The sequence below is a fragment of the Macrosteles quadrilineatus genome, unplaced genomic scaffold, assembly GCF_028750875.1.
Source record: "Macrosteles quadrilineatus isolate MER2022 unplaced genomic scaffold, UCM_ALF_1.0 Scaffold_9__3_contigs__length_116548681, whole genome shotgun sequence".
Taxonomy (NCBI): domain Eukaryota; kingdom Metazoa; phylum Arthropoda; class Insecta; order Hemiptera; family Cicadellidae; genus Macrosteles; species Macrosteles quadrilineatus.
This window is the reverse complement of record NW_026542602.1, coordinates 6,937,962-7,010,050: the sequence shown is the minus strand read 5'-3', so window position 1 is coordinate 7,010,050 and position 72,089 is coordinate 6,937,962. Positions and strand designations below refer to the sequence as shown.

Here is a 72,089-nt window from a genome sequence, read left to right as displayed (position 1 = left end):
AACATTTCTCTCATGTGCAGCAAAGTGCCACTTCGCACACTAGGTAGTTACACAAATAACTATTTCCTCTCTAAGAGTGCTTGGCGTGGTGAATATAAAGTTTAATGTGTTCTTTCTTCCCTTAAGGATGAAAGGAATCGCTTACCTGCTGCATGCCTTGAAGTGTTTGCTGACACATTTTCAGTTGTTTGTCTTTTTGATCAAGTTCTGTCTTCAAATCTACTTTGACCAGATCTACTTCATTCTTGTAAGCCTCCAACTGACACCGCAAACTGTCGTTTTCTTCCTGCATCAAGAATAAAAGGTTCTAGTTTTACACTTAAAAACATGGTATACAGGGTGATCAACTCAAGGAGGCCACCATTGGGATTTTGGAAACGGTAAGAATTAGAGAAAACTTTAAATGGGGGACATTCCTTTATTTTTTGTGTTTAATAACCGTTAAACCGTAAATAATTACCGTTTCCAAAATCCCAATGGTGGCCTCCTTGAGTTGATCACCCTGTATAGGTAAGTCAATTTACAGGGTTCCCCAGGACTTTGGCCAGTGTTGTTTAAATTGTATATTTTAGTATGATTCAAGTAATTTAATATTAAATTGAACTTTCCACGAACTTTATTTTATATCCTGAAATTTACAGGACTAATTCAATTCCAAACTATTGAATGGTTAGTCATTTTAATTAACTAAATCAAAAAGTTTTTTTTTCAAAACAAAATCAAATTTTGAATTTCTATTCCCATTTGACAGTTGATAAACTATCCCCAAAAAATCAGAACTAAGGAAATTTAATTAATTGTCTTTTAAGTTTTTTAAGTCAGAACAGGGAATTTTCTCCTAGTTCAGGATTCAGGGCCACATATTGATGGTTCAAATCCCGTCTTGGTCAGGTCGGGTGAACGAAGATGACTGTGATGGGTGGAATCTTTGCGACGCGATCCTCAAATCAGGGATTTTGCTACTTTTTGCCTTTTGTTACTGATAAAGGTTTCCACCGAGAACTTGTTTTAAAATATTTTGTTTATGCGGGGGTTTAGACTATATTTTGATGAGAGAAAACAACTTCAATATTGGCAACTGTAAGACTACATGGAAACAACATAAAAACTAAACTTTTAACTTAGTATATGTGTATGTTGAAGAGTGGCAAAGCACCTTAAATCAGGTACCCTGGTACTCTACACTTTTCCTTACTGTGAATTAAATAAGCACTCCATAAGTTTAATCTTAAAAAAAATGGTGTTTTTATATTCACAAGATTAAGGGAAACAGGAATACAAATTGACATAACTAAGTCACCGAATGATCCATGAAGTTTAAAGGATTACTACCTTAAGTGCAGAGGTAGGGTCGTCTTTCTTGTGCTTCTTTCTCGGTCCGCCCATGTAACCAAACTGTTCCTCGTCAGTATCGGACACTTCCATCTCCTCGTCTCCACCAGCGAGCAGATTATCTTCCAACTCCACAGTTTTTATTTCCTATAACACCCGTGCAAATGTAAGGGATCCATTTTGCTTCTTGGGTTGGTGACTAAGACTGAAAACATACCTTGGGCTTCACCTGTGCAAATGCAATGGATTTTGTTGCTCTTTACGCATATGACGAAGACGCTGAAGTTGTATGTACTCTAACCATAGCCATTAACCAAATCAGTAAATGGATTTAGAATTTCTTATTTTAAATTACTTTTATATCATCAAACTATTTTCACATGGTCCAATTACTTTGAAGATTCTGATTTGGATGTTATTGATTTTAGAATTTTGTTAAGTTAGCAAAATAATTAAATCTCTTAACAACATTATTTAATATACTTTGCTGCTTCCAAGTCGAGGAATTTTGTTATGGTAGTTTTTAGAAAATTTTTTAATGGTGGTCTTTTAAGAAAATTTTGAAAACACAGATTGGGCAAGTTGATTACGTACGTACAACTACCCCCCCATGTTGACACAGGTTATTGTTTAAACCTTCACTTAAAAATATGTCAAAATAATAAAGTCTTTTTTTTAAGACGTGACATTTTCTTACAGTTGTAACCTACCTGACGATACATAATCCAAGTTTGAATTTTGAAGAATTTATGTATGATTACAATACATAAATCCAGCCTTAAAATCTATTTTGTGACACGACTAAATACACTTATGTATTTCACCTTCTTACTCTCTTGATGGAATTGTTGATGACAGTTTAAATTTGGATACCGTCCAGATCTTCCAGAATTGTTGGTAGGGTTTGCTTTTACACAACTCACCTTCATTCCCTGACTATGGTTTTGAGAGAAGGCGTCACCAAAACCTTACTTAACGAGACTTTCAGGTTGTCGTCCAATGTGAACGGAATCAGTCTTATACTTACTCAAATTTGCACAAAAGGCACACTTACATCCCAAAGTATCAAGAAGTTTTGGAAATTGAAAACAAGAACAGGACTTATAAGATATTAGGTTGAATAGATTTTATGATGAAGCAATTGCAATATTAAATCTATAAACACTTAAACTTACCTTTTTAATGCAACCAACATTTGTGAAAAGATCCCTAACTGGTAAGAACAAAGTGTTTGAATTTATATATTACAATGTTTTGACTGCTGACTCTAGTATTCCAACAGATTTTTCAGTTGAATTTAAACCCTAGAAGTGCTTTAATTTCAGATTACAAATATTCAATATGCGCTACAGATATAATGTTAAAAAATTATAATATTAATTGTGGCTTATTCATTAGTCTTTAGGTTCTTGTTAAATAAATACATTTCTAGACTTTTGGTTAAATTTTTGAACCACTAAAATGAAGAGTTTATTTTTCTAAACTTTCAGCTTAAATACTAGGGATGGACGAGATTGGATTTTTAGTTTGAGACGAGACGAGACGAGATTTTTTTATTTCTCATAAAATTTCGAGACGAGATCTAGACAGGATTTCCCTTCTCATACACAACAGGAAATGCACGTTCAAAATTTTTACCTGATTTTGTAACATTGTTAGATGACTGTTTAAATACAAAAATAATGATAATAGGCAAGAATATTTACAATCTTTTATTAAAAAACATCAGCATAACATTTTTTTATTAATCACGCCTAACTTATTAAAAATGCCTACAATTAGGAAACATAGTGATATCAGTTAGGATAGAGTTCAACTTATCCTAAAATAAAATAAATCATAAAATAAAAGCAATATTCATTTTTCTAAAATAGTTACTTGTTTTGACTTTTTATGGTAATAAAACATTCCTCACACTGCTTACACTTAACAAAACTTCTCAAATGTTATTAAAGTAATATTATTAAAATAATTGAAGTAATATTTACATTTAAAGAATGAATTAAATAAGAACGCCTTCGCAAAGGAAACGCAACTACAACACGCTCCTGTATTGCGGGTATTGCATTTACTTTCTGCAGGCGTTTTTTATTTTTTTATTTTTTATTCTTGTCTCGATAAAAATCTCGGCCAAAAAGAAATCTCGTCTCATGTAACGAGATGTAAAATTTCCCGAAAATTTCCCGAAATTTCGAGACTTGACCATCCCTATTAAATACCTTATGTTAAAATATTAAAATTATGTTCTCCAAAGACAGTGGTTTGAAAATATACCGTTAATTAAACTCTGATATTTCCTACGATTAAATGTACTTGTTTAAATGTAATGTTGGAGAAGGCTGCTACTTTTGACAGTTTAATTTAGAACAAGTTTTTTATAGCAAACATCACAGAGAGCAATTGTTTATTTTATAGTTGAGTTGGGCCGATGTTGTGTTTATTTATCTAGTAAGGATTTTGTTTCACTGACCTCACAGCTTGTTATGTCCTAAACAGTAAAAGAATACAATCGAATTAAAATGATTCCTTCATATATTTCCAAAACCGGTTAAAATATAGCTATGATAGTAACCAATCACTACAGTACAGACACACAAGTAATTGGGAAGTTCAGCGCTTCTACGGTTAAACTTGCCAAACCTCATCACTTTGTAATTGACAGACAGTATTGTTGTTGGGTACACGTGCTGCAATACCTACCGTAGCTTGCTTCTTCCACATTTCTATGTTCTTGCGTTGGGCTTTGGTGAAGTGGTCCCAGACCTTCTTGTGAGATGCGGCCGAGAATACTCGCTCAATCTGACTGACTTTTGAGACAGATTAAAACATGAGTACAGTTCGGGCAGACTCGTATACTTACTCTCCGTGTGGTCCCCCAACCGTGATTAAAAACATTTCTCCGGTAAAACCAGTTTGTGATTTGAATTTGTTAAAAAGCTACCGATGTAGGAGTACGCTTTCTATCAAACTCAATACAATTGCAGAAGCTTTTGTAAAAGGTGGACTAGAAACTGGAACCATCGCAAATGAACCCCTACATGGCACAGAGGAAACTCCTGATTTTGCCTAATTTTGTGACACTAAGACCATGTGAAATTATAAAGAAAAGATTATGAAGAAAGTTGACAGAATGTCAGCAAGTTGTAGAAAAATGGGATTAAGTTATTGGGTAAACATTGGTATTGTAATCATGGTGAAAAATCAAATATGCCTCAGGTAGACAAGCCCAACATTGATGGTAAGAATCTATTTTCAAGCTCAAAAGAATAAATAAATGTTAGTGTCCACAATGTCTATCCTACAATAAATACAAGACACCAATTGTTGAAGTTCAAATGCAAACGAATGTGAGAGGGGAAAAACGTTATGGAAATAAAGAATATCAAAACTGAGACGATCCATGATAAAAAATTTGAATCTGCGGCAAATAAAACATGTTTAGCGCAAAGATTGAACAAAATCTAAAATTAACAAATTCGCTAACCCCAACAAGAAGTTTCTTTTCAACGAGATGAAGACTTAATTTAATGCACATTAGTACTTCACTGGAGAAATGAGTGTTTTGGAGACAGTTGGGAAACCACACCTGACGACACATTTTACATAACCCAGAAGTTGGAGGTATTTCTAGACTAAAGAGAGTTACCATGGGTGATGGAAAAGTTTGGTGAATCGGGGAACTCAAACGGCTAGACTGTTTGCAAGTAAGTAAGCTGTAACGGACATTGGTAATAAACATTTGAAGTGAGTTAACTCAGTGGCAAATCTGAATCTAAAAAAAAAAGATTTGAAATACACGTTTGAGAATAGTAGTATTTGAAACTAACGATTTTAATATCAGTGGGATTCTCAAACGCTTGTATTTTTAAAACGGTCTTCCATTCCTTGACATTGTATAGATCAGATGATGAAATGATTTCTTGAAATAGTCGCTTGTATGTGGTTATTTTAATGACTAAGAAAAAGTAAGTGAATTTGTATGGAACTACTAGGAATTTTGAAAAAATTGTCAATAGACTACGGCTAAGCCCACAACACATGCACACATTCACAACAGAGTTACGTTGATCTCTTTTAAAAAGAAATTTTGATTTCTCAAAGAAAAAAAGGATTTTTGGTCGTCAGGTAGTAAAAATAGCACAATCGCAAGGTAATTACGGGTGTTGCCCCCAATGTGATAGAGTACAGAACACAGATAGTTTCACAATTACAGAAGACAATTACGTAGTCGTCTTGATCACAGGAGACAATTACAATGCTCATACAGTAGACTCCCTCTTATCCGGACACCTTTTAACCGGACATCGGTTTAACCGGACTACACTCGGCGGAAATGACATCTCTTTAACCGGACAATTTTTATCAGCACATTGGTTTAACCGGACTAGATTGGCAGGAAGTGGGCAGTACTGAAACAACTGTTCTCGTGGGAAAGATTTGAGACCAGTGATCACGTGTCTAAATACAATGCTCTCATAAATTTAGGTCGAATATCACAGTAAACAGTCCGTTTTAACAAGTTTTTGGGGACGTCGGTTTAACCGGAAAACCCGTTATCCGGACTGGCCTCGGTCCCGAGGAGTCCGGATAAGAGGGAGTCTACTGTACCCAAAATAATTTAAGACGAGGTTAAAAAGGACTTCCACACTCTGCTTAATAAAAACTTAACCAATAGTAAGACTTGTTTACAACTAGAGGAGTGACTGTTCTTACCCATAATGGTCTCAATAACCACTGTTCTAGCGCCAATGTTCCTTAATTTCCATAATTTCTAGTTTTAATCTAGCCCAAGACCTCTTTGGCTGCATGGCAGATCTACATGGCACAAAAACGCTGGATACCATAAGGACAAGGTGCCCAAGGTAGTGGTAGCTTACTTTCTCCATTCTCCACAGGTGCATATTCTTGAATTTTGGAATCCTTCTTGCCTGTCTGCGTACATAGATCTTACCAGATAAACTGAAGAGTAGGAATGGTGGAAACTCCAAGGCCTATTGGGAATCACCAGTTTGATCTGTGAGAAGTTCCTTACTAACTACCCAAAACCCATCAGGATATGTATCAAAGTAGAGATCCAACCAGTTAATTTGTCACTGTAATTTTTACAAGGTTAGAGCATGGGACTTTTTCTTTTGAGTCGTAGGTTCTAATCTCAGTAATCCCAACAATTTTTTTAAGTATAAATTATTTTTGAGTGAAAGTCCTTTTTTGATCCTCATTGTAACTTAGGCTTCCTGATATACAGGGTGATTGATATAAGTGTGCCAGCCGTTTTATTCGAAAACCATAAGAGATGTCAAAAAAAGTTAAATGGTAAGTGCCTTGGATTTTTTATTAAAAAAATTGTAGTCAAGTCAAAAACATTATTTTAGCCGCCATTTTTCCAATATGGCCGCCAACTTTGATTTTTCTTATGGAACACCCTGTATTTTATGATGTATTCTGGTAGGAAATGTAATTTTAAGACGATTTTATTCTTGTGATTTTTTTCATAAACCTAACCGTTTCAAAGATAATAATGGTTTAAGTTGTGAAATTTTGAATGGTTTTCGAATAAAACAGCTGGCATGCTTGCTTAGGCCTGTATCGAAACTCTTTCTCATGCAAAAATTTCAAAACTTTAACCATTATTATCTTTGAAACGGTTAGGTTTATGAAAAAAATCACAAGAATAAAATCGTCTTAAAATCACATTTTCTACCAGAATACATCATAAAATACAGGGTGTTCCATAAGAAAAATCAATGTTGGCGGCCATATTGGAAAAATGGCGGCTAAAATAATTTTTTTGACTTGACTACAATTTTTTTTATAAAAAATCCAAGGCACTTACCATTTAACTTTTTTTGATATCTCTTATGGTTTTCGAATAAAACGGCTGGCACACTTATATCAATCACCCTGTATAGTTTTTTTTCCAGTAAAGCAGTTTTGCCCGATTCACCAAACTTATCATTTGTGTCACCATAATAGAACAGTAGATTAGCAGAATGGATCTACAGCTGTATCAAGCTCCATCCCAAAGGCCCTGCAGCATGTCTGAAAGTTTTCTTACCATTTTCATTTTACTCAACATACATAGGTAGAACTGGTTAAACACTAGCTTTAATCTTGCTAACTCCTAATATATTTGTTTTAACTTTCAAATGAAGCAATTCTCTAAACTGGAGTAGAATTTTGTACAGTACAAAACCAAGGAAAAAAGTTTTATTTTCTTTAAGTCACGACCCTAATTTAGGAACTTGCGGACTTCCTTTCTCTACACTTGAAAAAGCCAGGAGAGGAAAAATTGTGTGTTATGTGATGTTCTATGGCCTACCTGTATTCCTTTTAAGGTAAACTATATCTGCTACATTCTACAGATCAAAATCCTAAGCTTACAATCTTCCATTCAAAAAACTAGTTTGTGTTAATTTAGGTAAATCAATTAAACATTTTAAGTGGTCAAACAAAAACAATTTATCAAATGTTTTTTAAACATATTGTTACGTTCTAGTAAATATAACTGTTGAGTTTCATCTCCTTTAAAAAATTGGAATCGAAACTAGACTGCAATGTAGTAGTGATGTTTCAAAAGCAAAACTCATATGAAAAACTACAAAACATTTCAATAATTTTGCTGATTTCAAAATCTAAACCTCAATAGTGCTAGATTCCGTCCTTACTTTTTACAAATCTTGTTCTTTTCAGAAATCACACACTGTAACTTTGCAATGAACTGTTTAACTTTTTGTCCGTGTAATAAGGTTTAACGATTCAAGTTTTGAGTTTTCAGACACAATTTTGTTTAGTTCTGTTTTAGATTCAACACTTAACCGTAACAACACATAGGCCCTACCCAAACAGTACTTAAACACAAGAGCGGTAATAGCCATTGAGATGAACATGAATACTTAGTAAGCAGGAACAGTAGAACCTTCCATAACCGACATCATGTCAACCAACACAGATACCTAGCTTATTTAATTGTGAGTGGGCTTATAGTGTACATTTTTTAATTGTACCTAGGCCTACAAAAAAACTTAATGTGTGTGTTCTGGTTCAATAAAAAAAAAAACATTTCAGCAAAATGTATTTGTTGAAAAACAATTTCTTTATCTCTCGTATCCAAGGAGAGATCCAATTAGTTAATTTATCCCTTATCAGGGTAGCATGAAGCTAAGATTTATGTTTTTGGAATGTTTGGTCCTTAGAAAATCCAAAAATTCTTGATCCAATGTCCACTTCATGACGGATATAATAGGTTCAACTGTAAATACTTTCCCATCCTACACCTGAGTATCCTGACATACCACCTTGGTTGAAGATGCTGACTAGAGCGGCGAATGTTTAGGCTACTTACATTGAATCAGCAGGCCTTGCATCCGTCCCTTCATCAGCTCTTTGGCTCGGGTCAGCTCCTCCTCATACGTGGCTTTCTCCGTCAGCAGACGACGGACGTGGGAGTTGGTCGACTGTATCATGGAGTAGAACGTGTTTGCGTTGCGTTTGCTGCAGTCCCCCCGCTCCAACCAGGTGATCACTACCTGTACGGCTTTTGTAAACTGTTCGTCAGCTGCAACAGGGCAAGATCAAACGATAAAATTTAAGTTGTTAACTGTGATTCTTGGTACAGTAGTCCCAACTCAACGAATTGTGGATCGTAATGGTGGATAATCACAGTGTGTCCATTGAAATACCTACTGGTTTCTGTCTAAAAGCTAAACATAGAATCAGAATGGTTTCATTGCTTTACGCCTTATCAACTATCACAGCAACCAAAACAAAAATAAAAATATTATATTTCACCACCAGTCCCGAAAGTGATTTGAGGGCAAAATAATGGCTAACAAGAGAGGCAAAGCTGAGTGCAGGAAAGAACTATCGAGTCCTAGATTGGAACTTCTGTGACAAGTAGACCTAATGAACAATAATCAGAAATCAAAATCTTTTCATCGGAGATCAAAATCAGAGTCTTTTCATCACGTTTCAAATATTCACACAAATCTTCTTGGGTGAAAAAGTTATATTCATTAGTCCACCAATTCTCAAAGTTGTCATAGCATAGCTTTACAATTTATTTTAAAGTCAGGTGTTTCAACAATATCTTTTGTAATAAAGGAATCCTCAGTGTTGCTCCTTTCGAGTAAAACTGGAACTATGTTTGCTTAGGACAGAAAAAAGGTTAGTTTGGGACAGAAAAATAGTGTTTAGGGCAGGCAAAATAATGTTTTGAAATCGTCAAGCTGAGCTGAATGGAAATGGCCTATTGTGTATACAGAGTGATAAAAATATAATTATAGACTGCGGCGTGACCCTCACTACACATACAAAATTGGCTACATGTGGTTTACATAAATGTCAACTTCAGACTCACTTTTGATCTTCTCCGCCACGATGTTGGCCTCGTGGTCGCTGTAGTGTACGATAGGTGGAGGAGACGGCACTCGTAGTCTCTCCTTCTCTACTCTGTCTCTGTGTCGTTGTTCCCGTTGCAACTGTCTCTGTCGACACTCCCACTCGTACTGGTCGTCCCTGGCCTGGGCGTAGTCCACGTGTAGCCGCCCTGTGTTGGGAATGTCTGTGTTGTTGCCGATACACATTCGGTATCCTGCGGAAGAATAGACAATCAAACTATTTGTCATTCACGATTGGTATTAAGTTTTCTTTGGGTTTTGTATCAGGCATCTGATCGCGTTTTTAGGGATTAAAATACTCAACATAACAAAACAAGTCCACAAACCGTGCCAAAACAAGAAAATGCACTTAGAGAATAGAATGCTAGTCAAAACTCCTAGAGTCCATTTTGGTTTTCCGTCATCGTTTCGCCATGTGCCGACTGATGCTTACCCAAGCTCAATCGAGCACATATAGTAAAGCCATGTTAATTTTGTGCTTCAACTACCCTCCACTTGTATTAATTCTTTTTCTTTTTCAGCTGTACTACTGTAGGTTACTACTAATATACTATTACTGTATAGTTTTTCTTGTGTGATTTTATCTAGCTTTAATTGTGTTATTCAAATCATGCTGTTTTAAGGGAAGTATATTCTCACCTAAAGAACTGTTCAAATTTTATAAAATGTTGTACTGTAAACATTCTTGTATTTTGTTATCATAATGTAAAATACCCCCAATAATACCTTATATAACATTAACCATCAATAAAGATGAACTTTTAAAAAAAATCTTATTCTTTATTCAGTAAAATATTAACTTTTTTAAGCATTGTATTCTCACAACCTCTAGAAATTATAAAAAAAAATTAGGGTTTTGTAATTGTTTACTCAACAAACCATTACAAAGAAAATGACTGAAACTCAACTCACCGCTAAAGTAGAGAGCAGCGTCCACTGAAGCCTCATGCAGAAACCGTATGTGGCAGAACTTCTTGTTGTTCAGTCTAACAGTCAACATCTCTCCACAACGACCAAACAGTTCTCTGATCATGTCCTCTGTGTGGAAAACATATCTTGAGACAAACTTACTCCTTAGAGGTACAAAGTCGGATAGCTACAGGCCTTTGACACAAGAAAAGTGGCTCTAGTTGGTACCAAATAGAATCAATAACTTTTTAGCCTTAAGATGGGATATACCATTATATTGTCATATACACCTACTAGATAAGTGATGGCAATAACAGGTGATTTGATTATCCAAGACAATAAAAAATCCAGGGTATTTAAATAACACTTGTTATCAAGGATTACTTACTATTGAGTGTCTTATTGAGGTTCCACTATAAAACTAATCCAACTCTACGCACCTGTAGCATTCTCAGGTAAGCCGCCGACAAAGATGGTCTTACATCCAGGAGGTCTCTCTCTAGTGGAGGGGGGAGGAGCGTTAGGACTGGGGGGAAACAGCGTGAAGTTCTTGAATGTCATCACTTCCTTGACTGTAGACACTGGTGTCGGCACCATCGTACCATCAGCCATCACTGGCCCACTCGGGCCCATCATCATGTTGTACTGTAAGGACGAGAAATACTGTTAGGCCTTAGCAATAATGGTCAGTAATGCTCTCTGGTGAAAGGTGAAATAATACTTTTATTTTTGTCACCTATTTTTTTTAAGAGGTTGGCGTCTCGGCTCGTGCGTGGATTGTATCCAGCAAACTATGAGGTACAGTAAGCAATACAAGGATGAACTTTACTTACAAAAAGTAGTGGCAGACAGATATCAGAAATGCGAACCTACAACATAACTGCCTTGGGCTCAATGTCTACTGAATGAGTGTTTTGAGCCATTTTCCATACTTTTTTGGCACTTTAATGCAATTTCTTAAAAAGTTGTCCATGAAAATTACATTTCTTGAGTTTTATCGATCCCTTTTTCAACTCTTTTTCACAACTAATGGTGTAGGTCAACTTAAATACATTCTTTTCTACTAACTTTCCATTACAAGGCAAAGTGACGGACGTATAATAAAATTCAACTGACTCACTTGTCCCATCATCATGCTGGGGTCCATCATCTGCGGAGCCATCATGGGGTTCATACCCATCACGTTGACAGGGTAGCCGACCGGTCCCATCATGCCTCCCCACACTGCTCCGCCAGCTGTGTTGGCGGTGGAGGTAGTCTCCTGGAGGCTTGGCGGGGACATTGAGTCTCCTGCGTCCCTCTCACGACCATCGCGGCTGCTACCGTTGGTGCCCGAGTCTCGGTCATCCCTTCAAACAATTGATGTTGATTACAAACCGTCACCATTGACTGTTCAATGATCAAAGTATAAAAAATAAAATATAATTTTGTCCAGTAGCTACCTATGTGAATGGCTCATTTAACTTCGTTCTATTTGGGTGAAACAATTTGCTACAGCTGGTCCATATAGATGGGATACAATTACTTTAGAATCCAAAAGTCAATGATATTAGTCAATAAACATAAATGAAAATTATTAAAAAATTTCTCTTTAATAGTCTATGCCATTACACTCTCCACTATTCAGACACCTTAAACCAAACCCTCGTCTAAACTGAACAAATCATGACCATGAGAAGTGAATGCAAACAAAAAAGGAATATATTTACAACCACAAAGGAATATATTTACAACCACAAACAATGTTTACATCATTTAACATTACAACACTAAACTAAAGGCCTGCATTTCGACATGCCGTATTGAGCGTCGTAAAGGGACTTACAGCAGAACTTCACTAGGTAATTTAATTTGTAAGATCACTCGCATCTGTAAGGTTACTTGAAATCCTTATAATAGTCTCTAATTATTTTTAAATGCTTATTCTCACCTGCGATCCCTATCTCTATCTCGGTCTCTTCTCTCTCTGGTACGATCTCTCTCTCTAGTTCTATCTCTATCTCTGTCTCTACGACTCTCTCTATCCTGGTTGTCTCTACTGCTGTTCCTTTCTCTCTCTCTTTCTGCCAAAGCTTTTAGCTGTTCTCTTTCAAGGTCTTCCCCTGCAAAGAATTTTGTTGTTTTAACTGACACTGAGCCCCGCTATGAATCAGTTTAATCTAGAGGTTAAAATACCTTTAATCTGTCAATGTGATCAAATGTCACCGATGAACGGCGACCGTTTTCAGCCCAGCTGTGGGGCCATCTTCAGGCGATGAAGGAACATAAATATCACTCAGAAGAGGTTGTCATAAAGTCTATAGGTCATGAGAAACAACACATAAATACATTTTTTACAAATACACATGTAGTCACAAATTAACTGCCCGGCAGACGGTACGCGTACATTAAGTTGCTAGTCCAGACTGTCGTCACTGCCGTCTTGTCCATCTGCCATCCCCCTCCCCTTCTTTCAGTTCTTATCAGGTCCTTTCCGTGTTGTTATTGTTCTTTCAATGCCGACTGCTGTAGATTTTAAAAATGAGCGTTCGAAAAACAATGTTAGGCCTAATTATCTTTTAGAGCCTCAAACAAATTGTCATCACCCCCTAAAAGATAAAAGAAAATCCTCATCCGATAAAACTGAACTAACAACAGGTGTTTACAAAATTAATTGTGACACTTGCCCCAGTTTTTATATAGGTCAAACTGCGTGATCTTTCAAAGCACGTTTCAAAGAGCACCTGCCAAAGAAATCCACACAGAAACATAATTCCGCATTTGCTGAGTATCTAATAACAAACAATCATTCATACACTTTAATAGAAAATAATTTAGAAATTCTACAAATCCACAAAACTAAAGGCAGACATTTAAATGTACATTAGAAGAGTACGAGATCTACAAAGCTGGCAAGAAAAATCCACAGCACATTTTAAATGAAAAAGCCTCTTTTGAAAGTAATTTATTGTATGAAACATCAGTCCGCATTGAAAGAATAATAACAACACGGAAATGACCTTGATAAGAACTGGAGGAAGGGGAGGAGGATGGCAGATGGTCAAGACGGCAGTGACGACAGTCTGGACTAGCAACTTAATGTACGCGTACCGTCCGCCGCGCAGTTAATTTGTGGCCACACGTGTATTTGTAAAAAATGTATTTAGGCCTATGTGTTGTTTCTTATGACGTATTTATAGACTTTATGACAACCTCTTCGGAGTGATATTTATGTTCCTTCATCGCCTGGAGATGACCCCACAGCTGGGCTGAAACCGGTCGCCGCTCATCGGTGACATTTGATCACATTGGCGGGTTAAAGGTATTTTAACCCCCAGTTTAATTTAAATTTGTGATCAGGAGGCAAAAAGCAACAGAAATGAAGCAGTTTGTCGGACCCTAAATTAAAGAACTACAATGTAAGTTTATATCGTTTACCTAGAATACTCAGATACCTGATTTCTCGTGCTGCATGTACGAGTAAATAGTGGTGGGACTATTTTTGGGGTTTTAAAAACATATTTATTAATTTTGATAATTGATTTTTGACAACCATAACTTACTAACATTTAATTTCAAATTTCAATGAAGATCTTTCAGCCTTTCAGCTATTTATATTCATACTAAATAGAAAGGAGTGAGACTGGAAATTCACATTACGTATTGCACTTAAGTAGGCCTATAGGTCTAATAGAAAACCACATAAACTTACCTGACAGAGGCATCGGAGGTTTATTTTTGCTCGTGTTGAACTCTAGCGGGGCATCGTTGAGGCCAGGAACCATATTACCCATCATGCCTTGCGGGAAACCCTGTGGTCCGATCATTGGACCCATCATCATGGGACCACCCATCATTTGCCCTCCTCCTAGACATTTAACACATTGTCATTCAAGCTCAAACAGAAGTAAGCTTTGTATGATTAGAAAATTGTTCAGCTATTTTGTATTCTGGACCTTTCCTGTTCTACAAATTTTATGTTGGCTTAGTTAACTTGGGTTAAAACCAAAACATAAACTAAAACTTCAATTAATTGTTTAGGCATTGTTAAATAAAACTTATATAGGTCTGGAGGTAGTAGGCCTACTGTAGTGGTGGTAGTAGGGCCTACTAGTGGTAATAAGTTATGTAAGTATGGTACACTTATTTCACTATTTTGGACATTTTCGGATATTTTATGTAGGCTTAGGCCTAAATAATTAATGGAGTCTGATCAAAGTTTGACCATCCATTGGAGATGTAACTTTACAATAAACCATGTGATAGTTTTATGTCAGCCTATTTAAAAATGTAGGCCTAGGCGCATCATATACAACACACGCTTATATGTGCCATGCTGACCTTGTTGCGGACCCATCATAGGCATCTGCATCGGAGGTCCCATGGGAGGTGGGGGTGGTGGGGGATCTGAAAACAATACCAATGTAAATATTCCACCAATAACAAACTTTTTTTATGATGTTTAACTACCATGGGACCAAATTCCAATGCTTAGAAAAAACAAAGACCGTTTATTAGGTGTATCTTTACCCTAGGTCGAATACTATTCATTGATTGACCTATCCTACACAATCACTTCAGGAAAGATAGAGTAAAATCAAAGCAGTCCCTAATTGAGATAGCCTATAAAAACTTAGGCCCAAGGCCCAAGTAAAATTACAGCGGCTGCACTTTACTTGACATCCTACACTCATTCGAATGAAAATATTGATTGATAGGCCTATATCGATTAATCGATTGCTTCATTCGATATATCGTTTGGTTAGTTAGGTAAGGTTAACTTTACCGAATGAAAATATTGAATCGAAAAAAAACTATCGAATGAGTGTAGGACGTCAAGTAAAGTGCAGCCTTACATTTTACAAAGCGATACACAAGACCTAGGTTCTATGCAAAAACAATGTTTAATAGTAACATTAATTAATGAAAGGGTAAATTGATTGTCTACTTACTTAGAGGTAAAGGTGGGTTTCCAGGGTAGTTGAATGACATGTTCCAAGTTTATAAAATCATAAGAACTATTATTATGCTAGGTTATCAAAACCTAATATTTGAACGTACTATTTTAGTCTATTCAATGATGAACCAGTTCTGAACAAAACCAACACCTACTCTAAATCCGATTAAAAGTTATCAAAGGCCAAAGTAGAACATGAATAAATACCTCACCAGGACAACAAATAATAAAAAAAACATAAGTTAATCCAAAACTGGTCTCCAAGCAAAGAAACGAGTATGATGGATGAGAGGAGAGATGATGGCTGTATGGCCTTGAAGGTTGGGTTGAAGCAGAAGCACAAGCAAGCAGACAGAGAGAGACAGCAGACCACTGAGCTATAATTCTAACTGGAGGTAGCACTGAATGTCAAAGATGCGTGTCGCCAGCCGCCATGTTTGCGTGAGGTGTGAGTTATAAGAAGCCATATTATTGCTATGGTAAGAAAACTTACTGCTATACCAACCTAACAAAATCAGCGACTCGCTTTTGACAGACTTCTGCCATGGCAGTGCTACCTCCAGTTATAATTTTAGCTCAGTGCAGCAGACAGTAGACTAGAAGCAGAATAGCAATACGCAATAGCTAACGACAGACTCGAGCGACACAGACCGACAGACCTTTTCAAAACGTTGATTATAAAATCTATTTGTGTTATACTAAAAATATAAATTAGAATTTTTTTTCTATCACCGTTTTCATTTTTATCAGTCTTTTCACGCACTCTTTTAAGTAATGGAAACCATCAAAAATACATTATTATGTTTCAAACAAAATGCTGAACAAAAAACCATTGCATACAGTGTACATACAAACATACTCGTACGAAAATTTAAATATTCGGTATTGCAGATTCGAAATTTAAGATTTATTTCGGCCATTAAGTTATTGAACTAAAAATAAAATAATATTTCAGTCTTTTCCGAAAAAAAAATAAAACATAAAATAATCCACTGTAAACCAAACAACACTACTTCTGTCAAAACTTCACACAGCAAACCATGCTAAATATAATTGTCAAACAAACATAATTACCTTTCAGTAGACGTACATGACTTATTAAGTATTTAAGTTGGGAACGGACAATACCAGGGAGGGCATTGTAAAGCTTATACCTGTAACAGGAAAACAGTTTTGGGATTTACTTAATCTATTACTACTTGTACATTTGAGCGATTTCTGGTCATCATGTAAGAGTGAACATCCTAATTATATACAATATCAGCCTCCATATCTTTAGTTGCTATCAAACATTGATATATGTACACATTGACTACAGTCATGATCCGAAGTTCTCTAAATACAGGTTTGTAATGCTCTATGAGTCTGACACATGACTCGAATTGCTCTTTTCTGAAGTAACAACACTTTCTTAGCATGTGGGGAGTGACTCCAGAGCCGCGTACCATAGACAACACGTGCCTGAAAGAAAGAGAAAAAAAGCCAGCCTCAAGAAATGAAATGGCACTTCATGAGACTATTAGCTGGCCATATGATACCGTATATATTCTCTTAATTTTTTTTTCATTTTATATATCTACTAGCTGACCCGGCGAACTTCGTATCGCCTAAGTTATAGGTTTCCCCTAAGACAGACCGATGGAAAGAAAGTACCGTTACGTTTAATTTTCAAGATGATCTCGTTCGCATCGCTCAAACACGTCCTGGTTGAAGTTCGTTCGCTACGCTCACTCACCTTTGGGTTGGAGCTCGTTCGCTACGCTCACTCACCTTTTGGTTGCAAATTAGCTGTTGTCATAAATGTAAAAGAAATAATAGTGCTGCACCCTGTTGGTAATGATTGTAACTTTAATGCTATTGAACATCATAGAACAGAACCAACTTGTTTAATTGAAACAGCTGTTAAGATTCATTAATTCCATTTCTCATAAGGTTAACATGGGAAACTCCAGAGCCACTGGGGCGGAGCCCTTTTAAGAATTTCGAAACGGGAAATAGTTTACGTCCGATTCGCATACCTACAGAATTTACACACCAAATTTCATAACGATCGGTGAAGTCGTTCCGGAAGAGTTTGCAGACAAACACTGTGACACGAGAATTTCATATATTAGATATTTTTAGGAGATGTATTGTCAATGGTAAGTTGTTGATGTAACATCACTTCGCAGAGAGCATGTCTTCAGTCTCGTTGACGTCAATCGTCACTCGTGATTGCGGCACTAACCGTGAACAAATCTTGTAGTTTCGTGTTTCGTCAACAGCTGTGATTGTCCACCGTGATTTCGGCAACACCTGTGATCGCCCTTTCGGTTTATCGAACACACTCGGCCTTTTTGCCCCAGCCCCAGACAGGAAACAAGTACGATATATCCCGAGGAGTTGGTTATACCGGGGTTGTATAATAATAATATGAGGGACTTTTCTGATAGTTATTAGCTCGTAAGGATTATAATCGTATAAGTCTTAATCCTTTATAATCGTTAGTTTAGTAAAGTTTTCTGCAAGATCTCATGCAAGTATACTTTTATGGCAACAAAACCAGAAAGAAAAAAAACTTGGCGGGAGTTTGGACTGAGAAGTCAATCAAAACAATTTGTTGTTGATGGTTTTTTTTTTGTTTTCTAAATGTCAAACTGATTTTAAGATTCAGACTAAGACTAGAGGTTATTTTGATACCAATTTGATACTTTTTTGATAATGTTTGTTAAAGTAACTTACAAACAAGTTTTTAAGTTGAACTCGGCAAAATTAATGTTATTGGTTGATCTGTTAGGTATGGGTGGCTTTGTGATACTGATAACATACTTGTAGCTGAAGTAGGATCTAGGATCGTGCTTGCTTCTACTGCTATCCAATTCAGTGTGGAATTTTATCCAAACAGTAACTTTTGAACTTATTAAAATGACAGCTACATCTTCTGGTGATTTTAAAAGTTAGTATAGACTACTGTATACAAATTCTAGGCTAGGCTAGTTGAGTTTTATACCATCCTTTACAGACTTAGGCACAGGCTAGTATTAGTACTGAATTTCAGTGGGTTAAAGTAAGGTGACTGACAATACCTGTCAAACAAAAATTTGTACTTTTATTTGCCATTTACTAAGTTATTAATATCGAAAGTAATCAGAACCAGTCAAGGAGTTTTAAAGACCACGAATAAGGACGTTTTTAGACTTAACTTAGAATGTTTGAATGTCATTTAAGATCCCTATATCTGATGTAGGCTAGCAGAATAAGTTAAGCTATCCATTTCTGGTCCAAGAGGAATACAAGTACGATTGGTTTAGTGTACTCAAGTCATGCCTGAATATATGCAATTATTTAGCCTATATTTTTTCCAGAGCTGTTCAAGAACTACGCCTTAAACCATCATGAAGAGGAATTGTTAAGGATTATGAAAATCAAAGATGATACCCGGCATGTGTCAGTCACGGTGAAGTAAGTTAAGCTGTGTTAATGTTTTATTAATTGCGTAATTCAGTAGGTCTTGTAGGAGTACAGTTTTGTGGTTGACTAAGGTTGGCACATTCAACTACGGTATTTTGTTTGGCTATATTATATCTTGTGTTTACATATTTTCTGTAAGTTATACCGTAACCTCGCTATGCCATCTAAATGACCTTTGTAACTTAACTTATTTGTTTTTTAGTGAGTTTCCCATAGAGGGAAAAAGCTATTACCGTAGTAACTCATGGTAAGACCTGGACTCGGGACCGATTTACTATTTCCTTTTTCTTGCACGATAACTCAAGCAAAATTGATCCGATTTTGATGAAATTTGGTATAAACGTGTAAACCTACATTTATTTGAACAAGTTTGAGAACCAGCATGATCTGACTACCCATGGGAACATGGGGTAAAAATTAGTTTTTTTCCCATATTGACCCTAAAAACAAAAAATTTTGCAATTTCTTGCACAACTGTTTTGTGGAGCTTAAAAAACCAAAGTTATTAAGTTATGCACGTAATGGTTGAGGAGAAAATTCTAAAAAATTGTAAATTTAAAAATTCCTCTCTGTTATTCTTATGGAGAATAATAAGTACAGTAAACTGTTTGTAGTTTGCTTGTTTATGAACATATTTTAATCAAATTTGGAAGATGAATTTATTTCTTACTAAACTATTAATATAAAAAAAACCAACACTTTTTACCCTCCCTGTTGCAGCAAACCTAAGTACTAGTTGTTAAACCAATTCTATTAGGGAATAAATGTGATATTTTTAAGGTGACATTTTGGTTTAAATCCAATCAGGCAAATGGAAATTCGCTTATTCTGCAGGTTTGCTGTGGCAAGGGTATTTTTTGTTAATCCGTATTTTCACCTGTTAAACCCTGATTATCACTCGGAGACCAAGGTCCATCAGACTCGATAATGCAAAAAATGTCTTAAATCGTTATGTTATTTTAATCTAAATTTTCTCTCTAGTTTTGTCACATTATTTGAGACCAGCACGGAACTCGGAGATGGAATTCTATCCAGACCCTCAATTGTGTTGCCAATCTGTGACCGAGCGCTCGTCTTAGCTCAAACAGAACTTAGGGAGCGGCAAGATGACAAAGACTCACTCATTGTCAAGAGCAAAGTCCACGCCAGGATGACTGGTAAGAACTTGTATTGAAATAATCTTCGTACGGTAGTACAAATAGAACTACTGTCGGGTCAAAAAGTATAGATACTCGAGTTTGAGCTTTTATTGCAACGTAACCAGTAGACTTAGAAAAATACAAGTTACATCATAATTTTACAAATTTATTTCTACGTTTATGTGTGTAGGTTAAAAATTTTTAATGCAGTTTCAACTTATCCTTTCAGCGGTTTGAATGAAAAAAGTACACGTTTTTCGGCACTTTTCTAACAACGGGCGACTTTAAAATGTTATAACAAAAAAACTACTAATCTAATCGCCATGAAACTTTGACAGCCTTTAATACATATACTTATGATGGATATCTGTAAGTTTCAGAATTTTTCATCCATTAAAAAAAAATTCTCTTGTGGTTTTTGTAAAGGCATTTTATTTCAGGTACGGAACAAGTAAGAAACTAAGACGAAAGCTTGAATTAAAGCTCATAAAAAGATATAAATGAAAAGTTAAGCCACAGATTTGCTAATTGGCATAGAATAATTAAAATGTACGTATAATCAAAGCAGATTTGAAACGCAGTAGTGCGTGAAATTTGTACCACTATCGATTCGCAGGCAGGGAGTTCTCCCTGCCCGGGACCGGTTTTTGGCAGCCCGGGCGTTCCAGCGATGCATACCACGCGAGGTTATCTGCCTACAAACCACCCTTACTCGTACCACTGAGTCATACTTTACTTAGTAGTAGTTATCTACATTCCATCCCTACAATGTTATTATTTTGGTCTGAACATATTTCCCTCAGTCTGTCTGCGTTGTTCGTTATAATCACACCAGTCAAGATGCCTAGAGCGCCACATCTATCCGAAGGTGAAATTGCTATGATTTTAAGTGCAATATGTTTTTTAAGAATGTTAAATGTAATGACAAGAGATACCCAGTTTAGGGGTAGATATGGTTTAGGGGTAGGGTACGATTGTGGTGATGAGGTTCGGCGGTCTGGTCCAGGCCGCCGAAAACCGGTCCCGGGCGGGGAGAACTCCCTGCCTGCGAATCGATAGCAATACAAATTTCACGCACTACTGCGTTTCAAATCTGCTTTGATTATACGTACATTTTAATTATTCAATGCCAATTAGCAAATCTGTGGCTTAACTTTTCATTTATTTTTTTTTATGAGCTTTAATTCAAGCTTTCGTCGTAGTTTCTTACTTGTTCCGTACCTGAAATAAAATGCCTTTACAAAAACCACAAGAGAATTTTTTTTAATGGATGAAAAATTCTGAAAGTTACAGATATCCATCATAAGTATATGTATTAAAGGCTGTCAAAGTTTCATGGCGATTAGATTAGTAGTTTTTTTGTTATATCATTTTAAAGTCGCCCGTTGTTAGAAAAGTGCCGAAAAACGTGTACTTTTTTCATTCAACCCGCTGAAAGGATAAGTTGAAACTGCATTAAAAATTTTTAACCTACACACATAAACGTAGAAATAAATTTGTAAAATTATGATGTAACTTGTATTTTTCTAAGTCTACTGGTTACGTTGCAATAAAAGCTCAAACTCGAGTATCTATACTTTTTGACCCGACAGTAGACTCCAACTATGCTGTACAACAGTTTTATTAATTTTTTTACATTATTGTCAACAGAGCTATTTGAATAAGTAATTCGAGTTGACGTTAGCTAGTCTCAAGACCAGTGTTTGAACGTTTTTCTTACAAAAAACGTATAAAGAACCACTGGCGTATAAAAAGTATGTTAATATCAGGTATTTATTATTTTGTTATAATTTCACAAAATGCCTACTTGAAAATAAGTAAAGAATAAGCCTAGGGCCTAGTTGTTTTATCTGCTATTACCTAATACATATATCTGTAACTATTCTCGCTACCGGTATTGTATTAATACAAATTAAGAACTACTATTTTAAATAGTATATTTAATTCAAATGAGATTAATTACAAACATATTTTTAAGAGTTTCATTGTAACATTAATTCTGCAATGTTTAAAAACACAAACTAGGCCTAACCCTACCTCTCTGCCAAAACTTAACCATTTGCTTGGCCTTCGCATGCAAGTACTGGCAACGTCACTAACACGCAGAATTGTTTTAACATTATTTCATGTGGACAGTACCTATCTCTACCCATCAATCAATTTCAGCATTCAAAAAAGGCAATCTATACATAGTCTTTAAGTCCGCAATGGGTTAAAACTTCTCAAAATTCATCTATTGTTTCGTCATATTTTGCTGACAGTTTGCTGTTTATTTTCCTATTGTTGGTAGCCCTGCCAGTTTGTCCGGAGCTTCACAGGACGGTGTTCCCCAAAGGGGAGGACGTCGGGTCTTTCCTACGAGTGGTGGGAACTGTCGTCCGCACAGCGGCTCCAAAGATGCTGGAGTTTCAACGGACTTACATCTGCGCCAAGTGCAAACATCAGACTAATGTTAAGGTACTTGAATGTTTTTTTTTCCCCTGTGGGGTTGGGGTAATAGCCTATCCCTGGCTACTTCGGCCAGGAGACCTATTGTAGCACCCCTTGATTCATTCTGACAGCCCTAGGCTTCTCAAGTAGCCCAGAAGCTTCCTTATCTCTGTTGGTTCCAAAAATGACTTCCCCAGGGATGTATGCCTTCTTTGGGTCAACCCTGGACAGTCCAGCCATAAGTGTTGTGAGGTTTCTACCTCGTTCTCGCAGAACCTGCAGTGGTCTGTCTGTGACCTACCTATAGTCCTGAGATGTTTCCTGATAGGACCGTGCCCTACTTGAATGTTACTTACTATCACAATGATTATTAGGCCTACTAAACAGTGACACCAGGCGGCATACTTCAAACATGGATATAAAGTAAATTATAGAATGAATGGAATTAGGAGCCTTAGTTTTGTTACTAAATTAGATCAGTCGATTCTTACAGCTGAAAAAATGTATTTAAAGCCCAATTATCAAGGATAACGGATATAGTTTTGTGCCATCAAAAAGCACCTGACTTTTTCAGGATCTGCTTCTTGAGAGTCGCTCAATAACCCCTCAGCTACCCATAAGTCATTATTTACAAATATTAAGCTGATAAAGTTACTACACCCATTAACATCAACATTTCTGATATCCAAGAAGTCTAATTATAGGCCTACAGAAAAAGTGTTATTTTTTACCTTGTGTATACGTAATCCAGGGTACCTAGACAATAGAATAAAAAACTGTTTGATAGGTAGATTGGATAGTTGAAACTAATAAAAGTACAAAATTATTCCTAAACTCTGTACAACTATTATACTGAGCCAAACAGCTCAATTCAACCTAGACTAGCCTACATATCTTTTAAATAGTGCTGTTTGAAGAGTATGATAACTGCAAAGAATTAAATGAACCCTTGTATTGATAAGGACATCAGATGTCAAAAGGGAATGACACAAAAGAATGTATAAACTGAATAATGTCTCAGGCAGATTACGAGAAGTATTACGTGATTTCTGCGCCCAGCGGTTGTGGCAACCCTGAAGGCTGCAAGAGTACCACCTTAACAGCAGTGAAAGCCATGGACCACTTCAGCTACAAAGACTATCAAGAAATAAAAATTCAGGTAATAATTCTGAAGTAAGTAACATGCATTTTGTTTGGAAGTGAAACAACTAAAAAGAATTTTTAATTTGTGATATGATCAAGCTTGTTAAATAATCAATACACTTGTGGCCAACATCTGTTGATCTACATACATCAATTCAATGATACTTAATTACTTACTTGTACTTGTTGTCTTGACCTTTGACTGAAGTTTCTCGGACATTGCTTCTAAAAGAGGCTACTTACAAAAATTTACACTCATCAAAACTTTACTATACAAAATTTGAAATACTTTAAAATATTTTAGACTAGTATGCGAGTCCGTAGTTGAGCCTGGAATTAATGGATCGGAGGACAAATCTTCAAGATTGTACAGGGTTTGTGAGTCAAGGAGTTAGTCCATCCACGGAGTTGAAAGGGTAAAAGGACTTAAATTTAACATGACCAACAATAAATGTCCAACTTTATCTCAATGTCTGTTTAATAGGAGCAAGTGGGCAAGCTGGGGATGGGGACGATCCCTCGGTCCATGTGGGTCACGTTGGAGGACGACCTGGTAGACTCTTGCAAACCTGGAGACGATGTAGTGATATGGTACGTACCACCTGATCTGAGGGTACCGTTACAGTACAAGTTATTTGGGAAAGACAGTGGGTCTTCACTTATTAGGTAGCTCTGCGGGAGTCTCAAAACTACCAAGACAAGAGTCATTTTGAACCAAAATTTTGCTGTGGTTGTGGTAAATGTTAACATTCAGTTAAATGTTATACTTTTTCTTTGATAATTAGGGTTGTTGTACGGTAGTTAAAACCTCATGTTTTGTATACTTTTTTACCACTATGATCTAGTTAACCAAGACCTGGACAAAGGATAATGACTTTAAAATCATATTTTGTTCTTCTAATTTCTACCTCTATTATTTATCTGGTAAATTTGCCATTCAATCTTTTGCATTGAATATGCAACTCGTTTGTACTATAATTGCTTTACAAGTACACCTTAATTGTTATCAACAAATTTACAATTTAACCTTACCGCTATGTTGTTTCTTCTTGCCCCCCGTATAAAAACCGGTTCTTGCCGTTGTTGTTCACCCGTATAAAAACTCAAGAAACAAAATAATTTAATCACATTCCGCCCCAAAGTCTAATTTGGTGTCCCGCATGTCTCTAATGTTTAGAACCAGTACTAATTCCTACCTACTCCTGGTCCAACTTACCAGCTCTATTTTTGAACTACAGAACCGTATTATGTTGGGTACAGTGTTCAGACAGTGGCGAGTTTGTTTCTACAAAGTGCATCTCAGAGATGTAATTTAATTATCAGTTGGTTTCAGTGGCACAGTGCTGCGACGGTGGAAGCCACTGAACTTCGGAGCGCGATGTGACATTGAGATGGTCCTCTCGGCCAATCAGCTAGAGGTATGCAACGACCAAAGATCCAATGTCCTTATCACCCAGGACGTGAGAGACGCCTTTGCGGCTTACTGGCAAGACAACTCCCACAGGCCTCTGCAAGCTAGGAATCTCATCCTGGCATCCATGTGTCCTCAGGTTCGTTGAAGGAAGGGTTTAAAGTTTAAAGTTTAGTCAGGATATTGATCAATGATATGAATATTCATGTAATAGATAACGTTGTTTTTTACACTATTTTGTGTTTTTCTGAGAAGTATTGTTTACACATATTTGTTGTAAGAGGGAAAAAGCTGTTTCAGGTGTATGGACTGTACCTAGTGAAGCTGTCTGTGGCCCTGGCACTGGCTGGAGGTGTAGGCAGACAGGAGGGAGAGGAGGGCTCTAGACTGAGGGGAGAGTCTCACATGTTACTAGTGGGAGATCCTGGTACTGGCAAGTCTCATATTCTGTACTGTACCTGCAGGTGTATGGACTGCACCTAGTGAAGCTGTCTGTGGCCCTGGCACTGGCTGGAGGTGTAGGCAGACAGGAGGGAGAGGAGGGCTCTAGACTGAGGGGAGAGTCTCACATGTTACTAGTGGGAGATCCTGGTACGGGCAAGTCTCATATTCTGTACTGTACCTGCAGGTGTATGGACTGCACCTAGTGAAGCTGTCTGTGGCCCTGGCACTGGCTGGAGGTGTAGGCAGACAGGAGGGAGAGGAGGGCTCTAGACTGAGGGGAGAGTCTCACATGTTACTAGTGGGAGATCCTGGTACTGGCAAGTCTCATATTCTGTACTGTACCTGCAGGTGTATGGACTGCACCTAGTGAAGCTGTCTGTGGCCCTGGCACTGGCTGGAGGTGTAGGCAGACAGGAGGGAGAGGAGGGCTCTAGACTGAGGGGAGAGTCTCACATGTTACTAGTGGGAGATCCTGGTACGGGCAAGTCTCATATTCTGTACTGTACCTGCAGGTGTATGGACTGTACCTAGTGAAGCTGTCTGTAGCCTTGGCACTAGCTGGAGGTGTAGGCAGACAGGAGGGAGAGGAGGGCTCTAGACTGAGGGGAGAGTCTCACATGTTACTAGTGGGAGATCCTGGTACTGGCAAGTCTCATATTCTGTACTGTACCTGCAGGTGTATGGACTGTACCTAATGAAGCTGTCTGTGGCCCTGGCACTAGCTGGAGGTGTAGGCAGACAGGAGGGAGAGGAGGGCTCTAGACTGAGGGGAGAGTCTCACATGTTACTAGTGGGAGATCCTGGTACTGGCAAGTCTCATATTCTGTACTGTACCTGCAGGTGTATGGACTGCACCTAGTGAAGCTGTCTGTGGCCCTGGCACTGGCTGGAGGTGTAGGCAGACAGGAGGGAGAGGAGGGCTCTAGACTGAGGGGAGAGTCTCACATGTTACTAGTGGGAGATCCTGGTACTGGCAAGTCTCATATATTGTACTGTACCTGCAGGTGTATGGACTGTACCTAGTGAAGCTGTCTGTAGCCTTGGCACTAGCTGGAGGTGTAGGCAGACAGGAGGGAGAGGAGGGCTCTAGACTGAGGGGAGAGTCTCACATGTTACTAGTGGGAGATCCTGGTACCGGCAAGTCTCATATACTGTACTGTACCCGCAGGTGTATGGACTGCACCTAGTGAAGCTGTCTGTTGCCCTGGCACTGGCTGGAGGTGTAGGCAGACAGGAGGGAGAGGAGGGCTCTAGACTGAGGGGAGAGTCTCACATGTTACTAGTGGGAGATCCTGGTACCAGCAAGTCTCATATATTGTACTGTACCTGCAGGTGTATGGACTGTACCTAGTGAAGCTGTCTGTGGCCCTGGTACTGGCTGGAGGTGTAGGCAGACAGGAGGGAGAGGAGGGCTCTAGACTGAGGGGAGAGTCTCACATGTTACTAGTGGGAGATCCTGGTACGGGCAAGTCTCATATTCTGTACTGTGCCTGCAGGTGTATGGACTGTACCTAATGAAGCTGTCTGTGGCCCTGGTACTGGCTGGAGGTGTAGGCAGACAGGAGGGAGAGGAGGGCTCTAGACTGAGGGGAGAGTCTCACATGTTACTAGTGGGCGATCCTGGTACGGGCAAGTCTCATATTCTGTACTGTACCTGCAGGTGTATGGACTGTACCTAGTGAAGCTGTCTGTGGCCCTGGTACTGGCTGGAGGTGTAGGCAGACAGGAGGGAGAGGAGGGCTCTAGACTGAGGGGAGAGTCTCACATGTTACTAGTGGGAGATCCTGGTACGGGCAAGTCTCATATTCTGTACTGTACCTGCAGGTGTATGGACTGTACCTAGTGAAGCTGTCTGTGGCCCTGGTACTGGCTGGAGGTGTAGGCAGACAGGAGGGAGAGGAGGGCTCTAGACTGAGGGGAGAGTCTCACATGTTACTAGTGGGAGATCCTGGTACGGGCAAGTCTCATATTCTGTACTGTACCTGCAGGTGTATGGACTGTACCTAATGAAGCTGTCTGTGGCCCTGGTACTGGCTGGAGGTGTAGGCAGACAGGAGGGAGAGGAGGGCTCTAGACTGAGGGGAGAGTCTCACATGTTACTAGTGGGCGATCCTGGTACGGGCAAGTCTCATATTCTGTACTGTACCTGCAGGTGTATGGACTGTACCTAGTGAAGCTGTCTGTGGCCCTGGCACTGGCTGGAGGTGTAGGCAGACAGGAGGGAGAGGAGGGCTCTAGACTGAGGGGAGAGTCTCACATGTTACTAGTGGGAGATCCTGGTACGGGCAAGTCTCATATTCTGTACTGTACCTGCAGGTGTATGGACTGTACCTAGTGAAGCTGTCTGTGGCCCTGGTACTGGCTGGAGGTGTAGGCAGACAGGAGGAAGAGGAGGGCTCTAGACTGAGGGGAGAGTCTCACATGTTACTAGTGGGAGATCCTGGTACGGGCAAGTCTCATATTCTGTACTGTACCTGCAGGTGTATGGACTGTACCTAGTGAAGCTGTCTGTGGCCCTGGTACTGGCTGGAGGTGTAGGCAGACAGGAGGGAGAGGAGGGCTCTAGACTGAGGGGAGAGTCTCACATGTTACTAGTGGGCGATCCTGGTACCGGCAAGTCTCACATTCTCAATTTCGCCGCCAGAATGTGCCCACGTAGTGTGCTCACGACGGGAATCGGATCTACTTCCGCAGGTCTCACTGTCACAGCTGTAAGAGTGAGTATCTTGCTTGATCCTCTGTAGATACGTATACTTATATTTATACTTGTGATAATCCCACTAATAGATTTCCAGCCATGGGCGTCAAAGGTATTCTCGGTATAGGGCCTATTTTTCTTATTCTTCTAAAAATTCTTCTAATTTGTTGTAGGCTTTTACAGTAGTACGCTTGTCTATCACCTTTCTTTAAATTTGAATATTTTTTCAGTGGCCTTTACTGATTGCACACTCTATTACTAACATATGGGTATAATAAACCTATAAATGCTCATTAAAACCCTCTACATGAATGAATAAAACCTGCTAAATATTCAAATTAATCGCTATTGTCAGTTTCAGAATTTAAATTTAATAGTTTTCAAATCTCTTGGCTAATTTTTTCAGTACTATAACAAAAGTAGTTGGTTAGTTTTCATTAACTCTTATTCTATTTTTATCGGAGCTTTCCATTCAATTTTTTTTTAAACTAATCCATGTGTAAGAAAGGTTCCTCTTGATGTGGAGATTTGGATCTAATAAATTTTTTAGTGAACATATCTTCTAGGAAGATGGTGAATGGCAGTTGGAGGCAGGAGCATTAGTGTTGTCAGACGGCGGGATTTGTTGCATTGATGAGTTCAACTCTATCAGAGAACATGATCGAACTTCTATACACGAGGCGATGGAACAACAAACTATCAGTGTGGCTAAGGTAATTAATCAGATCTATTAATTAGAACAATCAGTGTGCCTGAGGTAAAGAATCAGAGCTATTAGAACAATCAGTGTGGCTGAGGTAAAGAATCAGAGCTATTAGAACAATCAGTGTGGCTGAGGTAAAGAATCAGGGCTATTAGAACAATCAGTGTGGCTGAGGTAACAAATCAGAGCTATAAGAACAATCAGTGTGGCTGAGGTAAAGAATCAGAGCTATTAGAACAATCAGTGTGGCTGAGGTAAATAATCAGAGCTATTAGAACAATCAGTGTGGCTGAGGTAACAAATCATAGCTATAAGAACAATCAGTGTGGCTGAGGTAACAAATCAGAGCTATTAGAATAATCAGTGTGCCTGAGCCAACAAATCAGATCTATTAGAACAATCAGTGTGGCTGAGGTAACAAATCAGAGCTATAAGAACAATCAGTGTGGCTGAGGTAAAGAATCAGGGCTATTAGAACAATCAGTGTGGCTGAGGTAACAAATCAGAGCTATAAGAACAATCAGTGTGGCTGAGGTAAAGAATCAGAGCTATTAGAACAATCAATGTGGCTGAGGTAAATAATCAGAGCTATTAGAACAATCAGTGTGGCTGAGGTAAAGAATCAGAGCTATTAGAACAATCAGTGTGACTGAGGTAAATAATCAGAGCTATTAGAACAATCAGTGTGGCTGAGGTAACAAATCATAGCTATAAGAACAATCAGTGTGCCTGAGCTAACAAATCAGATCTATTAGAACAATCAGTGCGCCTGAGGTAACAAATCAGAGCTATTAGAACAATCAATGTGGCTGAGGAATAACAGCTTTTTGAATTGTGGCTGAAGTAGTGAATCAAATCTTTTTTGAACAGTATGGCTAAGATAATAAATCATAACACTTACTTCTATAATTGTTAACCAAGATAATGAGTCTGAGCCTTTTCTAGGCAGGACTGGTGTGTAAGCTGAACACGAGGTGTACAGTGTTGGCCGCTACCAACCCCAAGGGACAGTATGACCCTACACAACCACTGACTGTCAACATTGCCATAGCCAGTCCTCTGCTTAGTCGCTTTGACCTGGTGCTTGTAATGCTCGATTGTCGCAATCCAGATTGGGACAGGTATGTAATATAGTGTTTTCTGACAACATTTTTCACCACAATGCTAATGGGGTTTTGATTGTGATAGTGTACAATAATTATGTTACACTTTTGCACTTAAAATCACCAAACTTTGGGATGGTGTTATTTAGATAGTTGCAGGCATTTTCAAAAACACAATTTTTACAAGTTTTTTGAATACTTTGAGTCCTCAAGGGTAAAACGGTAAAAGTACCGAAAACGCAACACAAAGAGAACTGTATAGTCAAAACAAGTAAGCAAAATAAAGATAGTTACTAGATCTTTCATAAAATCATTTCTTGTTACATCAGTGGATCTTATGTTACAGGATAGTGTCCGGTTTCATCCTTGAAGGGAAGGATCCAGCTTGTCTCAAATCCAACTCTTTGTGGGCCTTGGAGAAGCTACAGGCTTACCTGAGTGTAATAAAAACTCTGCAGCCTCGTATGGGAGAAGGAGCCAACCGTATACTAAGCAGGTCTGACTACAATAATACCTTACTTTGGAGTAGGTAGTGCTTGACTCCTTAAAACGTTCGCTCTGAAATTTTTTTTCATATTTTTACAGTATTTTAAAACTTAACGTGTACCACCGTACACACAGTGTTCGCTAAAACCCTGGTGTGCGCCCCCGGTAGATACTGATAGGCCTACTAAGTTAATTGTTCACGTTTTGACGTTTTGGAGTTTCTGTGAGTGGCTTTGCTATGTAAGGCACATGAACAATATCCACAGGTGGTGCATGAACCTGAAAGTACTTGGCAAGTATGCCGAACCTAGTATGACTTTATTAATCGTGATCAGTTTGATTTAGAGCAAATGTCCCCCGAAGCTGGATGGTTCTAGAATAACAAGCCCCCCTGTGAAATTCCGGCGACCTATGCTTGTGTGAGCAGATCGAATGGTCCCTAGGCTCTGGCGGTCAAATCATCAACTAGCTAAGCTAGTCGTCTTCCAGGTTGTCTCTAGTAGTTGCTACTCAAGCAGACATCATTAAAACCTGGTGATGCGCTGTTTTATGCAGTACTGTGCATGGCTATGAGTGGCACACATTTACCAGTGGGTTATATCAAGACTGAACAAATATAGACATGGCAAGGAATTTTAGGTTATACTTTTCCTTAAAGTTCAATTTCAAACGTATAATAGATTTAACATCTATATCTAACTATATAATTATATTAGCGCAGCACATAGAAAAATCTCCATTGAGTTCCTTAGTAAAAAAACCTTTCCAATAAAAGTATTTAAAAAAATAGATTTTCAAGTGATCCTTGGTAAAGAACTAAAAACTTGCATTGACAATTATATTATGATTCCAGATATTACCAGGAGCAAAGACGGATGGCTGCCCGCAATACAGCTCGCACCACTGTACGACTGTTGGAAAGTCTAGTGAGGTAAGAATAAAAAATAAACAAATTTTAGATATTGCATTTAGATGTGTCAAAACGAAAGTTATTGTGTAACTAATCAGCTGGACTTTGATTTATTAGTTTGTAAATACAAGGGTTATTTGGAAATCAAGGTCTAATTCATTGCAATATTGCAATCTTTCAATTGTGAGACACTTAATCATTCACTGAATGTCAAATAAAAACAGATATTTTAATGTTTCTTAGAAAGAAAGACATTTTAGGCCGCAAATAGTCATCAACAAATTTTAATTTGGCGATCAAATGCAAAGGGTGGCAGTAAGTTAATGAGAAATATCAATCTGATGAAGGTTTGTAATGAAGGTTGGGAAAGTAACCTTAATATCTCACTTAGTAGTGGCTCAAAGCTTAGAAATTGAGGAACTAGGCCTATTCAGTTTGACATTTTTTACCTCATAACCCTAAGGTTAGGTTAGGTAAGGTTAGGTTAGAAAAGGTTTTATGAGGTCGAAAACGTTAATGAGAATGGCTCTGAAACTTGGATGAGAACAGAACAACTGTAAAACTTTTGTAGTTAGTGTAATCATGCAATACAAGATCTTTAGACTGAATCTCATTTAAAATCCTATTTTATCAAGAAGCTGTTCCGTTATAAACTGATGTTATTTCTTGACAGACTATCCCAGGCTCACGCCAAGCTGATGTTCCGCTCAGAAGTGACTGTGTTGGATGCAGTTGTCACTGTGGCTCTGATGGAGTCAAGTATGCAGAGTACGGCTCTGATCAGTGAAATAAACATTCTACACACCAGCTTCCCGTCAGATCCGATAGACGAGTACTCCCACCAAGGTACGTTGTGTGTTAAAACATTACGTCTTAAGCTAAACTTTTCTTCATGTATAGGCTTCTGCGGCTGGTGTTATAAGAATCGATGGTTGTTTTCAGCATCAAACACATCGCCAAACTACAACTGAGGATGTAGTTGATGCTTAAAACTACCATGCACTCTTAGGAAACTTTTGTAATAGCCGGCTTACCGAATGAGAAAGAGTACCTGCTGGATTTAGAAACAAAAACTGTATACACAATTTTTGTAAAGTTTTTGTTTTTCTTGTGCCAAGACCTCATTCAGGTACTCCTGCCATCCTAACAATTATCCTAAAAATATTGGTCATTGCACTATGTTATACTACAGATCAAGTCATAGTCATCAAGTTTTTTTTACCTGTTTAAAATATAAAAATGTTTTTGAATGTTTAAAATGTTTTTTTTTTGCCTGTATTATGTATAAGGTTTGAGAATGGTTGTTTAATTAAAATAATCTTTTTGTTGTCTTTTTGTGTCATACATATTCTTTGGTCACACTTGCGATGATTATGAAGCCAATAATTTATTGTGAGGTTGTTGGATATAAAGTTCAAGGATTAAAACAACCAATACATACATGATTTATTTTTTTGACATGTCGCTTATTAATCATCACTGCACTTTTAGTGCTAAAGAGCCATCTTTATGTTTAGTTATACTACCCAAGTTGTCTTGTGCCATTTTATGTTAAGTTTGACTATTTTATACTTCATACATTTTTGTTTTTTCAGCCGAACTGATCTTGAATAAGCTACAGCTTTACGATCTATTGGAGGCAGAAAGAGTTTTAATACAAGAAATGAAAAAAAGTAGTAAAACACCTTTACATAAAACCAAAGGAAAAGATGTTAAATTGCATTTTAAAACCATGAAAGAAAATAGTCAATTGTCAGAAAATGAAGACCTGAATGAAGTTTTGAATCCCGAGACAAAAGTAACATTGTTTGAAACCTCAAGCTCAAACGTCCACAACGATGTTGAGAAACTGGTGTTTCCAACTTCATCAAAGGTTTCTGAAAAACTCAGTGAAGTCCTTGCAAGCATAAGACGGGCAAGAGAAAGAAACGCATTTGAAGCAACTCAGCATGTAAATTTGAAAGCAGGTAAAAAGGCGTTGCAAAAAAATAAGCGTAAGCAAAAAGAAGTCTCAAAAAGTAAAAGTAAAACAGAAGAAGCTGATGGCAGCGACTCAGACCCATTAGATTCAAATTTCTTGGACATAACAATTTCGCCCATTAAGGATACTAAAAATAGTAAAAAGAAAAGTAAAAGTAATAACTCTGAATCAAAAGCAAACAAAAAGAAAGTAATGAAAACTCCTGCTAAGTCTAGCTGTGGTACGGAAACAAGTTCATCAAATTCAAAGTCTAAAGTTACTAATAAATCCATCAAAGAAATTTCTAAAATGAATAAAATTCCAAACCAAAAGGCCTTCAACATAGAATCTGCTGTACAATCTGATTCTGAGTCAGATAATGATGTTTTTGATTTAGTTGACAATATCAAAGTACAAAGTAGTGAAAGAAATGCAATGTCCGCTTTAAATGATACTTCAAAAGACAGTTTACCCACAGGGAGTCATAGCTCTAATAATATATCTTATCATGAAAAAGCTACTGTAGACAAAACAGAAAATACATTAGTAATGAACAATAACAGTGAAAAGAACGAAGACACGAATTCATCAAAAGCTCAGCCAAAAGAAATTGTAGTTGAACACCAAAAAGGCGAAGAAAAAGAAAAACACAAAAGCAAAATCTGTAAAAGGCAATCTCATGAGAATAGTATCTTAGATCCTAAATTCGACGAGATATGTGCAAACGGAGCAAGTAAAAACAACATCAGAGACAAACTAGATGTTTTTTTGAAAAGAAAATTTGAGTTCAAACCTTCAAGTAATGGCAAAAAATTCAAGCATGATGTTGAATCGGATGGAATCAGCACAGCTCCAACTAATTCCGATTGTATTGATGCGGAAAAAATATCTGCGTTAACTCCTGATAGAACGAAAGAAAATAATATCACTAGCAGCATTAATTCAAATCCTCAAATATCTCCAATTAGAACTGAAAATGTCAAAGTAAGTGTCAAAACTCTTAGTAAATTGTCCATGTTTTCAGCCAAAAGAGATTCAAACACCACAAAAACTCCTGTGAAATCTCCAACACCCAAAGATGAAGGAGATAAGTTAAGCTTGGATGAAAAAGATAGCGAAAGTGATCACGATTTTAATATAACAACTTACTGTGATTTAGAAATCAGTAAAAGCTGTGAAAGTGAACCTGTTGAAGACAGTGAGGATAAAGCTGAAATGTCCATAAAATGTTCCCAGAAAAATTCAGTACCTCTGAGCGATTACTCGCAACCGTTTTCATTGCAAGACGGAGATGAAAATTTAGACAATATTGATTTTGACTTGTAGTTCATAGTCTGTACAATATTACTACAGTTTCATGTAATCTTTGATTAGTTTATACAGCCACACTTTGTAGTCAGGGTCTTTGAACGATAAACAAGTCACAACAGTTTGATCATTACTGCACTTACTTTTGTCACAGAGATTTGACTTCTTGCAGTGGAATTGTTAAATTTTAAAGTGAAGTGAAATGAAATATAAAGTCAAAAGTGAAAGTGAAGTTCACATTAGAATAGAGTTCTAGAAACAGAGTGAAATAGTGATCCTGTTGCTACTCGGTTGTCGTTTGACGCCAATGGCTGTACAATTTTATGTAAAAAAGAATATCGCTAGAGTACCTTTATTTCCTTTGCAAGTGTAAAATACTAATTTATTTGTGCTCAATAGATTATTTTGTTTTAGAATGCAATTGATTTTATCACTAAAACAATCTCCATTCAATAACTTTAGTTGGCTAAGGTGCTATGTTTATATTGTTTTTTATTTCATGTTGCTGTATTATTCGTCACATTTCTTATTAATTGTATATACTTTCTTAATCATCTACCCTCAGTATGTATTAGTGTTACTTATTTTAACACATTTGCTATACAATCATTTTTACAAACTAATTGCAATCATTCTTGTTTCTGTAGTAAAAAAACAATTTTTCAGCATCTATTTTGTAAGCTGTCTATTTTTTCTGCAGTATCTTCTTCCATAATACATACCGTAGCCTATGTTATATTAATGTGTAAAATAAAAATTATTATAGTTTTGTCTAAAACCTGAAAACATTATCAGTAATTTTTCTTCTTGATTTATGTACTTATACCTCTATGTAATTATGTGAACTATTGTTAAATAAGTTTAAAAAATATATGTAAATAATATTCATAATAATAATACTTACTTGTTAAAATTCCTTGTAAATAAAATATATCTTTATTCTTTAGTTACTTCAGTGTACTATAATTGATTTCCATTGTTACTTTCAATGCTGTTCAGGTCATAAAAAAGATCTGAATGTCAGAAATGGGGGAGCCCTAGCTTAGGTCACATATTTAGTGACTTGTAGTGGTAGGAATCACCGAATGAAAATGACCGAATCAATCGGTTATTGATGCTGAATAGACCAATTTGGTTATTTTATCCTGGTTCGGTTAAATTAGTCTTACAGAGCGATTCGGTGATTTAGTTTGTCACATCATCAGGAAACTAAAATTTATTCGGAGATTCGTTCGACTAAAATCACCGATTGACGCTAAAAGACTAAATGCCATTCAGTTTCCCATAAGATAAAAATAAGTTGTGTTTTGTGACAGTGAATAATGACTAAAATTGATTCGGTGATTCATTCAACTAAAAATAACCGATTGACGCAAAAAATAACTGATTGATTATTCGGTCATGGAAACCATTGTTATCCCATCAATGTGACTTGAAGAAATGTGACAAACAATCCCAGGTCTGTGCTGTGTACAATGAATAAAGTAGAGGTGCTTTTTAGTGTAGTCTGATCCATTCAGGAGTCTCACAATACAGGCTGGCCACCAGTGTGCAGAAAAGCAGTTTCCCACCTTTCCTTAATGGGAAGTGTACCATTTTGTTCAGAATCTAAGAGACTATATCATACCTACTAAATTTGTATCAAAATTGTTCGGGCTATTTTCGAAAAAATTGATTTTTTCGTTATTTTATGCGAATAAAAAAAATAAATTTTTTTTTTTTACTTTATTTAATTTACAATCTGTTCAAGTTGAACAATAAGCAAATGATATAAATAGTAATACAAAAATAACTTGAAGAACATGAGCTAGTGATTGACCACCGTCAACACTAGCAAACAAAGAGAATTTTGATAACACTTAGCCGAATCTGAATGGTAGGTCCAATATCGTATGTCGCTTCAGTCTGTAAATGGTGTTGTGATTGTCCAATAAATTAAGTGCAAGATGATTTGAATGATTTTCCAATTTTATAATGTATTTTTCACTATATTTTGTAATTTCTTCTTTTACTGTTCGAATTTGAAGATCATTGTGAAGTGTTCTGTTGGTAACAAACCAAGGAGCGTTGACAATTTTACGTAATAATTTTGATTGGTAACGTTGAATAATTTCAATGTTTGAGGTACTTGCTGATCCCCAAAGCTGAATACCATCCAAATTGGTTTTAAAACTGTTTTGTACAGTAACAATTTATTTTGTGTACAGAGTTTTGATTAAGATCCAAGAAGCCAATTAAGTTTAGTTGTTTTTAAATTTAGATGTTGCCTTTTAGTCCAGATATGTGCCTTCCAATTAAGCTTTGCATCTAAGTGCATGCCCAAGTATTTTATTTCCTTTACTTGAGGGAGGTGAATATTGTTCATGGATACTGGAGGACATGTAGCCTGATTCCTGATTTAAGGTAAAAGTAATGTGTGCTGATTTATTTTCATTAATTTTGAACCTCCATGTTTTAAACCAATGAGAAATTTCATCCAAGTTTAGCTGTAAAAATAAAAAATGCCTGGAGATACCATAGATTAGTACCTACATACCAAATTTAATCAAAGTTGGACTACAGGTGTGGCCTGTAGCGCTGTACACACACATACAGACACACAGAGTACAGTAAATGGTACAGTACATGGCGATGGCACCATTGAGTATGCACGTACTCAACGCACATACGCATGCAATACAACATACTCAATGATGGCATACACGTTGAGTACCGATCATGCTGAACGCTTCGGTGAGCAGTTTCCACTGCCACTACACCATCTTGTATGATACGTCAAATACCTCAGTAACAAAAAACAAGGTAGGACATAAAGTTTCAGACACTTGCGCAGTCTTTGACGAGATACATAGCTATGTCCGAAGTCAATGGTAATATCATAGATTATAGATTAAACTTACTCCCTTAGCTCACAGCCACCTTTTAAAGTGGCTATGCTTAGCTTCACAACCAACAATCTATGTTGCCATTTTCAGACCGGCTGATAAAGACTGAAGCCCACTCCCACAACTATAATTCATAGCTTCTATTATAGCTCCCATCGGGTATTTTCTTTCCAATTTTTATTTTCTTCTTGTCCCGTAGGTTTTATTGTGTGTATGGTGTATGATACAAATGTATTACATTAAATCGCAATAGGTATACCTAATGTAAATATTCAAGTGTTGTTTGACAGAATTCTTGTTTGTATATTTAGTCAGCAAAACGTGCAAATTAATGATAATGTTGAAATCAATGAGAGAAAATTAAATTAATACATATGCAGAAGTCAATGGGGAATATGCAACAACTAACTGTAGGCCTGTGCTATTACACAGATAAAGTAATCATTACATGTATATACAGTATTAGGCTTATAATACATTAGTATTAGATCTCAATTGATCATTTTGTTATATAAGTTTTGAATAATAATAAATAGAAATAGGGGAATTTTTCAGTTAGACATAAGACATAAGACATTTATTCATCATTTTTTACATATGAAATGCATAGATAAGTCAAAATGTTGGTTAACTCTATATAGTGTGTGTTCGATAACTACTCCACGAATCCTCCCGAAGCTGAGGCATGAAATCATGACGGCACTGGATTGTGTGTGGATTGTGCAGAAGCAGAAGCTGTTTGTTTTGAAATGTGTGTTTCCTGTTTCGTGATCGTGAAATCAAACAATGAAATGAATTCTAGTCCTAGTGTGATGTTCCACCGACATTCAAAACGTACTTAAAACATTAGTTGTTAAAAATCGTGTAGGATAGGGTTATGCTTACTGTCAATTGTAACTAATATTTTAAAGACCGTTTAATTTACATTCCAAAACCATGGCAGACCTCAATGACTTTTTTGCCAAAAAGGACAAGAAGAAACAAAAAGCAAAATACACAACTATCAATGACATTGACCAAAAACTAAAACAGATATCCGTCAAGAAAGAGAAAGTGGAAATTGAGCTGCCTGATGAAGAATGGAACGTTTTTGAAGAAAAGAAAGTAGATTACTCCGGTTTGAAAATTCTTGATGTAAATTTGGAAGAGGAAGACACTGCAGAGAATGCCAAAGAGGATGAAGCTCAATGTCCTTGGAACAAAATGACTCAAGAATCTGAAGAGATAGAAGAGGGGAAACAGGTGAAAGAAACTAAAAGTTGGAAAACTATTGAGGCACCACCACCTGACGAAGAAAAGAAACCGACTCTAGTTCTGAATGCCTATGTACCGCCACACCTAAGAAATAGCAAGATCACTACCAAGCGAGCCTCTGCGCCTTCCTATGAACATAAGAGACAGGAAAACACCACCACCACCAACGCTTATGTTCCTCCTCATCTCCGAAACAAACAGGTAAACACCTCCCATGCCTCATCTCTTCCTCCCAACCATCGTAATAAACAGATTCCTGCCAGCAAACTGGAAAAAACTGAAGAAATGTTCCCTGCCCTTCCAGCAATTAAACCTAAGTAGGCTACTAGTATTTTGTAGGGCAAGACTCTAAACTTTTATGAGTTAATTTTATGAGTTCAAACTTGTCTTAACTAGTGTGAAGCTGTTTTTTAAAATTTAAACAATAAAACGTTGTACTGCTGCTAGGCTACCGGTAAGTTATGTAACTTATCAGTGGTGTTTGTGCTTCGATTTGTCTTTTGTTCCATAGAGTATAAATAAATTAAAAATAATGTTACAGTGAATAGTTTGAATATCTTGATTTAGGCCTATATTTTCAATATTTCAAACTTAACCAAAGTTTTAGGTTAAATAGGCTAATTACATTTAGCCTACCTTACATGATTGTCATGCCACAGTGTTTTCAATAACTGTGTACCTATGCTCCAAAGGAACTAAGTTACCCTACATATGCCATTAAAGCAAGTTAACTAGCCTAGGCTAGAAAACTATGTGAACATAACTAACAATACCGGTAGTTTATAAGTTAAATTATAAACAATGGTTGGAAAATCTGTGCCTGGAGTAATATAGGAAACAGGCTTAGAATTGAATAACCATTGCCTTGACCATTAGAATCAACATTGGATGGTAGGCTATATTTATAGAATTTGCCCAGTAGGCCTAGGCCTAATAAGTTACAGGAAACTGGCTTAGATTTACCATTCCGTTACCTAACCAGTAGAATCATCATTGGATGAAACTAGTTACCAACTGGGCTAGGTTCCGTTTACAAAATTTAAGTTACCGGTAAGTTAGGTGATTTAAGGAGAAGGTTTCCTGGGTTCCCCCTCACACTTTTTGTTTGCCTAATGTATAGGCCTATATCAGATGTCAGCTGTTGTTTCATAATTAGGGTGAAGAGGAGGGGATGGAATCTCGTCGCCTCAAACCACCTAAATTTACTGAATGGAGTAGAGTAATTAAAAATAGGCTACTAGGTCTTATCAACCAAGTGGTTTGGGGAGTAAACTGGTCTACTTGGCAAAGTAAAGTGCAGGCCTTCATACCTTATTACTTATTACCATCTTCTTGGCCGTTGACCCATCATATAGGTATACGATAGGTAATGGGAATAGGCTGTGTCTGCGTAAAAACTGCTTATTTTATTTCCGCACATATGTATATGACTCACAAGTTTCAGTTATTGATTCCCCAGGAGCCTGTGTAGATCGAGGGTTCATCCTGTTTCAGGCCTTTTTTTGTATGCAACTCAAGATGAGTTGACCTCCTGTGACAAGGCTTGATGGGAGGTACCCTCCTGAGATATAGGTTAAAAGTTGATTATTAAATTTATGACTTTCACCTTAGATTGGAAATTCGCTTTAAGCGAAATTCCCATATAAGTTAGGAATATTAGCAAATTTCTCACACATAGGGAATAAGCAATTACCATAGCTCTCATGGGAAGACCTAGACCCAGAACCGATTTAAGTTATTTATTTAAGTTGTTTCAAAACTTTGATATCAGACACCATCGTGTTATCGAACAATTAAAGTAGGCCTATCGATTAGGCCTACACCAAAATTGGCTTAACGAAACAAAACCCAATCATATTATTGGTTGTTAAAATTTACATAATAGGCCCTACAGTGGAGTTGTAATTGTATGACAAAGTTTGCCAAAATTTGGTGAGATAAAAAGAATTAACTAATAGGATTATACTTATAGGAGCTGTTATTCGATAGCCTATTCATTTTCATATTTTGTTAGAGACAAAAACCTTTTTAAGTAATTTTAAGCAGCGGTCCAAACCCCTAAAAAATTTGCCAATATGTCTGTAATTGAACTCTCCCTCTCTCCCTGGAGTCCAAGATGCAAACCATTTTAGGACTCTAACCACTTAAAACCCGTCATGCCTAAATTTGAATATCGTAATAAATATATGTCTCTAAGGTTGCTCAAATAAAGAATACAGATGTACGTTGAAGTAGGGTTTTCTTTTCAGTATCAATTAGTAACTAAGATAAATATTTATTTCTGAAATTCAAAGGCCTAATGTTAAATATGTACAAATATAGCTTAGACTATGAGCACAAATTATAAACAATACTTCAGCTCTTAAAGAAATTGAAACATTTCATGTGGGGGTAATTTTAAAACCCATGGCTGTTTCAACGTTTATGTAACAAGAACAGTATAACTATCTGTAATGTAATTTATTTGTTAAATGAAAGGCTCGGAAGCCGTAATAACAGCATCCATTAAAGGTAAGTAGGTTTTAGACTCCTTTTATAGCCAATTGAGTAGCTACTATTTGAAAATTACTTTTGGTTTACCTTTTAGATTCTACTGTTCCTGAAATTATTGGGGTTTGGAACTTAATTGGAAACTCTGTAGGTAGTTAATTTGCAGAGCTTCATAATGATCGTTTCTATTGCTGTTAATATCTAACACTTTGAACCATCATCAACATGTTAGTACCGTATTCAAGATATAAACATTAGTTTCTTAATTGGCTAATGCTTAAGATTATTGTTTTAAAAAGTAAGCTACAAACAACAACAGAGAACTTTTACTAAACGTCTGGTAATGTTTTTATTTATTTTAAACAAATAAGTTAAATATATTTTAAAAAACTTTAAAAAATGTCCTTTCCTGTTAAATCATAGTTTGAAACACAGGTAATTTAGTACCTATAAAAATATTTATGAAAATACAAACTGCAAACTTTTAAAAATTTACAATCAAGCGCTTTTCTGAACCACCTAATAAGATTTAATGATTGCACAAGCGCAAAATTGGTTGGAAAGATAAATAGCAACATCAAGCAGCGGCTGAGAAAGAAAACTGCTGCAAGAGCCCTTGAAGATTTTAATATCACTGGTTAAAACTTAAAATTTAAGCTCTTCAAGCCTTATTTCCAAACTTTCCCTACACAAGTTTAAATATAGCGATTCTCAAGGGAAAGTTATTGTTATAAAGTAAAACCATTGTTTGTAAAACTATAAATTACTGTAGGAAATACAAACTTACAACTTTTGGTTTTCAACTTATTAGTTAGTGTATGCATGAATCTAGACTCAAAATTACACGAAGAAAACAGATTCTTGTAAAGTTTCTGACGAGATAAGTTAAATACAAGAGGACCAATTCGCAAATTGCACAGGGCCCAAAACTTGTTTCCGAGGCAAAATGAATCCAGTACATGATATCCTTCGTATGATCGAGAAAAGGAAATGTAAGATCCTTTGTAGTCACAATGACTACAGTTGTTTTGTACTCAATTAGTACATCCTTAGGTCCTAAAAAGTCAAATTACTTGAAGTTAAGGTTGTCATTAGGGTTAGTATGGAGATGAGGCCAAAAAACGTACGCATATTTAACAGCTAGTTGGGCCAAGTACAAACGACTCGGTGATGGTAGTACTGACAGAAGGTGACTGAAGATTAAAACTATTAACAGTAGTCTACTTTGACTTAAAAGATAAATCAAACCAGTAAGACATTTGGATTGCAGGATGAATGTTGAATGGAGTGAGTTGATCTGTACAGGGTTTGCATGTGATGTGCTATGGGCCCGAGAAATAATTGCTCCCCTGTCCACCTGCCTTGTGGTAAAATTTTCCCCTTGCGCCCCCCAACAAAACCTAAAACCTCTTGGCCCCATTTATAAAAGCAGTCCTGGATCTAGTGTAGCTTTGTTATTGACTAAGAATAGCTCGTTCCATTCTACACTCTTCTGGTATTCTTATCAAGCTTAACATTTGCTCCAAAGTGTGCACTGTCTTAAAAATTTGAATTACATTGATAGCCAGGTTTATTTTACAGCCTTCAAAAGTCCTGCCAATTGAGTTATTATGCTAATATATTTTCAATATGTAAGTGCAAATAAAAAAAATAGCCCCGCCACAGCAAACCTGCAGAGTATGCTAATTTCTATTTACCTCGCTGGATTTCTACTAAAATATTCCATTAAAATGCATTTAAATAACATTATTTTTAATGAATACTTAGGTTTGCTGCTACAGGGAAGGGTATTAAGGTGTGTTTTTTAATTGAAATGTTGATAGCTTATTATGAAATAAACAAAACTGCCAAATTTGATTAAGATATATCCATAAACAACCATCCATATGCCCCAAATTAAAATTGATAAACAAAATGAAGTTCACAATAGAAAAGGTTTCTGTGATACTTTCCTTATACAAAATGCTATTTCCAGCAGCATGGTTGTCAAAAGAAAACATCGAAGCTTTGTAGGGTACAACAAATGTCACAGATTTAATTACTTGGATATCAATTCTGAAGCTGAAGGGGTTAACATGTCAGACGTTTGAATTAAATTTGTAATTAAACAACAATCCTTTTAGCGAGAAAGGTTTTTTGTAACTAAGTGATATGTTTAATTAACAAATGGAATTTTATACTCACAACTTACTTTATACATTAATTGCTGTATCAGTATGATATAAAAAGATTCTTTATTTTTTATATTTTTTTAAATTGAATTTTGTTGTCCCTTTAATTAATTGGAAGTTTTGTTATAAATTGCCATTCCAACAGCACCGGTAAAATACAACAAAATACAACGGCCTCATACACTATACGGATAGACACCCTCTTATCTGGAGGGACCAGAATTGGGCATCGGTTTAACCAGACTATATTTGGCTGAAGCGTCATCTCTTCAACCGGATGATTTTTATCAGCATTTCAGTTTAACCAGACTATAGACATAGACATAGACATATTTTATTTGCACATAACATTTTTTACATGTGTTGGTACATACAGAATAGCTACTACAGCTATACTTGGCTGAAGCGACATCTCTTCAAACGGATAATTTTTATCAGCATTTTGGTTTAACCAGACGGGATCAGAAGGAAGTAGCGGGTACGGAAATGGATTCTCGTGGGAAAGATTTGAGACTAATGATCACTGTCTTAATACAATGCTTTCCAAAATATTTGGGTTGGTATGCATTTGGGTTTTAAACCTAAATTAGGAGACATAATTTTACTGGAGAAATTGTTATCCGTACTTGCCTCTTTCCCTAGGAGTCTGGATAAAACTCTACTTGAGACTACTCTACATGAATATTTTATTCTTCTGTATCCTAAATCAATAAGGAAACAACAAACGTGTGTTTTTTACTCAAATATTTATTGCTTGGTAAAAAAATAAACAAATCTTCCAAATTTGACCAAAATTCATCTCTAAATAAGCAAACAACAACACAAGTTTCTAATATTCTCCATAAGAATAACATAGAAATTTTAAATTTACAGTTTTTTTGGTAACACTTAGGCGTACAATCACGCTTTAACATAGTAAATGATGCATCTTAAATAAGACAAATTAAATAAAAACTTGTATTTATTACAAATATGTATAAGCTCCTCAAAATAGTATAGAAAGAAACTGCAAAAACTTTCAGTTATTGGGGGTCAACATTTTGGTATACCAAAATTTACCCTATAAAACATCAGTCCCCTAATTCAATTGAGTTTGGTTCGCAGTTGGTTATATGGCGAAATATTAAAATGTCACGGCGATAGTCGAATCCAGTTGGTTAAAACGTTTGTAGGTACCCAGTTTCATAAAAAATGAATGATTTTTACTCTGGTTAAATGAAATGAAATCAATTGAAAATCGTTTATTTTTTCAGGCAAAGTTAGGGCCACATGGCCCTTTCTTACACTTAACCTCAACCTAGTTATAGTGCTAACAAACACATACATATACTTATGAATATATATGGGGTCATCAAAACACCATCCAAAACATTAAATTGCTCCCGGATCTAGGTCTTACCATGAGACCTAGGTTAATAGCTTATTCTCTATGTAAATAATTCGATAAAAATTCAACCTTATTTAATTAAAATATTCTCACTTCCGACAGTAACGTTCATTATATTTAAAAAATGTTTCATTGCAAACAACATTATAAATTATAATGATAGCGAAGGAATTCTTAACTAAGCATCCACGCTAATGAAGGAGATGGTTCATTTTGAAACTTTGTGTTTTAAAGTTAAGTCTTGTTTTGTGTTTTATCTCATTATTCTAACAGTTTTACCGGTTCAAGGAGCATTTTTTAAATAATCTTGTTCTAAGTCATATAAGATTGAACAACAAAGTATTCTGAAAGTTCTCCAACATTAGGTATGTAAAACAATGTATGATGAATTAGAGATGGTTCTTCAATACTGAGAAAGTTTTTTTCATTGAAAAAAACCTTTATTTTAATTTTTATAGGTAAGTAAGTATCATAAGGGCTTGTAAGTACAGGTTATTTCATTTAGATGTTTAAAACAACTTAAAGTTAACAACTTAACAAATTAAAGTTATTACAGTCAAGTTTTAATATGTATTAGTAGTCAAACTTTACATTTTTGAGTCTACTTAGTTACAAATAGGTTGTTTTTTTCTCTTGTATGTTTTTAGTGAAATTCCCTATAAGGAACTAGCTATTACCATAGATGGCACGGTAAGACCTAGGCCAGGGACCGATTTACTTTTTCATTTTTATGTCCCTAGAGACAAAAAACACCATTTGTTCAAATTTATATACATAATATATACATATGTGTGTCCGAGAGAGAGTTATACGTGCGTGAACATGAAAACTCGAGTAATTTTTTCCTGATTTTGATGAAAATTGGTTTAAAGGTGTAAGGCGGGATCAACTTGATTGAGTCGCGAACCAGCATGATCAGCATGAAAACAGGGTTGTACGGGAGGTTTTGTACGGGAGGTATGGGGCAAAAATAGATTTTTCTCTTTTTTGCGCGTCAAAACAAAAAACATTCCAATTTCTCTTAAGACCTTTTTGAAGAGCTTAAAAACAAATAATTTAGTATATCAAAGTGTTTTTGTACAATTATTGGTAACGGAGAAAATAAAAAAAAAATGTAAATTTAAAATGCCCATGTTATTCTTATGGAGAATATTGTAAAATGTTGAAGTTTGGTGGATATATTTTGATCAAACTTGGCAAATTTGTTTATTTTATACTAAGCTATTAATATTTTACTAAAAACCACACTTTATAAGTTTCCTTGTAATAGCAAACCTAGGTACTCGTTATACCTAATGTTATTTAAATAGATTTAATTGAAAATCAATTCAGACAAATGGAAATTCGCTTAGTCCGCAGGTTTGCTGCGGCGGGGGTATTATATTATACTGTATGCATTTTGGCATAATAATGTGTTTCTATATTTTTGTTTTGTTTGTATATCATATCTTGTACATTTCATTGAATAGTCATCATTCCAAAAAAATACCCTAAATAGATTTTTCTTTATTTTTGATTGAATGCAAAAAATAAGTTACCTGGATGAGGGAAAGAAATATAAAATTGTGACAAACAACTTTCAAACAATGTCATCAACTCTTCAAACTTTTCCAATATTCTAAGACTGATGCAGAGGTTTAAAAAATACCTGGAAAATTTTACAAATTGAAATTTTACCTCCGTAAACAAGAAAAACCTTGGTTTGATTTTTTTAATTACATGTATTTCATATTAACAATTAAGGTACACAAAAATATTTTGGTAGGAATATTAAGGTCTATTAAAAACTATAATTACTTTAAGTAACATCATTTGATCCTTTAAAGAATTTCAATTAGTTTTTGGCACAGTGTAGTGTTTATATGTATATAAACACAGTTAGTGTTTTTATGTATATAGAAAATGTAACTTTAAATGAAAAGAAATATGTGGATTTTGGCTGACTTCCCATAAGAAAGTAAGCTAAGCTGTTTCCTGTTTGTGATGGTAAGAAATGGTAGATTATAGGGACAAATGTAAAACCATTGCAAATGTTATCAAAAGAAGAATAAGTTCATTATTTTTTATCAGTACCTAGGTCTACTTAGTACCTAGATACATAATATGACACCTACTTTGTTTGAAGCTCATCATTGAATGTACTCTATAGCCTACTTATGAGTTCAATAATTCATGAAAAAATTAGTTTAAAGGTGCATTGTCCCTGAAGCGACTCTTGCGATAGTAGCTGAGCGATAGTAGCTCAGCGATAGTAGCTGAGCACTGGTTAGCGCTGTTTCAAATGGGACCATTGTCCTTGACGCGACTGCGACTGGAGCGGCTAGCGGCTGAACACAGCGACTGTAACGGGTCCGCTCTGAGGGGAGTCAGAGTCGCAGTTGCTGAGCGATTTGTGTTGTGTGTAGACTTGTTTTGGTCATAATGTCTTCAAAGAATACAAAACTGCTTTTTACCCCTCAAGAAAATATCAAATATGTACATAATATTAAATCACTACTATTATAAATTATGAATAAAAAATACGTTTAAAAAAATGCAACTTTTTTAAACGCATTATAAAGTAAAAATTATTTATAAATCCGTAGGAAGAATAAATACTTGTAAGATTCTGTTAATACATAACCAACCCCTTATTATCTGTAATCATATGCTTTATTTTTCCTCTGAACTGCTTATTTTATATTTAGAATCTCTCGGGAGCAGAACCTGTACCTCTACCCAAGCTGTTGGAACTGTCAAATTTAAGTATTTACAGCTGACTTCAATTGATATATCTGCATTCTTCCAAAATTTAAGCATGGAAAATTTGGAAGCCCATTGGGCTTAGCCCAAGGGAAATATGAAAATTAAATGATATAATATTACATTGTCATCCATTTGTGAGCTATGTTTCAAGTTTCAATTCTCTAGCTCGTCGGGAAGTTAGTTTAAAATTGATTGCAAAGTTTGTACCGGACAAATAAGCGAGCTAATAAAAACCTTTTAAAATAAAAATGTTTTAAAATAGGAGGTGTCATGGCACTCATGGCACCAATTCACTCGAAAGTCAGCAAACTAATGAACAGAATCGCTCTCGAACAATCGCTTCAGGGACAATGACATGGTTAGCTACTATCGCTGAGCTACTATCGCTGAGCTACTATCGCTGAGCTACTATCGCTGAGCTACTATCGCTGAGCTACTATCGCTGAGCTACTATCGCTGAGCTACTATCGCTGAGCTACTATCGCTGAGCTACTGTCGCTCAGCTACTATCGCAAGAGTCGCTTCAGGGACAATGCACCTTTATCCGCGTGTTTTTATAATGAAGACATTTAATTACATCCAACAATCAGAATGCTTATTATATAAATGGACTTTAATGTGATGATTTGTATATTACATAATAAAACATTAAATTTTAAAATACTAGCTACTTGGGATGTATAAAAAAATAAAATGAAAGCTCAATAGAGCAATGGGGGAACTGCGGCACCATCTTCAAATTGAATGCTTCGAATTTTTCGTCTAGTTCCCCGTAGCCTAAGCGAAACTGCTCGAATGATGGAAAGCTGGCTTTGGATCCTCAACCATCCGATAATTTGGGAGTATGGTTTTCTCCATTTTACAGCCAGGGCTTCGCTTGTTCTCCTCTGAAACGCTTCATATTCTTTGTGGGGGACTCCTTCCATGGAACATATTAATGGTGTGAAGCTTCCTCTGATGTCTTCGGCTGCTTAATCATATTTATTGTGTTTCTGAACGGCATGGTTTCGAGATATTGTTCCCCATTCTTGGTTGGCGTAAGAGGGAGCGTCAGCATTAACAATGCGATTATCAAAAAACGCTACTCACTCAGCCTCCCAAATACCATTAACTTTAAAATCAGCTTTTAAAGCAGGCATTAATTTTATTTATTAATTATATTATATTAAAATAACAAAAGCATACACGTTGTATTCACCTATTTAAAAGTTCTAGTCAACGTTCACTTCCAATTAAAGGTTAACAGGAACAGGAGTAACTAATGAAAATGTTTACAAACTAACCCCAATCCTACTATCCTACTCCAGGGAGTTAAGCTATAGTCTGTTTGATGGGACCTGTCTCCAGACTCTCTATCTACATTACATTAGACGAAGGGTCCGGAGACAGATTCTATCATACAGACTATAATGGAACATATTTACAGATGAGTTTTGGATGTTAGTGAAAATTTTCCCTATCTTTATGCATTGACAATATTGAAATATTGCATAGTTTAGTTTAGAATACAAATAGTAATTGCATGCTTTATTCAGCTAGGGGCCAGTGGTAATATTATCATATAATCATCTCCATTCATACTTGGCTTAAAATACCTACTTTGTATGGTCGCCATTTCATTGAAAAGTATAATAAGCTAAAGAATCTTTATAAATGTTACTTGAGTTAATTTGTCCCAAAATGAAATCTAAAAACGAAGACCTTTGTGAAATACTTTAATGGAAAAGAGAAAATCACACTGAAATTACTTTTTCAAATTGAAAATTAGGAAAGTTTTAAGTCAGAAGTCTAGTTTTAACTATTTTAATAAAATGTTATAGTTACTTGGAAGTTTCTTTTTTATGTATTCAAAGACAGCTAAATCTTTTATTCTTGTTGGTAGTAGTGTTACAGTAAACAGAGTTAACAAAACAAGGAAAACTATATATTTTCCTAGAACACGAATTTAATTACAAGTTTGATCTTAGTTTTCCAATAAAATTTAGAACCAGTCTTTTGTATTGTCAGTTGCAGACTTGTTATGCTGCAACGAAACGTAATTTAAATGTCTCTTGTCGAACAAACGAGGTTTTGAATGAAAATTCCAAGAGTTTTAAAGCTGCAAATGGAATCTCCATAACATCTATTGTTGATCGAATACGCTGTCAAATTGTTAGAAATGGTAATGGAAATTGAATTAGATAAGTTTGTGGAAAAATAAATCAATAGTCTTTTGCAGCACTTATAATACCATTTTAATGTCACATGTCCTACAAACGAAATAATGGACCCAAGTTTCTTTGAAGAGCTTGAAAGCTAAAAATGTTAGTTTTACTATAGTGGAAAAACCTTCCCTAAAACAATTTTTCCAAAAGTATTCAGTATTAACAAGTAGGAATTTTAATTAATCGTATTAGCTACAGAACTGAGTACAGGTACTGTAACACCCATATTAGTTAAACATTTTAATTCAAAAGTAATCGTTACAATGATATTATATACATTTATAAACACATTTTTCAATCAAGGCTAATCCACACAAGATGCAAAATTACAAATATCATTTGTCTATACTGTATATAGTTTTATATTCTTTGGAGCTCCTTTAAAAACTGTAGGGCTTTCAGCTTCTGATCTCCTCAGCGAAGCCAAACAAATTTGGACCAAAATAAGAGAAATCTAGGTAGTCTTCCAACCTTTAGCGTCACTTTAGAAAATTGATGCATCTGTACTTAATGTATATTGGTTAGGTATTGCGGCTCTCATAGCTTGAACACTTCTAATCCAAAGCAGTAAAACATTAACCTGTAATATTGGGATGGGCTTTGATTCTCTCAAAATAACACAGAACCAAGTAGCCTTGTATTGAAAATGCACCTAACTACAAAAATTTTAAATGTTCTAAATCCTTATGTCCTACTTAGAACAGCTGTTCCCAAATGCTGGGAAATTGTATATTATCTTAAGTAGACGTGCATATTGAGAGAGCTCAGCTAAAAATATTCAATGCTTTTCAAAAACAGCAAATAGTACAGCGCCACCTAGATTGAACATATGTAATACATGAACTATACTATTTTACTTTGAAAATAGGACAGCATTAAATTTGTGGGTCAACATAAGTAACAGGTAATCGAGTTCCAACAATGGAGAATCATTGGAGTACTGTACTAGGATAACCTCTCAGAGTCCTTTGATAATGTCCATTTCCTCATTTGGGCAAAAAACTGTTGAATCACTTTGTTAATTTGGCACTTCATAGTTTATATAATTGAATGTTAAAACCTTTGTGGATAAATTGAATCCTTCACAGAATTTATCCAATAATTACCCTTATTACTGATTGAAAAAATTTGGAATTAGTGGTCAAACACCATGAAAATAATACTGAAACATTAATGGATAGAATAATTGTGTTTTGGAATGACTGTTAAATGAAATTATTTAAGTTATTTACACTTTTGGTATAATTATACTACTAGTGGAACTTAATTATTCAGTTTGGATAAGAAATTGCACATCGTAACTATAAGGAGCAGTAGCCAAGCTTTTAGTTATACTGATAGTTGATTAGGCCAAAATAGAATGTACTAATTGACTGAAGTGTACTTATTAACCAAGGTTCTATTTTATCTTTTACTTTTTTTCATCCTGTGGCGCTTGATTGAGGGATAAAAATATGCTATAGTTTACATAAGGGTTACCATTTTATTTTAGGAATGTTAAAAATTTGCACAATAAGTGACAAAATATTATCATACAGAAGTATGTTCTGTCAATACCTAACCTTTTCCTAATCCTAACAAAACTTTTGATATTTTGCTCACGATATAACATTTTCTATGGTAAAACAAATTTAAATTTTTAATCTGTAAGAACACAAAATATTTTAAAACAGTTATTTTCATTTATTTAAGTCCCGATATTTTATTAAAAACATATGTATGAAATTGTAAATGAATGAAGAAAACGTATTTGAAAATTTATATAGAAACACAAGTAGTCATGTGATTTATTAGTACATTTAAACACAATGCAAACCTTTATTGTATCATTAATAAATTTCTTTATTCCTAGAATATCCAAAATTAACGTAAAACCATCATGTATGCAGGCATCGAGTTTGTAGTATACTCGAAAACATATTTACAAACATTATCAACACATTCATTCATTATGCATTGGAAAATGTTTTCCCGTTTTTATTCGTTCCGTTGTAGCAACGGTTTTAATAAGCCTAAAAGCATTTGCGAGTAAAATATTCTATAAACCTCGAGCGGGAACCATTTAAGAGTACTTTGAAATGCAAAACATGGACTTTCCAGGGAACCAGACTATTTATGTAGAAAAAATTCAAAAGTTTTCAAACAAGTTACGATGGTAATAATACTAAAGTCCGTGAATAAAGGTACTACACATAAATTACATGGCTCAATAGTAGCTATTATGTTGATTAAATAAAAATTCAATTACATACTATCATTGGACAGTTTTCATTACTTAAAGATGCAATTTTACAGGTAAATCTATTTATAAGTTCAAGGAGGCTACGTAAGATTATTTAGTGAAGACAGTTTAATTTAGCAAAACATTTGAACATTAGAAATTTATATTTAAATTGTTTACTAACATAACCTTAATAATGTTTTGAAAATAATTTAAAATTGAGGAGTAAACATCATAAACAAATGTTGTACAAATATTTTTACTGTCGTTGTTGCTTTAAATTATAAATCTAAACTATAGGAATTTATAGATGTAAGTAAAACTCACACCATTGTCAGCTTCAGGTACATATGTAGAGTTGATCAGTTGTTAACAATAACCTCGTCAGAAGATACACAGTACGAACACGAATAAATACATAAAACAATTAAACATTTAAGAGACAGACCTGATCTAACAAAAGATGACCGACCGCACAGGTAGCAAGGGACAGACTTAGAACAGGCCTGTTTCTTAAATGTTTAATTGTTTTATGTATTTGTTCCGTTTCGTACTATCTTCTGACGATGTTAACTACTGATCAACTCTACATATGTACCTGAAGCTGATGAAACATGTCCTGAATTGACATATTTTATTGAGCTGTGACGGGATTACGTAAGTCATTTAGACTTGCATTATGTCCAACAGCTAAAGGGCTACACACATAGATTTAATTTATTCCTTTTCTTCAAGCCCTATTTGAAGGGAATCGTAATCATATCAAATATTTGCAATAAACCCCAAATAGGATAATATAGTATACATAGGCTCATCGTATTAAAACAATGAAACTAACTCTTTGTATATAATAAGAGTTTTAAGGATCCGTAAAGTGTAAAGAAATTGTCAGTGTAGATAATTAACAGAGGCAGTAACTGACTTGAAGCACAAAGTTTCTTCTTTAAGTATCTTATCTTTCTATAAAGTCTTTAATTTAGAAGACTGCTTGATTCATGTTTTCAACAATTTTAGCGAATTTCCCTATAGGGAAGTAGCTATTACCGGAGGTGGCACGGAAAGACCTAGGCCCGGGATGGATTTACTTTTTCATTTTGATGTCCCCAGAGGCCAAAAACACCATTCGTTCAAATTTGTATATATGTATATAAATATATATATGAATTTGAACTGAGGGTGTTTATGGCCTCTAAACGAAAAAGTAAATCGGTCCCGGGTCCAGGTCTTACCATGAGACCAACGGTAATAGCTTATTCCCTTGATGGGAAATTCGCTAAAAGAACGATAAACCGTCGTTGAATGTGTATCATACAAGCTACATTTTGTAATAGGATGTTTTAAATGTCTTATTTGTACATGCTGTACGTTCTCACGCAACTAACGCATCCATTTATAACATCCACAACACACCTAAGACATCGAAGTTTCCACATTTCTCTGCAGGGCGTATATTGCTCCAATCATCGTTACTTTATCGTCTCTCGCAGCTGCTCGTTTTGTCTTCTGATTGATAACATTTATTTTCTGCACGTGTTTTTTTATAAAGTAAATTGGAATCAAAGTGATTTTGAGGAGACTAAGGGGTTTTGTAAAAATTATAAACTGAGTGTAAATACTAATTTAACTTTTGTTCAACTTTGTGTATTAAGACTTGCAATGTATGTCAGAATTAGAGTTGTATTGATGGATGAACGTGGTTTTTCCCGAAAGCCGCTGAAGTGTTAAGGTTTATTTATTTATAAAAATTGTATCATATTGTATTGTTTCAATGTGCTTTTGCTTTTGACAAAAGTTAAAACTTATGTTTTTACAAAGGGTTAGCTTTCCGATGGTTTTAATTCAGGTATTTTTGGAATGCCTAAATAGGTCGAACAGATAGATAGGCCTAAATAGGCCATCCAGAAAACTCATCAGTAAAAGGTATATACAACTTATTTATATGTAACATAGTTAACTTAGAGGGAAAACATTACATTGTAATACAATTGGTTTGCTGTGCTAACATTTAGAGCAAAGCTTTCAATCAACATTGTTGAATGTTTGCTTCACGACCTACAATCCTTTATGAACAACATCATAACCTATTTCAGGATCCAAGTTACAGAACTTCAACAGGTTAGACAACCAGCCAGAGTGAATTGTTCAGAGGCTCTGAATAGTTAAGAAACTTCCACAATCTAAAGTTTCCATTGGTTAATTAAGTCATTATACACACCTGGTAACCTGTTGATATTGATTTCACTTCGCGAACTCACTGCGGTAGCTGCTTTGCTTGGTATTGTGTTGGGTCGAGTGAGAAATGCAAATTGAGCTCAATGAGTCTTTGTTATTTCTCTCTTCGAATATTAACTTTCGGTAATAGTATTGGGCTGTTAGCTGGACGAGAGAAAGAGGTTTCTGTCCCCAGGTTAAAATCCTACCAACCACAAATGGATATTATCCATGTGATAATGCCGTTACTCTTTAGGTCTAGTAATGTGTAAAACATTTGTGGACGAGAGCCTACCTTCTTACCAAAGCCAGTTCAATCAAAAAAAGACATTTGGAGGGTGAGGGGGTCTAAGGGTCAAGGATTTTTAGTCAGAGTCAAGTATGGTTTGGTCTAATCAAAGTCTCGGCTTCTTCTTTGGTAATGGAGTGCAGTAAAACAAGAATATGACTCTTGAATATCTGTAATGAGGGTAAACTAAAAACGTGTTGAATGTCATATTTTTGAATTAAATTTCGACAGAGGATCTGAGAAACATAAAAGCAGTTGGTAGTTAGAACTGATTTATGTAGCTGATGAACAGATATTCTAACATTGTGGGAGTATCTTGTGAAGTGCTGATGTGTGACTGCTGTAAGAATCGTGTTTGAGTTTTTGAATGTGTGATTAAGAAGGAACTGGATGAAAAGATGGTAAGATGAAAGGTATATTGTGGACGTAGGAAATTTGGCCTTGTACATGAGTAGTGGATCCTCGGACTTTCATTTATGATACCTTTGTACCTAATACGCTAGTCTTCACTATGTGTAACCTAAAATTGTAATTATTTTGAAATCCATCAATCATTTAAAAGTATCACTTATATTCTAAACATTTATAAATTTTAAATTTGGTTACTCAAATTCCATTAAATCAATGATTCAGACGTTTATTGTCTAATAATTCTGCACTTATGGGGAAGACAATATCTAACACCTCACAAGGGAAATCATGACAATTATCAGACTGGAGACCTCAATGTAGTGATTGTTGTCGTCAGGTCTACCACAATAGACCTGATATGTGACTGTGGGGTAACCAATTTGTAACCGATATAATTTGATTTTGTAAATAAATGGTACCAAACTGTTAATTGCATGGTGAAATCAAAGAATACTAATTAAATTTGAAATCGATCAATTCATCAAAGGAAGAAGAAATAATAATATAAACAATTTCTAGAAAGGGAAATCCTAGGAGGTTTGAGATGAACCAATAGTAAATTATGACTCCACCACTCAGTACTGAGAAATATTTCAAAACTCATTAAAATCATAAAATAATATCAATCAACGTTTTTATAAATATTTCTCGTGGGAAAATTGTTTCTCGTAAAAGGAATCAGCAGAAACGCTGACGACGTGTCTTTGGGGAAATGCACTGATTTTCTTCCTTAGTCATATGAAATACAACTTCTATGTAATTGTGATATTACATCATGGATAGTATTTTTGTTAGTACATATTGCGAAATAACCTCTTGTACGTGTTATTAAATTACCCGAAAGCACTAAAAATACGTCTAATAACACTTATAATAAAATATTTACACTTAAACTGTTTACTTACAAGACGGTAAATACCGAATGCTTCGCCTATTGGGTCTGATGAGGATTGGAGTGTCCAATCGAAATCGATTACCACTTACCATCTTTTATATGTATTTACCGTCTTGTGAGTAAACAGTATAAGTGTAAATAAATTATTACAAAAGTTATTAGACTATTTTTTGTGCTTTAAGGTACATATTGCATACATTTCACCATACTGTAGTTGTCACATGCATTAAAGTGAATTTATTCTTGTGCATTTCCACCAGGATGAAAGTACAAACTTGAGAATTAAACAAACATTTGAATATAAACATATTTTTGTTAAATACTGTTTCGTGCCTATCACAGTACTATAAGACACATTAACAAAATGTCTGTTACAAAAAGGTACATGCAGGCGTATGAATAGTATTTGACTTCTTAAATAATATTGTTTATAGTCCAACACTCAACAGTATACCTGCTAATAATTTAACTAAATTGGACACAGTAACGTGAACCAAAATTGTCACAGCATCCTAAAAAGGTTAAATAAAAGTTATTAAAATTAACCCCCACAGAATGACACTTTCCAATTATTCAAAAATATACGTATATCAAGATCACACTTTGGAATATTTTGGCTTTAAAATATAAATGTTTTAACGACTTCAGAAATTCCCTAATTTTTTGCACCAACTTGAACCTTTGATGTATATAATATTGAGAATGCAATTGAGAACATCTAATTAAGTAGGATTCCTGCTTTAGGACCAATGAAGCTTAATCATTCCTCAAAATCCACTGATGAAATTAGGACTCGTCAACAAAGTTTTCTGATCTGGCTCAGTTGTAACATGTCGGCAACGCTTCACTACCTAAATTGTGTAAATAATTAATTATCTTCCAGTGATTTTATTTACAATACCATTTAAGGTAAATCTTAATATACAATACCATTTTATTTAAGGTATCATTGACTTTGGATACTGCATAAATTTGTACCCTATTGTGAAATCTGAAGTCTGTGTTTTGTATGTTTCTCACTTCTGGTTACGGTTAAATACAGTAATATCGATTAGTTTGTATTTTTTTTAGTTAAATTTACATTATCTGGTGTTATATTTTGTTGTAATATCAGAGGGGAGGTAATAGTATATGTAGTACCTAAGGCCGAAAATGAGGTCTGTGGTGCGAACGCTATTTTCACCACACTATACCATATTGCTACTATTCACCACAATAATAATGCACACTAATAGTCAACACAACTACAAATTTAAGGTTATGCGAAGAAACAATTTGAGGAATCAGCAAAAATAGTAATATACAGTTGCTAGGCAGTGGTGACAATAAAACAGTTCTATTGCAATGCTATGGATACTGATTTTGTTAATGTTAATGTTTTAAGAAAGTAATCGGACAGCTGATTTTTGGCCTTAGGGATTTAAAAACCTGCTCGGTCCCTAAATGACGACAACAGCTGGCATGGACAATACGTAGGCCTAGCTTTCGTTCTCCAATAAACGTTTTTAAAACGGGTAAAAACATCGTAATGTGGTAAAAACATTTTATTTGGATTGTTTTGTTTCTGAAAGTACTTGAACATTGTGATCAGATGACATAATATATACTATCTACTTTAAGATGATGTATGTATAAGGATGGATATTTGATCTACGATGTAGGTAGTACTCAACTTTCATGGGATACGCTTTTGACATTTGATAGCTTTATCATATGATCTCCTAGCAATTTCCGTAACCTCTCCCTACCAATAGACATATTAATGTTACATAAGGCCATAATACAAACTGTAGACTAGTAAACCAACAAAAAGTAAACCAGCATTTTAAAAGCTCTTTCAAAATGAATTATTCTTAAACCTGCGATCTGCTAATAAATAGGTGTAATACAAACTTACGTATTCCGTCAAACAGATGGATAATTTATAGATTAAAAAGCAAACTAAAAAGTTTGTTTGTTTTACCGACCAGTAAAAAATGCTGTGTGTTTATTGTCAAAACATAATTATATTGAATTAGGCCTATTACAATAAGACTACAACAATATACTCTGGTTGTGTATTAGGTTTACATAACTGAAAAATCGGAACTGGACCCTCAATAGCATAGTGTACACTTGAATGAACTTTGTACAGTTATTGAACAAGTACCTATCGAAACTGGTGAACAATGTATTGTTTAGTGAACATAACTAGACTTTACAACATTATCAAATACATAAGTTATTTATGAATGTAACTTTGTTCACTAAGTCATAGTTTAATGGATAGTTAACCTCCAACTACAATATTTCAATTTTTTTAAATTTAAATTTTATTGTATTGAAATACAACAATATTGAAATAAAGGGACGAAATAATTTGTATTTGAAAATAAATATTAGACATTATTAGCTAGTGCCATACATGAACAGTTCAAAGAGTTATCATTTCAACTTTTAAGTTAACCGTACTACAGTTTTAACAAAAATGTATAAGAATTAAAAATCTGTATTTTTAAGTTATTATGGAGCTTTCGATCATTGTGTATTATATCTTTCGGAATTAAAAGTCATAATCTAACGTCAGAGGACAAATATTATCTTTGCAGTGCAGTATCTTTTTTCTACTGTGCACACCAAATTAAATATATTGTATTTTATTTAAAGCGCAAAATAAATATAGCTATTAATAATTTTGTTTGTGATTAATAAATTTCAAAATTTATTCTACAAAATAAAGGGAAATATGGCTGCAGCTTTCTCTGTTGAGAAACATATTAAAACGTATGTAGTCATAGCACGTGTCATAGATGAAACCACAAAATTATTCTACACAATTTATAAACATTAAATTCTAAAAAGATATATTTTAGTTCATTTCTTTCTCCGAGTGTTATAAGGAACAGTAATGGAGGAATATAACACCATATTTGTGCAACAAAGAACTGTAATCTTCGCCACAATTTCTCCAGATTGCTTGCAATCCAAAATGTTTCGAGAATTTGCCTTGGTGACAACTACTATTTCCTTCTGCCTTAGAAAAAAATTATGGTAAAATTTGTATACATTTAATCGCATTACAACATTGGTTTTTATTTTTGATATTCTGTAAAGGCGTTGAGATGAAAATAAAACGTTATTTTGTAATTTATATACATTTTACTTTGCTGGTAATAATTTATGTTAGGCCCTCATATAATACCTTTAAAAAGTTTGTCAACGACAGTTTTAAGGAACTTTTGATTATTAGAAGTCATTTCCATCCCATCTAGCATAACATAGGGAGAATTTCCACGAAGGATGGAAAATAATTTTAACAAAGAAATGTTTCCCAATAACTCAATCATACTTATCAACCAGTTTTACAGAATTGTAGTTTTAGCATTGGATGAAGTATCTCCAACACTTAAAATGATTTAAAAGCCAGCAACGCCGGGGCAAGTGCTTATTCACCGCTCCATTGCCTAATTTGAATAATGGTTACAGAGTTGACGCAACTTCTTTAGCTATTCGCTATTAATAAAATTGAATTATTGCTTAGATCTTGATTTTATAATGAAAATGAACCATTAACTAAATCCAAAAGTGATTCCTCTAAAAATAAATATGAGAGGGCTCGATTTCAAATTTGTTACAAAATAATAATCAACTACAACATTGAATCATAAAATACAAATAAATGAAAATGTCAATTAGCGAGAATTAAATTTAAAGTTTACGTTAGGACAAATTTACCTTCCTTTTGTTCATAAATACACCGTACGGTATGGTTGTCATTTAATTTTTAGGTTCGTAATGTAGAAAAATCCTATAATATGGTATCCTGAGACACTGTAAATTAAACTGTAATATATTTTTCTCTGATTTATTAGTTGATGTAATAAGCTCAGCCACAAAGATTAAGAACTGATATTTTTAACTCTTTGGCTTTAATTGAAGATAAATGCCTTTAAAAGAGATATATTAAGTGAGGACCATCTCTTGTAATAGTGTTTCCCACGAAAATTTCTTGTTTATTTAGTTATATTATTAACTTATTTGTTATGTTTTTTTAACAAAGTCTGAAAAATATGAAAAGAACTTAAACAATTTATACCCATCATGTGCGGCAATTCAATGGTATAAAATGTTTGCAATGCAATTTAGTGTTAACTTTACTTTTGTTGAACGAAATGGTTTGATCAGATTAGATTTTTTATTGCTACACTGAGTGCATTCTATAAACTACTTTTTACAAAATACATCTGAAAAAAATATATACGTCTAATAACACTAGTAATAATATGTTTACACTTTATACTTTTGACTCATAAGACGGTAAATACATATGCAAGATGAAGTGGTGATCGATTTCGATTGGACACTCCAATCATCATCAGGCCCCATAAGGCGAATATTTCCCTATATTGTTTGCCTATTGGTCTGATGATTGGAGTGTCCAATCAAAATCGATCACCACTTACATCTTGCATATGTATTTACCATCTTGTGAGTCAACAGTATAAGTGTAAATATATTATTACTAGTATTTTTAGACGTATATTTTTTTCAGGTAATTTAATAACACGTATGATGCTGATCAAAAAGTTATTCACAAAATCTATACATTCCAAACTATATGTATATTTAAGGTTGGGGAAACAAGAATTGATTATGCTTGTAGAGATGTAATTACAGTAGAAATTGAAATTGTATTGTTGAAATTGCTGTAGAAAATTAAATTTACTAGTTTTTTTTATTAAAATATTTTCAAATGAAGAAGAAGTTTCCGTTAAATCGCAATCTTGGGAAGTTTAAGCGGAACGCAAGTTGTATTTCGCACATTATCACTGCATAGAGCAAAGAATTGGCTTTACCAAGTTTGTCGAGTAGCGGGTTGATTCATGTCTTTTGTCTCGAGTTTTATTGAAAAACTTGGATACTTTGAGTTCAAAAAGTTTCATTTACTCTTTGCATAGCACTACTTGAGCACATTCTGAAAGTCCCTAATATTATACTTTTAAACTAAAAAGTATTTTGACTCAATTAAAAATTATTTTGTTTTAGTGAATTCAAGAAGATTATTTTTTCACTCAAGATGTATCCTTACTGCTGAATAACAATATGTATATACTTAATTTTTTTTACTGATTAGATTGCAAGTTGTAAGATAACTTACTGTAAACGACCCTTAAACTGGGTACAGAAAACGATTGATTATCGTCTTGGTCTTGATTATTGCATCAATTTGAAGTTTCCTAACGAGGTAACAATACAACTTGTTTCCCTGAGTTAGTGTTATATACATGAAGATTTACAAAGCTTGTTACCAGAAGCAGTTAAACAGCCACATCTCACATTAAAGGGAACACACATCACATGTGTAACGCATGGATAGAAATCTTAATTGATAGTTTAGCATTAAAATAATTGTCATTTGTTTCGATCCTATTCCAAATTAAACGTTAGAAAATGTATAACTGTTACCGTACAATGATTTTATCTTGACAATTCAAACAAGCTGTGTGAAGCTAATGGATTACACAATGCAAACACATGTGGTGTGTTAGTCTTTGTGATCACATTTAGTTTGTAAAACAATTATACGTATTGTTTGCAGTTCATTAGATTTGTTTGTTTATGAAATTCAATTGAAATAGCCTTCCACTCAATTTTATCAGGGTAAATAATTTCAATTGTCAACAAAATAAAATAAACGGCACCAGCAATCTGACACATACTTTCTCACATTAGGTTGACAACTTTTTCATGGGTAAGTGGTGGGAGTAACTATGCTTTTGGGGAAAATCACAAACGTTGCAATAACTTATGAACCGTAATTCATTACACCCAGTTAATATTTTATCAAACAATTGGGGGGGGGGGGAGGGGGGGTATACCATTTTATTTAGAGTAATGTATTTTTTATTGACCTAACCATAAGATTCGAAACAAGGAAAGAAGAACCATTAAAAATTATTGCTGGAAAAGTACATATGAGACGACGATTCCATATTCAAAAGAAAAATATCACTTACAAAATATTGAAGTAATTGGTCTATTTATTGGATCATTAGAAGTTTTTTTATATACATTTTGCAAAACATTTAAATTGGACAGAAACATCCTTAAAAGTGTGTCATTGTACATTGAAAACTTCAAAATAAATTCTTAGAATCATTATCAGTCCTAAGAAATCATTTATACTAAACTGATCTAGATCAAAATTATTGCAAAGTTTTAATTAGTAATTTTTTTGGCTTAGGCTAAAATTTTGTTTGTTATCCTTTGTGTTCAGCAGCTTGCTTGTGATAGAGCACGAAGGATGTAATTTAGTTAATAAATCATCTTTATATTATACAATAGCTTACTAAATTTTAATCAAAATCGGTCGAGCAGTTTTTATAATCAGATTTTAAAAAAACTCCTGAACTATGAATTCATTCCCACACACAAAATTTTATCAACACTATACAGTTGTGGTCTGTAGCTCTGTACACGTCCAAACACACACACGCATGATTTCGAAACCACCCTTTTGGTTTCAGAGGCCCATAATGGATATATCCACCTAAAAATCAAACTCAAAGATTTTTACGAAAATATAATTTCTTCATGGGTAAAAAGGAAAAATCATGTTTTGAATGTTAGTTTGTAGATTAAATGGTTCATTGATGGCCAATTTCTAGTTGGTTGGCTGTTATTAAGTAATAAAGTCGATAAACTAAAAAATATAAAGAATATATTTAGTAAAGGGTAAGAAGATTCACACCACTGTTAACACCCACAAGCAGACCACAGCTGTTGACGGAGAAGCTGCATGCATAAATAACAAGATCGCATCGCCAGGCTTCATGTGAGAAATATATTCGAGTGCCAACATTACAGTATGAGATATCCTTTATATCGTTCCCAATGCTTTTGTATTGCATATGTAAATTTTATAGTGTATAATAAAGTGTCATTAATAGATACTAGCATTAAGAGATAGAACTGAACATGGAGTGTAACATGTAAGATGCAGTATTAGTATTACCAATCCCGTAATAATAAACAGAGGCAGTTCGATATGAATCTTATTGCACAATTTCTGTGGAACGATGAATACATTTTCTTTTAAATATCCAATCAAATTTGCAATAAAACCTTTTATAAAAAGTATGTAATTTCCATGTCACACAAATTGATATTCGATCACATTATATCCGTGATTGAGAACTAATCAATGGAAAATTCGATCATTGCTGACATATCAAAATATATCTGATATGTTGTTGCCGAAGAGGCCTCAACTGTTAGAATTCAGAGAGTTTACCTAAATGTCTAAAGATCTGAACTCTCTCCGATTAAAATTTGTTGTGTTTTCAAACCATTGTGAAACACAATCAAGATAAACCATTTTGAGTTAATCGATAATAAAAAAAAAATGCTTTATCCCCCCAAAATAAAGTGACGTTCAAAAAAGTTAAGCGTAAGTTAGAAGCAACCAAACACTCCACTAAGACCAACAAAGCAAAGTAAGTTGTCTGTCTTTTAGCAGTTCTTTCTTGCTAAAATTAGTGAAAAAATTAATGATTATAGCAATATTAAAGTGTTATGAATATTGAAAATGTCACACCTATTCTACACTAAATGCATTGATTGGTTATTTGGTGTATTATTTAAAGTGATATTAAAACCATCTCTGTTGTCTCGTTGCAATTAGTTGCTTAGAAATGTACAAAACAAAAACTAATACTAGTACACATTCCATTATATTTTTAACTAGTAACTAAATAGCCTTATTAATGTAAAATTTAGATCGAAACAATGAAGACACATTTTGTTAATATAAAGTAGGGTTGTAAAATAATTTTAAAATAGTAAAAACTTATTAATAAATAAGTTTTATTGTATTTTTAACAGTAACAAACTTAGAGCATCGAAATACGACAATTTTTAAAAACTTTAGCAGGAGAGGATTTTAGAAAATCAAACTTTGTCCAGAGGGACCACTGACACAAATTATATTTGATAACAGAGGAGTCAGCGAATACCAGATATGCTGGGTTCCATTTGAGATAAAAGTTATTATAAAATGTAAGGTATATTCAATGGTTGAGTGAAGCTCACCCTAAAATCATCGTCAATTTAATCCTTCTCTATTACAGATCGCAAAGTTATCTGTTTCTTTGTAATATCCAACAAACAAGAACAACACTAATGTCTTTGACACAAGTTTATACAGGGTATTGCACAAGTTGAGCTCTGTAAGAAATAAGTGTTTGACAGTTCGTCGTGATGTAAGGATGACAAGTTGTCAAACAAGTAATAAATATAAAGTTACACACAATACTATGTGTTGATAGACATAGTTTAGCCCTATAATGCTAGAAGCATTTGCATACCTCCCAGTAGTTTAACTGGAACTAAAAGAAATTGTATTTTGGTTGTTAAAGTACGGAAAGTAATCGTTTACGTGCTCTAAAACAGTTTAAATGCACGTGTTTTGTATGTAATTCTTCGGTATTTTTGTTAGATTAGGTATAGTCAGTCACATTTATAACAATTAAGGTTTATTGTACTCATTGTTAAATTTCACATCCATCTAACAGTTATGTAGCTAAACAGCTATGATTGGTACGCCCTACTTTATACTATTTATTAGCATATACAGGGAATAGACAACAGCCCTTATCCACTTAATGTACTTATATCCTAAGCCAATTATATACAAAGACTTCTATTAGCATGAGTTAATGCTAACCACTACAAAGAGATCTTTAAGACTAACGGGAGTAATATATCTGTATAATGTACAAGGTTATGTTTTTGGGGGAAATCCGTATGCAATCTAAAATTAGTCAAGCAGCATAAAATAAACATAAATTGTTCGCTAACCTCTTAACTCATCAATATAGCGTGAATATTGAAGTTATTGATGAGTGTTGTGTTGTGCATACATTTAGAGTTTGAACATTGATATGCAATCTAATCAATTTATCAACAGAATACTTGGCTCAAAGTTATTGACACGATTTACAAATCAACTTGTCGTTAGATTTTGTATTTTCGTCATGTTGCAACTAAAACGCTTTAAAATATGTGTTGTAAGTCCGTTCCCAAAGGCTAGAATGAATCAATGTCGACGGCATCATCAGAACATTTTTCTCGATAGTTATCTGTGATTAAAACAATCAACAGCAGTTATTGATTGTTATTTTTGATGGTGGTCTTTGTTGACTGATTTGCATTTATTTTCACAACTTTTTATTCAATAATAATAATAATGAACATAATTTTGATGATAATGTTGACGGAAAACAGCTGTTTGTTTACAATAGAAAATGAAAGGTGATTTAATTTATAAAACTTGTTCATTAACATAAACGATATTGCAAAACATGTTTTATTAACTAGTTAAAGATAGTATTGAAGAATTTAAATACTATTTTAAACTGCAGCAAATCCACATTTTTCTTGAATTTTTAACTCTCAATTGCAGATTTTTGTAACAAACTTATAAAAACTTTTAAAGCACCATGTTTAAAACTTTTCATTATGTAAAATGCAATGTCAAATTATTGGAAAAGGCTTATTTAAATTCAAAGACTAATGTCACCGTCTCTTTTTACTCTGAATGTCATCAAAGGCACTAAATCTCTTTGAACATTGCAAAAAGATAGAAAAAGTTAATTAGTTTTTGACATTTAATTCCTAAGTATTCTAATTTAGACCTTGTAATATCAATAACATAGTTTTCATTGATAACTAACTATTGCTATGTATCAACTAAAAAGTAAACCAAATCGGCCAGGTTTATTCTATCGTTAGTTATACAAAGAAAATTCTATAGCAAAGTTTAACATCAGAGTTTTCTTTTAAAGTCAACATTTACCCAATCATTATTAAGAATCTCATATCCGGAACCGGTTTCTTTACACTGAAAATGTTTTAAGTTTAATTTCCGGTTCTTTGTAAACAAACTTAAACGAAGATTGTTTGATCCTTTGCAAGTATAAAGTTTCCTTATGCAGGTTTATCAGAAATAAAAGTTCTTATAAATGGATGTAGCAACTAATAAATGAAGATTACTATTTAAAATATCATTCCACTTATAAGTTTCATCGAAGCATATCATGTTGTCAATGAATACAGCTGTATAATTGTAGGTTATGATTTACACGTTCATTACACAGGACTATTGTGTAACTGACCGCAGCAATCAATGTTGTTTGCTCATATAGGTACGCAATTAACCGTTCTGGTCTGTTATGATCTGACATGACTGTACTGTTGATACAGACTGTACCAAGAAGGAAATATCGATACATAAAGCTATTGGATGTTTATTATTAGTTTACGCAAAGTCCAATAAAAATATAAATTTGATCAAAACTCAATTAGAGGTTAAGCTTTTCAATTTTTTCAAACAATATTTGTACATCTTAAGGGACAAAAGATATTGCTCATATTTATCTTGATTTTATTTTCTGATACTTAAATAACTTACATACATTTCCCTATGTAATATCATTAAGCATTAAAACTACAACTAATAAAATGTACTTAGGATATGATTGAAACAATCCTAGAGTTAAGCAAAATCATAAATAGCTATTTCGTTTGCAACAATAATAATTTGTTGTAAATTCATTTCAATATTCACACGTACATAAATGTTACATATATTTTGTACATAAATGTTAGTACTTTTACACAAATGTTTGAAACATTTTCGAAATCTTTTAATGATATAGTAAATGTAAATATAACATCTGTTTAGTACATTTTAGCATTGACTATACACCTCTACAAGGTGTAGAGGTGTATAGTCAATGATTTTAGTTATCTAATCATGAGCAGGAATATAAACTATACAAACAACTTGAGATTTATACCAAGAGAACTGATCAAGAGAAGTCACGTATGAACAGCTGTTAAACCGAGATGACCGTGCGATAACTCATCCATTATATTGCTTTTACGTGCTGAGTTAAAGTTTTTATTGGTCTTGCGGTTTATATGAAACCACCAGTATATATCATTAACAATTCATGGAAAATTAGTATTTTTTTATACAAGTAGACAAGTTTTGTTTCTATTACAAAATATTTTGGAAATCTGAAAATGCTTTACTATTGCTTTACAAAAACTACTATTGTCTTTTATGTATTGTCTTTTTGTGACAAAACATCCCTCCTGGATAAAAAAAGAGGTTCTCTAAGGACATTAAAATGAAAAAGTATAACGGTCCTGGCTCTAAATCTTACCATGCCAGCTACTTCCCTATAGGGAAATTTGCTTAAAAGAAGAACAAACAACAATAAAAGTGTTATAAAGCTGCACCAAGACTAGAATGCAAAGAATAATTGTATTGGTAAAAAAATACATATACATAATTTACCAAACTACATTTCTACACGAGTAAAACATATTTTGCAATTAAGGTAATAGAAATGTAGATCCAAACGCTAAGTTTACTGCAGTTGGAAAAAATTTTAATATTGGTTCATCGTTTTACTTGGTTATCTTTAATTACAAACTCTTTGGGTAGCTTGAAATGATCAATATCAAATAATTAGATATACTATTTCATAATTTCACAATGAATAGAAGTTAAAATGAAACCTTATTATTGTACTGACAACATATATAAAACCTTTGACTATTAATGATAAAAAGAAATTTTATGCTGAACATGAAAGTTTTCATAGCGTCACTTGTTGAACATAACGTATAAAACATAATAGATAATAAATCTTTCAAAAATTTCAAAGAGCAATTTTAAAATATTTGTTAACGAATGAAATGTGAGGTACTGGTTGCTATGTTCAATCAGAACCTAGTTCATGGCAGTATTAGTTTCTAGTTACACTTGTAAGCACACAATGTGTGTTGTGGTTATCATTAGTGTTACCAGGTAACTTGTACTGTTTGTGGCTTACTGTACCAATCAACTCACAGATCTTGCATGGCAAACAACTAGTTAGACATTACACATTTACTTACATAAATATACAGACCTTAAGTGTTTTAAGCATTCGTAGACGACTATACATCGTAGCTAAGATCCTACTTCTTTGTTAGCACAATTTTTATGTTCAGATTAGCACTATACAAATATTAAAATCTCAACAATGACGTCATGTTTTAGCCAAAGGATACAAAGGTCATCTATCTCTTTTTCACAGGCAACTTGAATTCATATTCACCTTAAAATTAGCTTCATTATGGAACTAAATGTGATTTCATACTTGTTCAATACATGATTGATTTATCTAAGAATAAAAGGTTTTAGGTGTGATTTTATGCTGAAGCAGTTTTGGAATCACTTCCAGAAACACACCGGAAGCTATTCTCAGCACCCAGTTAGTTCTGTGTTTTGCCTTTTAAAGCAACGATTTTTTTAAATAGGACAAAGCCTTGCTTCTTTAAAAAAGAATAAAATCACCCCTAGATGTCGGTAAACGTTGTAGACAGATTTTATAGAAATATGCTTTTGCTTGGATTGAAATTGAATATAATAATAATAATTATTTCTAAAACACACCAGCTTAAATTGACTTAAATACAATAAACCCCAATTATCCATAGTAATTATCCAAGCACCGAAGTTTTTAGGGTGAAATAAAATAAATCTAGTGATTATAAGTATCGTAGTATACTTGAATGCATATAATAATTTTTCACAAAAAAATCTTTTTTGGACAAGAATCAATTTTGTAGCTTAGTTAAGTTTTAAGGACCTAGGTAGTGAAAACCAAAGACCAAATTAACATAATTTAAAGCTTAGTAAAGGATAAAACATCTCCAACACTTAAAATGATTTAAAAGCCAGCAACGCCGGGGCAAGTGCTTATTCACCGCTCCATTGCCTAATTTGAATAATGGTTTACACAGTTGACGCAACTTCTTTAGTCAACCGCTCTCACTGTAATCTTTTTGCATGGGATCACTGTGATGGCTTTTAAAAAGGAACAAACTTTGAAAATTATGTATATTTAAATTTATATATCATGAATTCACTAGACGTTATAATATTGTTTAGAGGAACACACCAAAAGTTAAAGGTTTTTTTCATCGATTGTCTACATAAAATACACACTTTAATAAGGTGAGTGTATACTGCAACCATAGCTGCAACCCTGTACTAATAATTATATTTTGGAGCTTTGAGGAAATCGCATATTTTTAACATCGTGTAATGGAGACGTGGTGTTATGGGGGTTCACATTTTTCAACAATTTAGTTTTTTAAATATTTACCCTAAAACATGAAAATAAAAAAAAATTTTGTTGCAACTATTGAGTAGTGGAGAAAAAGTGAATTAACTGGTGTAGTTTACTTGGCTCTGAATGTACAAGCTCAAATTTTGATTAAAATTGGCAAATTTGTTTGTTTCATACTATAGCCTACAGTACTATCAAAACTAGCAGCAAACCTTGTTAAACCTAATGTTATTAAAATAGTTCTGAATTGTTTCTGAGGAAGTATTTTAGTAAAAATCCAATTGGTCTGCAGGTTTTCTGTGGCGTGGGTATTTAAATACTCATTCAGATATTTCAACGTTTCATAAGTCATGTTGTAAGCATACTGTAGCATCCTTTATTGAGGCAATATCTCTTCATTAAATATTAACATTAAATAGCGTTGAATATTAATTAATAAGGATTTATGTTACACATAGGCTTAACTGTTACCTCAAGGATGGCCATAAACCAACGCTAATGTTCCTGGCTTATATATAGGACCCATTGTAATGGGTTGAAATGGGGATATGCACTTAAGTCAATAAATAAATAATTTCACTAAACTGTGAAGAGCGGTAATTAAATAAATAAAACACCATAAGTAAAATACCCCCACCGCAGCAAACCTGCCGTCTAAGCGAATTTCCATTTGGCTGAATTGATTTTCAATTGATCTATTTAAATAACATTAGGTTTAACGAGGTTTGCTGCTACAAGGAAACTAATAAAGTACGTGTTTTAAGTAAAATAATTATTGCTTCGTATAAAATGAATATATTTGCCAAGTTTGATCAAAAGATATCCATTAACAAGCAAACTACAACATTTTACATTCTCCATAAGAATAAAATGGGAATTTTAAATTTACCATTTTTTTAAATTTTCTCCGTAACCAATTACTGTACAAAAACACTTTGATATACTGAATTGTTTGTTTTTTAAAGCTCTTTAAGAAGGTTTAGAGAAAAATTGGGCAATTTTGTGTATTGACGGTCAAAAGTGAGAAAAACCAATTTTTACCCCATAAACCCCCCATAAAACCCTGTTCCCATGATCCGATCATGCTGGATCGCGAACTCATTCAAGTTTATCCTGCCTTACACCTTCAAACCAAGTTTCATCAAAATCGGATAAAAATTACTCAAGTTATCGTGTTCACGGACACACACACATATATATATATATATATATATATATATATACATATATAAAAATTTGAACGAATGGTGTTTTTGGCCTCTGGGGACACCAAAATGAAAAAGTAAATCGGTCCCGGGCCTAAGTCTTACCATGAGACCTACGGTAATAGCTACTTCCCTATAGGGAAATTCGCTAAAATTGAGTTTTTAGTTATAATTTCACAAAGCAAAAAATTCACTGAGTTTGTAGAGTGGTGGGTTGATTCATGTCTTTTGTCTCAAGTTTTTATTGAAAAACTTTGACACTTTGAGTTCTGGAAGAAAGTTGTAACCTTTGCATAAGGTTCATTTCTTAACTTCCTGACGTTGTTAAAAGTGGCAAATATAAATAATATGAGGTGTAAGTATTTAAGTTGAAAAGTAAGATTAATTTCCTATTTTTGTAAATATTATTCTTCACCCTTATTCTCAATTCAAATTCTAATCTACATTAGTTTCTCGTATAGGTACTAAATATGATTTTCGTAAGACATTCGTTCGGATTCCTAAAGTGGCACAAAGTTCAATAACTTAGAAATCAAATTAATTTAATAAAAAAATCTTCCTTTTTAACTGTCGATAAATACATATAATTTTTCCCTGGACAAATCTAATAGATACTTTGATTTCCAAAGCTTTCAGAAACACTGAACATACAAAACCTTCCAATATAGTCTGCATGATGTAACCGGACTCTTGACCCTACGTTGACCTGGTACTGGCCCGGGCATTAAACCATTGGTCAGTCACCAGGTACAGGGTGGGTCAGTAGACATGTTACACCATACAGGCTATAGATGAAATGTATTTTACACATCACAGCCTAACTTACTTGAGTTAATTGTGTAACATTAGATAAAGGGTCTGAAACGTCTCTATCTTGGAACATTTAAAGAATATACGTTAATGCTTTGTCCATTACATAAAGTAAATTGCAATTTAATGTAGGTAACAATGCTCCTCTCTAAAGCCTAGAGATTCTCAGGTGCTCTGAGATATTACATTTAGCCACACAAACGTCAATATACGTTCACATGTTGTATGTGTAGCGTTGTAATGTTTTCTGTTATTTAATGCACTAAGTGGTTTTTATTTGTCATATTGTTGTACAGGACAATGTGGGTCATAGCAAAGGAAGTTCCCAGATACACAAATGTTGTTCTTGCTAGAGACCAATCCTCTTTCTAAAAATGTGGAATTTCAACTCAAGGTGGGTTCTGAGTCACCGGGATATAGACTTGACGATTAGCGGGATTTGAACCCGAGTCCCTGTAGATGATTCTAGCACGGTAAATACTAGACTAGCAACGTCCTCTACTGTTGCATCAGCCATGGGTTGCCAACAATAATGACCATGTGACATAACTTATTCGATAGAAAATATTCTGAAAACATTTAATTAACATTTAATTAATATTTCAACCAATAATCAGCTGACTTCTTAGAAACTACTTGCTTTTGCTTCTGAAACCTGTTAATGCAATGTATTTAGCTCAGCTTTATGAAAGAAAGATTTCTCTAAATGTTTTTGAGGCATTTGAGAGAGAATTAATTTTTCTTGGAAGTATATTGAGCCAACTTATTGGAGTATTTAGTTGGAGATGTGGGAAAGGTTCATTTTCTAATTCTATGCCTTAAACCAAACTATTCATTAGCCTGTATTCTTGAAAAGGACACATTTAATCTTTTGTTCACCTACAAGAGACGTGAAGATTTACAAGGCCAGTTAGTTACCAAAGCAGTTAAACAGCTGCAACCACCCGTTAGAGGGAATGTGTCTTCTTACACCTAATGCATGGA

General features: G+C 34.6%; 2 protein-coding genes across 3 annotated transcripts in view; one reads left to right on the top strand and one right to left on the bottom strand.

Moving 5' to 3' along the window:
* LOC129003152 (ecto-NOX disulfide-thiol exchanger 2-like) overlaps nucleotides 1-15,949 on the bottom strand; it is a 19,795-nt gene extending 3,846 nt beyond the window's left edge. Inside the window, exons 1-12 of one of the 2 annotated variants that reach the window (XM_054431407.1) lie at nucleotides 15,569-15,949; nucleotides 14,958-15,023; nucleotides 14,329-14,484; nucleotides 12,568-12,739; nucleotides 11,758-11,986; nucleotides 11,078-11,282; nucleotides 10,641-10,766; nucleotides 9,689-9,922; nucleotides 8,675-8,887; nucleotides 4,033-4,139; nucleotides 1,333-1,479; nucleotides 146-286 (exon numbers count right to left, since the gene is read on the bottom strand). In XM_054431407.1, coding sequence (XP_054287382.1) covers nucleotides 146-286; nucleotides 1,333-1,479; nucleotides 4,033-4,139; nucleotides 8,675-8,887; nucleotides 9,689-9,922; nucleotides 10,641-10,766; nucleotides 11,078-11,282; nucleotides 11,758-11,986; nucleotides 12,568-12,739; nucleotides 14,329-14,484; nucleotides 14,958-15,023; nucleotides 15,569-15,608 — 1,836 coding nt within the window. In that variant the 5' untranslated portion in view covers nucleotides 15,609-15,949. The remainder of the gene's footprint in view (nucleotides 1-145; nucleotides 287-1,332; nucleotides 1,480-4,032; nucleotides 4,140-8,674; nucleotides 8,888-9,688; nucleotides 9,923-10,640; nucleotides 10,767-11,077; nucleotides 11,283-11,757; nucleotides 11,987-12,567; nucleotides 12,740-14,328; nucleotides 14,485-14,957; nucleotides 15,024-15,568) is intronic. The other variant, XM_054431408.1, reaches the window with a different exon arrangement.
* A 2,528-nt stretch (nucleotides 15,950-18,477) lies between these two features.
* Nucleotides 18,478-34,776, top strand: LOC129002307 (DNA helicase MCM9-like). Its single transcript, XM_054430008.1, has 14 exons — nucleotides 18,478-18,508; nucleotides 18,918-19,014; nucleotides 20,005-20,180; nucleotides 22,453-22,619; nucleotides 23,614-23,751; nucleotides 24,220-24,326; nucleotides 25,069-25,285; nucleotides 28,071-28,307; nucleotides 28,855-29,001; nucleotides 29,937-30,112; nucleotides 30,441-30,590; nucleotides 31,434-31,511; nucleotides 32,164-32,336; nucleotides 33,086-34,776. Exons 1-14 carry the CDS (start codon nucleotides 18,478-18,480, stop codon nucleotides 34,774-34,776), a joined length of 3,585 nt encoding a protein of 1,194 aa, XP_054285983.1.
* Nucleotides 34,777-72,089: the final 37,313 nt, after the last annotated feature.

Excerpts from the sequence above, each read along its gene's own strand:
- LOC129002307 (XM_054430008.1), top strand. The coding sequence starts at position 18,478 with ATGACAGCTACATCTTCTGGTGATTTTAAAA. Across the intron at positions 28,308-28,854 it reads TCACTGTCACAGCTGTAAGA|GAAGATGGTGAATGGCAGTT; the intron begins GTGAGTATCTTG and ends CATATCTTCTAG. Across the intron at positions 32,337-33,085 it reads AGACGAGTACTCCCACCAAG|CCGAACTGATCTTGAATAAG; the intron begins GTACGTTGTGTG and ends TTGTTTTTTCAG.